Raw genomic sequence first — 67,862 nt, 5'->3', positions numbered from 1 at the left:
ACCAGAGCGCGATAAATCAAATCAACAGAAGCTAAGAACTGTTAGATTGTAATAATATATACCAGAAATCCACTTGCTGAAGTTAATCCTTTATGCACAATCACAACAAACATACATGCATTATAAAATCAATCCAATTCTTCAAAACTGCATTGGACCCAAGTCCTAATATATCATCAAATACTCATACACAACAAACCAGATATACCCACTGAGAGCCAAACCAATGCATATATTTACAGTCAACCCAATAAAACAAATTAACCAACAACCCAAGTAAAAGATAATGCGAAACGCAAAGCACTTGAAGAATATTTGTACCAGTTATTCTCTGAGAGAAGTCGTCCCACCAATCGACGGGCTGGGGTTGAGAACTCAGTGAAGCAGCTGCAGCTAACACATTCTGGTCAACCTTCTTCTCTGCCTTCTTCCTCCTCTTCATCCCTCTAACGGGTCCCATTTCAAGACTTTGAAGAAAACAAACTCGGGCAAGTCAAGGCTCAAGTGTCAACCAAGAAAATTAAAGAATCTCATACAATTCAGAGGGAGACGGAGAAAACCCATTAATCAAAAACCTCCAATTTGAAGACAACGGAAGAAACAGAGATGTTGAGCAAAAGGAACATGATGCATATATGTTATATATGTGGAAGAAGATGGTTTGGCTTAAAGGGTGGGGTTAGAAGATGAAGGTTTGTAACTTTGTATATATATACATATATGTGATGCGCGACATATAAATACAGGTGCTAAATTTTGTCGGATTTCAAAGCATGCAATGCCAGTGTTAAAAAGTTGAAGAAAAATACGTGAAGGAGAAGGTTGAGAGGTGTGGAGGGAGCCAAACAAGTTGTGATTGCAAGTGACGCGGGTTGGTATTTTTGTTCAGGGCAAGACAATGAATGTTAAGTTCTGGACATGAGGGACTTCCTACCTCTTTCTTTCGCTCTGTTTGTCTATTTATTATATATCTCTTTTTCAACAACCGAAAAAATATTAATTCTTTTTTAGTTTAATGATAGTTTTCTTCTCAAGTTTACAAGAGGTTTATGTTCGAAACTACCATCTCTCGGTTTTTTTTTGTCAACATCGGAAAGGAAAAGGAATTTTCTTACACACAATGCCAATATTTCACCAGAGTTTAAACTTAAAATCATTAATCTATAAATCTAAGGATTTACACTAAACTAGACCTCATAAGCCATTCCCATCCCTCGTTGATTAAAAAAAAGTTTCTTCTACAAAGCTCCACTCACTACCAATTGTTATTTATTTACTTATTTTGTGCCGTAAATGAAAAAATTATGAGTTTGCATGATACTCACATATTATTGTAAACAAACAAACATTGAAGTATTTTACCAGCAATGTATTTGGTGAATCAAAGTTAAAATTGAAGTGGAAAAATTCATCCAATGGCAGCCAAAAAATATTGGCGTGCTTGAAAGAAGGAAATGAAATGTTTGTTGTCAATAATTTATGAAGGGATGATGGTTGACCCAGCTCCCAAATCTGTCTTTTTTGTTTTTCCTTGCAATTTTACTTTTGAACCTAGTTCCAAGCTTTTCTCCACCTCATCTTAACAGCTTCTAATTTGATTTTTTTTTTCCAATAAAAAAAACTGAAGACCGTAATATATACTTCATTAAATTTATATATAACCAAATTATATCATTTTCAAGAAAACTCCCGACTTTTAGTTAAATCCTCTTCAATTTTTTAAGTTTGGCTAAATTCCGAGTTATTTTTCTCCTTTCAAATAGAGGGTAAATGAAATCATTTTATGTAAAATTTAGACATACATTCTAGGTAGGGTGAGAAAATTGAGGGTTCAATCTTTTTTCTCTTTTTTTCCCAAGTAATAAGAATTACAGATTGAAAGAAAATATAGAGTGAACTTTCGTCTCAGCTCATGCTGGTTAAGGATCCATGATGGTTTGGGAGCTCATTAGACATATCATAAGTTTTGGAACCATCACACCAGTGTTCTTAAACTTTTTCTGATCTTATTTATAAATAAAAAATAAAAAATTCTGATCTTATTTAGAGAAAATAAGAAGCCATTTTTGTCCTACGTTAAAATGTGTGTACAGTATACATGGGCATGGCCCCACAAGACTTTGTATATCTGAAAGTACTTCGGCCTATAAATGTTCTAATGTACTTGGTTGGGTTGGCTCAGGTTCAGTTAGGCCCATCTTCAAAGAAAACCATAGTCTGCTAACTCTGAAAAAATCATTGGTCTTTTCAAGAACATATCGGAAGTGTTAAGACAGCTTAGCTTAGCTTGGCTCTATATATACTTTCCTCTAACAGTGAGAAGAATACCAATTCAGTTTTCACAACTTACAAAAGCGATAGAGAAAACAATTCATCGTTTCTTTTTAGAAAATAAAAAATAAACTTATAAATACAATCATTAGTCTAAACTATAAGAGGAGGAGGTTTCTCATATACACACTAACCCTATCAAGGTGTCACGAAAGTTCGAACCTGATAACCCTAACAAGTCAATACCCTTTTCTACTAGACTAGACCCACGTTGGCAACACTTCATCGTTCCATTTGACATGGAGAGTTTAGACAAGAATCAAAATTTTCTTTATCAATAAGAAAGAAACATCTCAGTTCTATAAATCTTTGCCTCAAACTAGGCGGCAATCTGTGGCTTTTCAGCCTATTCGAACAAATAATAGTTTGATGAGAAGGATAATATGTTTTTCCAACATATAGTTAACAGGAAAGCGTAGGACACTGTACATGCTTGCATTGTTATCAGCAGATTGCTTCTTTGGAAAAACTGAAGATATATGACCCTTTTCACCAGACGCGTATCACATCCTTCTCTTAATCTTACCACTGATGGCACTCAACCCACCATTATCAGCTCCTGTACATGTAGTTGTAGCTACTGGTATCGAATTGGTACTTGTCGTTAAAGCTACTGGTATCAATCAGTACTTGTAGTTGTAGCTATGGATACTTGAAAACATTGCTGAAATTGGACAAGCGGATAAGAGATGTCCCTTTTCACCACACCGGTAGCACATCCTTCTCTTAATCTTACCACTGATGGCACTCAACCCACCATTATCAGCTTCTGTACCTGTAGTTGTAGCTACTGGTATCGAATTGGTCCTCATAGTTGTAGCTACTGGTATCGAATTGGTACTTGTAGTTGTAGCTAGTGGTATTGAATCAGTACTTGTAGTTGTAGCTATGGATATTGAACGGGTACTTGAAAACATAGTTGCTGAAATTGGACAAGCGGACAAGAGATGTCCCTTTTCACCACACCGGTAGCATGTCCTCCTCTTAATCTTACCACTGACGGCACTCAACCCACCATTATCAGCTCCTGTACTTGTTGTAGTTACTGGTATCGAATTGGTCCTTGTTGTTGTAGTTACTGGTATCGAATTGGTCCTTGTAGTTGCAGCTACTGGTATTGAATTGGTCCTTGTAGTTGTAGCTACTGGTATCGAATTGGTACTTGTAGTTGTAGCTACTGGTATCGAATGAGTACTTCTTGTTGTAGCTATGGATATTGAATGGGTACTTGAAAACATAGTTGCTGAAATTGGACAAGCGGACAAGAGATGTCCCTTTTCACCACACCGGTAGCATGTCCTCCTCTTTATCTTACCACTGACAGTACTCGACTCAGTATTATCAGCTCCTGTATCTGTAGTTGTAGCTACTGGTATCGAATTGGCACCTGTGGTTGGGGCTACTGATATTGAATGGGTACTTGAATTTGTAGGTGCATAATTTGAAGGGGTCCCTGCTCTTTTCAGAGGTACAGCACAGCTTATCTTGACAGGTCTTCCACATACAACCTTCTGATCTAACTTCAATGCCAGCTTCAGCGAGAGATTATCAGAGAAATTCACGGGAGCATAACCTCGGAATTCCCCTGTTTCCTTATCCATACCAAAATGCATAGATGATATTTTGCAATCTGAGAAAAGTTTCTTCAGATCATCCTCAGTAATATCCCATGACAAATTTCCAACATAGATTCTATTGTACCCCTCCACAATTCGTGGGGCAAAATCAGATACTTTATTGGCTCGAGTTGCCTTGTAAGGCTGGATTTTCAGAAATAGTTCACCCCTGAGACAAAAAGAAGTTCCATTAGAATCACGAGAGAATTGGCCAATTCTACAACAAATTGAGTAATCAAAAAGAACCAAACTCACATTTCAGCTCCATCAAGATCCAAGGCTTGTTTAGCGGCAGCTTCTGTCTGTAGAAACATTAGAATATTGAGATGAGAAATGATAAACAATCTTGTATTCAGCATGAACTTATATTTTCTAATAATCGTAAAACAAAAGATTAGCATAAATTGATTCATAGGTTGTGTGATGCTATTAGTTCTACCACAGTCTAGTAGTGGTGAGCTGCTAAATTATCCTGGTCCTCCACTTTGGATATGACTCGTAAATACACAGCTTTCTAATTGTACCTTACTTAAATGCAGAAAATAATACATACAAAATTTCTTACCTTAAAGCTAATAATAGCAATTCCTCTAAACTTCCCACCCTCACGAAACCTCAGACAATCAACTTCAGTTATTGTGCCACAGCTTTCAAAGTAACTTTGAATATCGTCCTCAGTCGAGTAATAAGGAATGCCTCCCACAAAAACTTTTGTAGGAACATCCCCATTCGCTTGTCTAAACAAAATGACAGAACACAAACAGAATGAGGCACAAAATACAGAACATATATTCACATGGAAAGCATAAACCTTCCATTCAATCTATATTGCCTCCCATACCTTACAAAATCAACCAATCTTCTACTAAACACTAGCGGTTCGAGTGTTGAGGTAAAATATAGGAACAAAGAAACTGAACTTACCAAAACAACAAATTAAACAATATCATAATCAAAACAAAGTTGACAAAAAAAAAACACACATACAAATTCAAATTGAGCACAAAGGCTACTATCTAAAATTACCTATCACTGCTGTTATCTGTCTCTTTGACACTTTGCTCCTCAGTCCCAAGCTCACCATCCTTCTTCTCTTCCTCATTCTTTGCCTCCTTTCTCTTCTTCTTCTTATTCTTTTTCTTTGGCTTCTTAGCCTCCTCCTTCACAACCTCATTTTCCTCTGAACTCAAAGATCCATTTTCTTCCTTCTTATCTCTCTTCCTCTTCCTCTTCTTTTTCTTCTCCTCCTTCTTCTCATCCCCCAAATCCTCTGACCCAACTTCCCTCTTATCTTCCTCGTCCTTGTTTTCCTCAAAATTACCACCACTGCCACTCCCACTCACCGCCTCTGAATCTCGCAAAGCAAGGAACTTTCTACGTTTCTCTCGCTTGGACAATCTGGGTTTATGAGTTGCAGAGTCCAGAAGCACTTTCAGCGATTGGGGCTTTGAATTTGGGTCTGGGATTTCCAGAGAGGTATGAAGCGGATGTGCAACGGAGCCGGTTCCCACGTTAGAGGGTGCAGCAAGATCGGTGGGCGTCGATGTTGTGAGACGGTGAGGCGAGTTGGTTGTGTAGTCCAGCGGCAAATGTGAGTTCCAAAATTGGGGGATTGGAGAATTGATGAGATGGGTGGTTGGGTAACTGGAAGAGGCTGGATGTTCATACTGAGCAACGTTGGTTTGGGGGTTCCAATAGTACACCACCGCAAGGTTACCGTCGAACATGCCAGTCCATGGCGGTGGGAGTGTAGGATCGGGAAAATAGACGAGTGGAAGATAGTGAGGCAGCGTCGCCGGTGGGTATCCCTGCTGTCCCATGGTCGGAACGGCTCTGATACCAATTATTAGGTACCCGAGAAACACAAAAGGAAATTTCCGACCAAAAGAAAGGGGCAGAAAAGGAAATAAAGCAGAAGAGAGAACTGAAAACAAAACAATTCTTCATTCATGTCCCAAAATGGAAAAAAACTTGTACAATTTTTGTTAGGTACCCATGTTACGTTTCGAAAACAATTTTTTCATTTTATAGACATCAAAGCAAATTCCGAAAGTTTATATCAACCTCCACAATCTATTCATTTCTAACAAGATATTGTTCAGGCTACTCTACCTATATTTGACAAATAGGGTTGAGATAAGGTCATATTCGACATAGGTAGGTAACGGCATCATTTTCGTTATAATTATGTTTCTTCGTATAATATTGATTTCGTAAGGCACCACAATAAATAAGTCTTTATTTTATTTAGAAATTGCGTTGACACAATCTTCCCTTATCTTATTTGTACAAGGCCATCTTTCCCTGACCTTGATTTTCAGGGGAGGATGTATTATAAAAAGTGAATTCAAATCAAAGACGAGAGAGCTTACAAGTTTGTGCAAAGCCAACAACTCAACCTCAAAAGAAGCTTAGCCATATTCAACTTTTTGGCATTATTGTATAGACTCAAAATTGGGTCTGAGATTTTCATTTCAGTTCATGGTTATAAATTTCTCAATCCATCAAATGCTAACAACACATGCATAAAGATCTTGAAATCCAATGCAAAAACATTATATCTAATATTATTATGGTTCTTTCAAGTTCAACTAATGTAAACTTATACCAAATGGGATTTGTGGCAATTAGCCAAATAGAGATATGATGAAGGAAAACACAGATGTTTGTTTGGTAAGTTGCCGAATGAGATTATCTGCCGCATTGTTTCTTTTCTCCCTTCAGAATCCGCATTAGAAACCAGTTTGCTTTCAAGAACACAACTTTAGTGAAACAGGCAGCAGCGTATCGGCTATACTTTTAAGAGAAGATATTATATTCACAGCGTATAGCCGGGCGGCTATACTTTTAAAATATTCTATTTCTTTAAATATTATATTTTGGAGTATAGCCGAGCGGATATAAGCTTTAATTTTATATTTATGAAGTATTTTGGTGTATAGCCGCGCGGCTGTACCCTTAAAATATTCTATTTTGGAGTATAGCCGTTCGGCCGTACTCTCTATAGATGCTGCTGCCGATGTGGTTGTTGGATTTCTATGTCATTATTGACAAAGTTGATCCCTTAAGGCATCCCAGGAGGCTGAAATTGCAATTTGGCAAAGGTGGTGAATATCTCCTCTTGGTCACCATTGCAGCCAACAATAAACTCCACTTGGAGTTGGAGCTTTCCCCAGAGACAGAGAAGCACGACTCGAGGTTCATCAAAGGCATTTTGGTCGAGTCTCATTACACAGTTATACTCTGCTAACGATGTGCAGAATGATCCTAAAAGCTACTGCATGGCAAGCACAGCTCTGTCATTAGGAAGTCAAAAGCCATACAATATTGCCTCATCTGAAAGTAATTAAGTTGGAGGGATTTGCAAATCAAGAGAATGAGACCTCTTTGGCAGAGCATATAAGAGATTTAGTTACAGTGGAGTGGAGCCAGTAATCATAACAGCATCAAATGAGAATTGCTTGGGGAGAGGCCAAAGAGTTTGAGCAACCATGGAATGGAAAGGATGCAAAACAAGAGTTCCCTTTGTGTTTTTGGAACAAGATATTAATGAGCTGTGTACAGAACATTGCTCACATTGGTCTAAAGATTAACTATAATTTGCTTCTTAGACCAGCCCAAATACCCATACATATTTTGAAATTTGTGGTTCTTAACATATTTGCATCTTTTAAACATGTTTTTTTTTTTAAAATCTGCCACACCCCCATATTTTTATTTTCCCACTATTCAAGTAAATGATAGCAGATCGATTTCACGCAGAAGATACAAAACAAACAAGGCATTTCAAATGATTTGGAAAGACAAACCAACTAGCTGAGATCTACTGTCCTCTTACAACATAAAACCAAAGCAAAACACTCCTAAAACCTACAACAAAAGTACATGAAAACACTTAATCGTTCCTTTTGACATGCATAGTTTAAGCAAGAATCAAAATTTGCTTTATCAACAAGAAAGAAACATGTCAGTTCTACAAATCTTTGCCTCAAACTAAGCCGCAATCTGTCGCTTTTCAGCCTATTCGAAAAAATATAGTTTGATGAGAAGGATAATATGTTTTTCCTACATATAGTTAACAGGAAAACTTAGGACACTGCCTACATGCTTGCATTGTTATCAGCAGATTGCTTCTTTGGACAAGCTGAAGAAATATGACCCTTTTCACCACACTCGTAGCACGTCCTTCTCTTAATCTTACCACCGATGGCACTCAACCCACCATTATCAGCTCCTGTAGTTGTAGCTACTGGTATCGAATTGGTATTTGTAGTTGCAGCTACTGGTATCAAATTGGTACTTGTAGTTGTAGCTACTGGTATCGAATCAGTACTTATAGTTGTAGCTATGGATATTGAATGGGTACTTGAAAATGTAGTTGCTGTGATTGGACAAGCGGATGAGAGATGTCCCTTTTCACCACACTGGTAGCATGTCCTTCTCTTAATCTTACCACTGACGGCACTCAACCCAATATCATCAGCCCCTGTATCTGTAGTTGTAGCTACTGGTATCGAATCAGCACTTGTAGTTGTAGTTACAGCAATTGAATGGGTACTTGAAAACGTAGTTGCTGCCATTGGACAAGCAGATGAGAGATGTCCCTTTTCACCACACTGGTAGCATGTCCTTCTCTTAATCTTACCACTGACGTTACTCAACTCAGTATTATCAGCTCCTGTATCTGTAGTTGTAGCTACTGGTATTGTATTGGCACCTGTGGTTGGGGCTACTGATATTGAATGGGTACTTGAATTTGTAGGTGCAGAATTTGAAGGGGTCCCTGCTCTTTTCAGAGGTACAGCACAGCTTATCTTGACAGGTCTTCCACATACAACCTTCTGATCTAACTTCAATGCCAGCGTCAGCGAGAGACTATCAGAGAAATTCACGTGAGCATAACCTCGGAATTCACCTGTTTCCTTATCCATACCAAAATGTATAGACGATATCTTGCAATCTGAAAAAAGTTTCTTCAGATCATCCTCAGTAATATCCCATGACAAATTTCCAACATAGATTCTATTGTACCCCTCCACAATTTGTGGGGCAAAATCAGATACTTTATTGGCTCGAGTTGCCTTGTAAGGCTGGATTTTCAGAAATAGTTCACCCCTGAGACAATAAGTTCCATTAGAATCACGTGAGAATTGGCCAATTCTACAACACATTGAATAACCAATGAGAACCAAACTCACATTTCAGCTCCATCAAGAGCCAAGGCTCGTTTAGCGGCAGCTTCTGTCTGTAGAAACATTAGAATGTTGAGATGAGAAACGATAAACAATCTTGTATTCAGCATGAACTTATATTTTCCAATAATCGAAAAACAAAAGATTAGCATAAATTGATTCAGAGGTTGTGTGATGCTATTATTTCTACCACAGATTAGGCCATACAACTTATACCATTCTAGAAAACTTATTTAACTGAATTTAGGCAGATCAGCTACTTAGTGTCATCACTAAGAATACAACTAACTGACTTTTAAGATTTTTTCACAAACATGTTGACGAGTCATATCCAAAGTGGAGGAGCCAGAAGAATTTGGCAGCTCACCATCACCACCACAAGACTTTGCTTGTAAGGTTTGTGAAGAGAATTTCAATTCTAAGTTACATTGGCAAGGACTTAAATACACAGCTTTCTAATTTTGCCCAAATTAAATGCAGAATATAATTTACAAAATTTCTTACCTTCAAGCTAATAATAGCAATTCCTCTAAACTTCCCACTGTCAGGAAACCTCAGACAATCAACTTCAGTTATTGTGCCACAGCTTTCAAAGTAACTTCGAATATCGTCCTCGGTAGAGTAATAAGGAATGCCTCCAACATAAACTTTTGTAGGAACATCCCCATTCGTTTGCCTAAACAAAATGACAGAACACATACAGAATGAGGCAAAAACTATAGAACACATTTTCACATAGAAAGCAGATATCTTCCGATCAATCTAAATTGCCGCCCATACAAAATCAACTGATCTTCTACTAAACACTTTCTAAACACTAGGGGTTCAAGTGTTGAGCTAAAATATAGGAACAGAGAAACTGAACTTACCAAAACAACAAAAATTAAACTAAAAATTCTAATTAAACAATATCATAATCAAAACAAAGTTGACAAAAAAAAAAGAGCACAAATTCAATTTGAGCACAAGGGGTATCGTCTAAAATTACCTATCACTGTTATTATTTGTCTCTTTGACACTTTGCTCCTCACTCCCAAGCTCACCATCCTTTTTCTCTTCCTCATTCGTTGCCTCCTTCTTTCTCTTCTTATTCTTCTTCTTCTTCTTCTTCTTATTCTTTTTCTTTGGCTTTTTAGCCTCCTCCTTCACAACCTCATTTTCCTCTGAACTCAAAACTCCATTTTTTTCCTCCTCATCTCTCTTCCTCTTCTTCTTTTTCTTCTCCTCCTTCTTCTCATCCCCCAAATCCTCTGACTCCACTTCCCCTTTATCTTCCTCGCCCTTGTTTTCCTCAAAATTGCCACCAGTGCCACTCCCACTCACCGCCTCTGAACCTCGCAAAGCAAGGAGCTTTCTACGTTTCTCTCGCTTGGACAATCTGGGTTTCTGGGTTACAGAGTCCAGGAGCACTTTCAGCGACTGGGGCTCCGAATTCGGGTCTGGGTTTTCTGACCCATCAGTTTGCGGGTCGGTTTTAGCTACCGATTCTACTAAGGATTGAGCTAGTGTTTCTCTTAGCTTTTGCTTCAGCCTTCTGTTTGACAAAACCATCTCTGCAAAGTGATGGCTTTTACTGAAGAACTCTCTGAAGAGAATCAGAAGGCAGGGACCAAAGCCGCCAAAGCCTAAGGTTTTGGCCTGAGGTTTTGGTTCGTAGAGAAAACGGAGGCAAGCGTAGTCGATTGAACGACGTCGTACAGGTGCATGCTCAGAGATTTATTTTGGGCCGAAGCCAATGGTGGATTCGGTGCTTGGACCTGGGCTCGACATTTTGAGCCTGAAAATGCGGGAGCCCTCTTTTTTTTTTCCTAATAAATCGTATAGCCGCGCGGCTCTACTCTGGGTTTTTTTTTTATAAAAAGAGTATAGCCGGCCGGCTATACCACTGTTTTTATTTAAAAATAGTATAGCCGCGCGGCTATACTATTTTTGACGCGTGGCTAAATGGGCGAGGCGCAAGGCGGCCTTTTTATAAATAGTATAGCCGGATGGCTATACGCGGATTTATTTTATAATAAAAATAGTATAGCCGCCCGGCTATACGGTTTTGACAAGTGGCCAAGCGGGCGCTAGACGCCAGAAGGGCCCTTTTGTTTTTTTAAATAAATAGTAGAGCCGCGCGGCGATACCCAGCGTTTTTTAAAATAAAAAAAGTATAGCCATACGGCTATATTCCCCTTTTTTTAAATGAAAAAATACTATATCCGCGCAGCTATACTCGGGATATTTTTTTTTTCATAAAAAAGAGTATAGCCGCACTGTGGTCATTTTTAAAAAAATAAATAGTATAACTGAGTAGCGATACGCTTTACATACGACTTCATTTTCCCCGTCAAATTTATAAAAAAAAATTTATTTTTCTCTGATTTTTGTTTATCGATAAGGATAGTTTACAGCCTTATCCATTACTATTAGGTCATTATCCGAGCTTCTATTGTCCCTTTTTGAGTTTTTACTTTTTCAGAGCTCTTACTCGTATAAAAAACTTAGCATTTTCACGTATGTATGTATTTTTCATATTTAATATACTCGATTTTTACAAAATTTTCAATTGTACACCCAAAATTCAGATATTATACACATAATTTTCGGATGTTATTGAATACCAATAATCAGTCCCGATCTCTTGGACTACAGGAGTCCAAGAGATTGTGGTCACCTACCGTTGGATATTAATCCAATGGTTCAAAAAAAAAAAAATTTAAAGAGTGCAAAAGTGAGTGAACCGTTAAATTTACATCTAACGGTGAGTTACCATAAATCTCTTGGACCCTTGTAGTCCAAGAGATCAAAACTATACCAATAATATATATATTAAAAAGAATTCGAGTCCGGGTTTTCTGACCCGGCAGTTTGCTTGTCTGTTTTAGCTACTGATTATACTAAGGATTGAGCTAGTGTTTCTCTTAGCTTTTGCTTCAGCCTTTTGTTTGACAAAACCATCTCTGCACTCTTACGAAGTGATGGCTTTTACTGAAGAAACTCTCCGAAGAGAATGAGAAGGCAAGGGGCCAAAGCCGCTGAAGCCTAAGGTTTTGGCCTGAGGTTTTGGTTCGTAGGGAAAACGGAGGCAAGCGTAGTCGATTGAACGACGTAGTACTGTTGCATGGTGATTTATTTTGAGCCGAAGACAATGGTGAATGTGGAAATCATTTTGTCCTCTGAAGTATCACACAATTTTGCCCTCATCAAAAGTCATTTTTGATCCCTGTAATTTGGCACTTCAATGACTCCGTAGTTTTAATTCTATCAATTTTGCCATTGTAGTTTCATATTTGTAGCAATTTAAGGACAAATTAGTATTCTTGTCAATTTCTTTAACTGTGCAAGAGGCAATTTCGTCAACCCAAAACTCTTGAGCATAAAAGGTCATTTGAAACTCTCCCCATTTCATATTTGGGCTAGAAATTCAACCACTAATCCTAATTTTTGAAAAACCCTAAACTCAAATGGTCAATTTCAAGCCATAATATGAAATGGGGAGAGTTTCATACAAGCTTTTACGCTCTCAAGGATTTTGGTTGACGAAATTGCTCTTTGTACCGTCAAAGAAATTGACGGGAATACTAGTTTGTCTTCAAATTGCTACAAATACAAAACTACATGGTCAAAATTGACGGAATTGAAACTACAAAGTTAAAAGTGGTTGAAGCGCTAAACTACAATGACCAAGAGTGACTTTTAGCCTTCCTTCTTCCTAAACAATAGTCTCCAAGCACAAATTTCCAATGTCTTATTGGTTGTTTCCTTTCAAGAAACACGAACACGAATAATAGAGTAGACTAATTGTTGGGGATTTACAAGTACCATTAAGTTTGTTGCAATTTCAACCCTTCTCTTAGTTCCAAAACTTTAAAAAATAAAAGATCTTATACAATTATGTGGTTTTATACTATATGTTAAAGATGTGCAAAATGATCCTAAAAGCTACTGCATGGCAAGCACTACTCTACCTTTTTTTTTTTGGGGGGTCAAAGTTAGAAAGGGAGAAGTCAAAAGCCATAAAATATTGGCTCATCTGAAAAGTAGTGAAGTTAGAAGGATTTACAAATCAAGAGAATGAGAAAGGATGCGTAAGAAGGGATCTAGTTACAGTGGAGCCACTAATCACAGCAGCATCAAGTGATAATTGCTTGGGGAGAGGCCAAAGAGTTTGAGCAAACCATGGAAAGGATGCAAAACAAGTGTTCCCTTGTGTTTTTGGAAGAAGCAAAAGATACTAAACTTCTTCACCTGGGTCTAAAGATTTACTATAATTCCCATAGATCGATGTTTTGAAATTTGTGGTTCTTAACATATTTTCATCTTTTAAACATGCTTTTCATCAATCGGCCACCACAACCCATGGTTTTTGTTTTCTCAGTGTAAAAGTAGATGATACCAGATCAATTTGAAGCAGAAGATCATAAAACAAACAATGCATTTCCAAAGATTTGAAAAGACAAACCTACTAGCTGAGTTCTACGTACTCTCCTCACCAAAACAAAACACTAGTAAAAGTAAAACCTACAACAAAAGTACATGAAACATGACTTGATCATTCAGTTCCCATGAGCCCCTTCAGCTGAACAAACATTTGCATCCTTCGTCTTTAACCAAGCAAGGACAACTTTCTAAAAATCATTGTTGGGTAGGGGTTCGTGGGCCCCATCACCAATGAAGATGTTGTCATAGACAAGCGCTGCAACGGCAGCACCAATCAATGGGCCAGCCCAATAGACCCAGTGGTGAGTCCATGACCAGCTGACAACAGCAGGCCCAAACGACACTGCTGGGTTCATGGATGCACCATCAAACGCACCACCAGCCAAAATGTTGGCACCAACAATCAAACCAATTGCGATAGGTGCAACAATGCCTACATTGCCCTTCTTTGGATCAACTGCTGTGGCATACACTGTGTAGACCAAGCCGAAGGTCATCACAATCTCAAACACTAGAGCATTCCAGACTGACACACCAGACGACAGAGAGAATGCTGCCGTTTCCTGCAGGGGTTAAATGAATAATCAAAACGTCAAGTTAGGGACACGTAAAATCAATAAATGATCTTGGACAACAGAAGTTATGCTAGCATCAGTCAATTGTGTGTGAGCACGTAATGCTACCCTGGTCATTGATGTAGATGTGCTAGCATCACGTGTTCGCGTTCATGTTGACCAACAAGTTAATTACTAACCCATCCACCGGTGGCAAACTTGAGTAGCAAGCAAGCAACAACTGATCCAAGCAACTGTGCAATCCAATACAAAATGCCTCTCAACAGAGTTATGTTGCCACCAATGAATGCGCCAAATGTGACAGCAGGGTTTACATGACCCCCGGAAATATTTGCACCCACAGAGACCGCAACAAAAAGTGCAAAAGCATGTGCCAATGATGCAGCTACAAGCCCAGACGGTGTGGTTGATCCGTTGTTAGTTAGCTTGTCTGTCAAAATTAATTAACTTCCCTTGATTAGCCGATTGGAATAGAAAGCAAAAAAAAAGTTAGATAATCACATACTTTGAAAAAGGTATATATCAAGCTAACATTTATCTCTCACGTATCGCACATATAAAGAAAGTATAAACCAATCCATGTTGATGTGAAAAGTGATCACGATTGAAAACCTTGAACAATCTAGCCGTCAAGAAATGAATGAACAATGTGTATCATGGCAAGAGTAACAACAATTTTGTAGACAAATATATTGAAATTGTGAAATTGATGGGTCTTACTGAAAGCCATGCCAGAGCCTTCCCCAGCAAAAACAAAGATGAGCGTAGAGAAAAACTCAGCAAAGGCAGCCCTTATGGCATCAGGGTGGCTTGCCTCTCCTGGCGTCCCAACTGCAATTTTATTGATTGGCATTTTCTTCAAATTCCTCTTTCAAATCCTTTTTGTTTCTCTGTGTAGCTCTTAGCTTCCACTGTCGACTGCTTACTTTACAAGTACAGGATTTGCCCTATAAATACCCGAAACAACGGCTATGGAACGGGTCTAGCCGGTCAGCGGTAAAAAAAGATGTAGTAAATATGTAGGGCCAGTGAGCGACGAGAGTGGAGTGGGCTTTTCTCGATGCCACATGTCGGTCGCTTTACAGCTCATGAATGCGACGCGTCGTTCGTCCAGGTACGGCTCTCCCACGTTTGTGGTGGTGATGAAATTTCATTACGGCTGAATCGGCAAAAGACTAGCCCGAGGAGATTTAGGATCGCCGTCCAAGTGACGTGGCGGGCCCCGCTTGATGATTGTGTAATGGTTATGCGCGCGAGCGCGAAATGGCCGGCGAGTTTTTGGAGTGGGACGAACCGACGTTTGACTATTCAAAACGAGTGTCGTTTTCGTAGCGCGGCGGTGGGTCCCTGCAGGAAAACTTGCGTCGTCATGGTCCCACAACGACCGAATTGTTTCAATCGGCGATGTGTCGTTTGTATAGAAAAATAATGTTAATTAGATTCTTAATTATGTTGTTAATTTTTACAATGTTGAGTTGAGTCTCATATTATTATATTATTAGAGGGCCCATCAACATTATTAGTTCCACTAAAAATGAGAAAATTCTTTTTGGGGAAAAAGTCGGAAAAATAAATCGCTCATTAATTACAACGTTCCAAACTAATATTCTGTATGCCGACAAAGGAGGTGCATCAATTTCTTTGTTATAATTGGACCAACCAATTCTTGGATGTTAAGGCTAAGTGGAGGATTTGTTTTATCATGTGGATCATTTTGCATCATATCATTTGTATGATTGAAGTTTATCCTATTGCAAACTCTTTCTCTCACGTTTTTCTTGTTCGATATTCTAAACTAATCTAATATAGAGAGAAGGATCAAACACGAGTGTTAAGGAACCGACGCTATTTTAAACAAATGACCTAACCTACATCTACTTCTCTCTCATTTCTAAAAGGATATAACTTTATTTTTCTGGGCCATTTCAACTTAATTTGGTTAAACAAAGATATTCGCTTAGTGTTGGCCTTCAAGTTGCTGGATCATAACACAGGCCCAACACACTCATAAAAATTAAAAAAAGAAAAAAAGGTAAACTGAAAATAGGAAATCAATCAAATAGGGTATGGAAATAGACCATCAATTCAAATCTTCATATTTCCTTTGCATTTTGATCTGCAAACAATAATATAATATAAATCATGAAACTAAGTGAGAAGGGGGAAAAAAAACTATATTGGTACGAGTATGTATGTGATCATTGCTCACCCTCTTTGATAATTTTATCTTCCTCTTGGATCCAACAACTCAGAAAACACAGCACTTGATGTTGCATCAGATTCTTGATCACTCATTTGGGGGAGCCATTCTGGCGTGTATGGGACGTAATTTGCACTGTTCTCAGATGAAACAGTTTGTATAGAAGCCTCTTGTAGTTGAAGAACATACTCCAAATTCCACAGAACATCTCCCATTGTTGGCCTATCAACTCCATATTCAGCCAGGCACTTCTCTGCTGTTTCACCAAATTTTCTAAGAGATTCAAGATTGACATGTCCTCCAAGATGGGGGTCTATAATCTTTTCTAGTCTTCCCTTCTTTTGCCAACTCATAGCCCATTCTGCTATATTAACCTGTTCTCTAGGGAGGGCAGGGTTTATAGGTGGCCTAGCACATAAGACCTCTAACAGAACTACTCCAAAAGAATACACATCTGACTTCTCTGTGAGCTTCTGTCGACGATAGTAATCCGGATCAAGGTAACCAAAGCTACCCTTCACTGCAGTGCTTACATGTGTTTGATCCAATGTAGGGCCTAGCTTTGACAATCCAAAATCAGCCACTTTTGCAGTGAGGCTTTCATCAAGAAGTATGTTGGTTGTTTTAACATCGCGGTGAATTATGCTCTCTGCTGCTCCTGTGTGAAGGTAATGCAAGCCTTTTGCAGCTCCAATGCAAATTTCAAGCCTATGTTTCCAAGAAAGCGGAGAAAGATTCGAACCATACAAGTGATTTCGCAGAGGACCCTTGGCCATATACTCATAAACAAGGATCATCTCATTGAGTTCCTCACAGTAGCCTATCAGAGAAACCAAATGCCTGTGCCTGAGCTTTGATAGCATGTCAATTTCTGTCCTGAATTCAGTAAGTCCCTGTTGTGACCTTGGATTTCCGCGCTTCACTGCAACCACAGTCCCATTTTCTAGCACTCCCCTGTAAACCTTTCCAAATCCCCCCACTCCCAAAACCAAGCTCTTGTCAAAGTTCTTCGTTGCTTCACGAACCTCCGAGAAAGCCAGAATGCGGCCTAAACTAAGAGAATGTGCTGTGGAATCATAACTGCAAATGGAAACTTTTGAATCAGAAATCCCCAAATGGCTAGGTAATGACATCCAGGCTGAGCATTGAGGCTTCAGCTTCTTTTGATGGATTTTACGCCAATACAAATAGAAGGCAGCTGACATGAGCACCAAAACTACAAACCCTGCTGCTGAAGAAGAAATTGCAAGCAGCATCCACTTTTTCTTGCCTGCAGGTGATCTTGTGTCCATTTTATGATTCCCTGGAAGATTCGCATGAAGGCTGTCTCTATGATTGCTCATTTTCATAATCTCCAAACCATTCAAGATTGCATTGGATGGGAGGTCTCTTAACATAGGAGGACCTACTTGCACCAAAATCCGATTTGATCCCATCGAAATATTTGTCACAAAGTCTATGAAGTAAGCTGCTGATAATGCCATTGTCCTGCTTGAGATATCAAAATAGTCTAGAGCAGATTGTTGGTTGATATACACATTGAAAACCAAACGATTGAGAGCTACACTTACAATGTCACAAAAATGCAATCTGATAAGATAGCTGAAGCCATGCTCAACTTCAAATGCCCATGAAATGTTAAATTTCTGATTGCTGACCTGTGCATCCGCCATCTCTTGAGCTGTGGCATAAACCCAATTTGGTGCAATTTCAACTGAAACTCCATCAGAGTATTTGATTCTGCTGGGATTGGCTGTAACGTTCCGGGCCGCAGCAGCATTGACAAGAAAAGCATGGTCTGGATCCCATGTCCTCCACAGTGAGTCATTCTTGGGGGTTATATGTTGACCTCCCATGTTTATCCTATAAGCCGTCTCGAAAGTGACATGTTTAGGAACATCAACTGCAGGCCCCAATGGAACAGGCATTACTTTGGTACTTGGGAATTGCCCAGCAGGCACAGAAACAACCTCTATCCCATTGATGAATGCAATTGAACCATTCCAAGGTGACAATGTAAGAACCAGTTTCTTAGAACTTGTTCCATCGACTTCAAAAACATATTCCTTCACTAGATGAGAGGTTTTGCCAACTTCCGAAAAAGAAAACCCATGAAGCAGTGTAATTCCATTAGCCACAACAGAGAAGACTGCAGATTTCAAATTGAACTTTGGGTTCTCAAAAGGGTAAAAATGCAATCTAAGCCAATGACGACCAATCTGCTTAGTGTTAACGGTATAAGATGAAGTTTCTCTAAAAACCTGGGCAGAAGCATAGAGATTTGAGTGGTTTGACAAACTGGTTTCATGATCTGAAACTGCAGTGTGGCCTTGTGAAGATAAAGTAACATATGGGTTCCCAGAATCAGGCTGAAAAACCCTGCCATCCCCAAACTCCATTGCCTTGCTTCCCCCACAATCAATGAAGAATTGATCTTGAGGAAGAAACGAAGCATATACAAATACAACTGATGGGATTGATGAAACACAAAGAACAATGCAAATCAAGGAAATCCCATTTAGACAACCCATTTTTGTATACAGAAATGAGAAATATTTCTACTAATATCACTAGGATGACATAGCCTGTAACCTTGCCTTGATTTTGGTATGTAAATGCTGTGTATGCACAGACTTCATCTTGAGAATTAAATGAAAGCAGAGCATACCTGTTCTTCAATCTACTTGGGGAAGAACTAACAATAATAAGGCTGGGATTCAGTGGAAGGAACAAAAACACAATATGAGAGAGAGAGAGAGAGAGAGAGAGAGAGAGTTTTCTGAGTGGAAGAGGAAAAAGAGGCAGTTTGGGGTTGTGTTGAAGGGATGATAGTGAGTGAAGATGCTGTTTCCAAGGTCTAGCCAGTGACTGTCTAATAAAGAATATTAAAATACAGTTAAACATATTGTCAGATTCAAGTCTAAGTTTCATAAATGTGTTAAGTGTGATGTGTCTTTCTTGAAATCATTAAACCCTCTTCCAGAACTTAGATCTTCCTTTTCTTTAAGGCACCATCCACAGGATTCTCTGTTTGTTTGTTTGTTTTCTCTAGTACAGTCAGCAGATTCCCTGTTGAGTGTTGACCAACTGTATTCTGCTTTCATTTGCAAACCATTTGCAGCTTCCAGGCCAGGCTTAAATATTCAATATATTATTATACAGCTACAGTAACAAATAAATACATAATCATTTGTTGCATGTGATCTGATTAAATTAGTTTAAATTAAGCTACAAAATCTCTGGTGCTCAACAGAAGCATGGCAATTTTGTTCAAGTGTGATCTTGGCAAAAAATAATTAATGATGATCACATGCTCCTCCCCTTGGTTTGATTTAAGTAGTGGTCCTCTTTCTAATGTATTCATCCTATGCTTATTCATAGTTTACAATGGAGAACATGAATACCTCTGTCCATTTTTGAAAAAAGGGAATATAAAATCCACAATTTGGTTAATAAACTTTTTTTAAGTGTTGGAAAAGAAGGTCAGAAATTCATCATATTTTATTTTGTTTTTTATCATCTTGGGTAACCAAAACTCATACATTCAAATGCCCAAGAGACCAGTTCTTGAAGGGTAAATTTAGAAATTGAATGAGCATCTGTACAAAGAAAAAAAAAACACTGAATGAGCAAACCACAACAAAGAGTTTCAAGATAACTGAAATATTCATATTCAATTAATAAAAAATACATCTCATTAACTAATCTAGCCACACAATCACAATAAATCCTCAGAGAGATATATTCACATGTAACTATATTTTATTAGATGTACGAGAGACACAAAGATTATATCTCTCATAAGATAACGAGTAGATTTTTTCTTGAAATGTTTGAGTCGATCAGTGGATTTTTTCTTGAAATGTTTGAGTCATTTTCTGTAAATCCTTTAACCTGAAGAGATGGTACGACACTGCCTCGACGGTGAGGCCACGGTGGTTCTCTAGCAGCTTCAGAATGCCCTTTGCGGTTGCCTTTCCAAGCCCACCCAACTGGATCACTGCCTCCACCAAGTCCTCGTGATACACCGGTGTCCATGAAAACGACAAGTCCTGCTTCTCCTCCTTATTAATGTTAAGCCGTTCAAAGTCTCTCGTCAAAACACTGTGAGCATTGGCTTTCTGATTACTCTGAAAACGCTGAAAGAGGCCGATGTGGTGCAAGAGAGTTGAGCGGGGAATAAGCCTCAAGGCCTCGTTGTTCATGAGCTCCACAATCAGGATCGCCCTCCTGGGTGTACGAACTGTGAGATCTCCCAAATATAACCGGTTCATGGTGTCCACGAATTGCTTGTGGTGCTCCAGCGTCCACTCGATTGCTTCCACCCTACTTCTTCTTCGTGTTTGTGGCCTCCTCTGGTAATTTCTTTCCAAACCCTCATCATGATTTTCTCCGTCCACTTCCATCATGATAATTTTGGTGTCTCAATCAGAAAATTAGGTTAGGCTAGGAAGGAAGTCCCTGTTTATATAGTGCTTAGGAAAGCACCTCTCTTGTCACGCAAGTCATAGGCAAAATCTCCCGTTCCTATTAGGATGCTAACCAAACCTTTCCAACCATAATTGAGTATGGGCCAGTAACCCACGCATCAATGGGTCAATTGGGCCAACCATAACCAAACCTTTAAATTTATTTTAGAATTAAAAAAGATATGGGTAGTTTTTTTTTTTTTTTTAGTATGATGATAATAGGTAGTTGTATTCCATTAAAATAGGACTAGCCTCTCTGCACGCGCTTCCGCGCATGCAAGAGGTTTTTTTTTTTTAAATTTAAATTTATTTTAGAATTAAAAAAGATAATGGATATTTGTGTTCCATAAAAATAGGACCCATTATCTGAATTTTCTTTTAATTTTAATTTTTTTAATACAAAAAATTGTGAATTTACCATATTATCCTCATTTAATTAATAATTTCAATTCTTAATGTTTGCATTAACCAAGGGCATTTTCTGGTATTTTGAATGTTTCACCATTCTCTGCCTTTTGCTTTATATATATAGATTCATTATCTGATTTTTTATTTAATTTTAATTTTTTTAAATATGAAAAAGTGTGAATTTATCATATTATCCTCATTTAATTAATAATTTTAATTCTTAATGTTTGGATTAATCAATGACATTTTTTAGTATTTTAAATATTTCACAATTTCCTTCCTTTTACTTTATTAAAAAAATATATAAAATAAATACTATCAAGCCTTCTTTTTAGTCACGTGCATGTCCCGTGTAAGAGCTCGCCGGGCCAGAGTCCACTCAACCCCCATCAAAAAGCCGAACTGAAAGCTTGAGTCTCCACCATCCACTTCTTACAATCAAATATGGCAATTTCGTCATCTCTCTCACTGAGCTGGGTCTCCACTACCATTCCTGACAAGGTAAACGCACCAAGTTTATATCTTTGAGCGATCTTCATTAAGACTAATCCCTGTATTTGTTTTTGCACCAGTTTCAATTAACTCTGCCTAATCACAACAATGAGTTGCCACGAGCTACCACCACTGCTTATTTTTCTTCCAAAAACATCACATGCTCAGCAGAGCCAGCCTCCATTGATGAAAGTAAGATTACCCATCCCAGCTTTTTTCTTTCTTTTAGTGTTGCATATTTATGGCTTGCCATATTGATGAGCACCCAACATTGCTTCTGAGTTTTGCTTCAATTTATTTGAATTTTGGCTCTGTGTGCATTTTTCTAGAGAATTTCCCCTACATTGTTCTTGATTAATTGCCTGGTTTAATTTGTATCGTGTAAATGGTTTTTTCCTGAAGAATATGTTTTATAAATTGTCATTATAACCACCGGGTGTTAGTTGGATTGGCTCAGGCCTTTGAGGTGCTCTCAGGTCCTGGGTTCAAACTCTCATGTTACAAGTGTGTGTGAGTTTCTCTCTACTCCTTACGAACATTGGCAAAATGAAAAAAGATTTGTCATTATAAATTGGTAAATAATCACATATAATAATTGCACCCTGATGCAAAGATTTTGATTCAAACTTCATCAGATTCCAATAAGCGTTGTATCCTCAACTGATTGATGAGCTTGATGAAATTCAGGCCATTGCAAGAGAAGGCCGCTACTCTTAGGAGTGGGAGCACTAACTACAAGTCTACTTCAAGCAACCTCCCTCTTTGCTGAAGGTATGATGTCTATACTTGTATTTCTGTAAACTATATCCTCTGAGTTATAAATTGGTAACCAATTCTCTTCAATGTGAAGAAATACCGGAAAAGTACAGAGCTTTTGTTGACAAAGTAGATGGGTATTCTTATTACTACCCCTATGATTGGAGGGTAAGAAAATCAACATTATGCAGAAGCCTAATCTTTCCCACAGGGAAAATCTCTTTCTTCATCAGAATAATTTCTGTGGTTTCATCTTTCAGGATTTTGAGTTCAGGGCACATGACTCTGCCTTCAAGGACAGATATATGCAACTGCATAATGTTAGAGTGAGATTTTTACCAACGAATAAAACAGACATTCACGAATTGGGTCCAATGGAAGAGGTAAAACCTTTGCATTTTTTTTTTTTTTGTTTGGGTTGTTTTATATTCTCTATGAAGTTTAAGTGGCCCTTGACAAGTTTCCATTTTGAACAGGTTGTTTCCGATTTGGTTAGATATAAACTTGCTTCACCCAACCAGTATGCAACTATATTTGGCATGCAGGAGGTTGTATTCTTATCCTCTTTAGATAGAAGAACTCTTGCACTGTACAACTCTAACATCTTCATAACTCCTGCATTGGCTATCTATGGAGTGCAGAGAAACATAGATGGGAAAAACTATTACACCGTCGAGTATGGACTTCAAACTCCAAACTTTGCTACCAATTCCTTTGCAACCGTAGCCATTGGAAATGGTAAGTATCCATCATCTTAACAAATATTTAGATTGCACAAGAATCTACCTGGTCGAAATTCCCAGTCGGACAACCTAACATACCAAAGATTCCATGTTTTTTTCTTCTCATTTCTTGCACGAATGAAGAAGCTAACGTAGTTCCAAAATTCAATACTAAGTTGCATGTTGTGTCTTACAGGGAGATTTTACACCCTGATTGTGGTAGCAAATGAAAGGCGGTGGAAAAGATACCGCAACCAGCTTAAAGTGGTGGCAGACTCTTTCAGGATGCTTGACATCTAAGATGCAATTTCACGGAGCAAGCCAATCTCCGATGTGAAATTCAGGATTTGTTTTTCGTGTTAAGGAATGAAATTCCCATTTGGTGTATATATATGTACTTTCTAAGAAATCCGTTGCTATATTCTTCTTCTCGATTTCTTTGCATCAACCATGGATGTACAGAATAATGAAGGAGAGAAAAAAAAAAAAAAAAAAGGAGAGCATCGAATCAACTTCAACAACTGGATTAAAAATGATAGGGTTAAGGTATTTGAACAGGCAAAACCCAATCTAATAATTGAAGATTCAGGGCACAAATTTCAAATCGTGGAATCAAGCAGGAGAAAATGAATAGCATTAAATAATCTATATATTTACAAAGGTTACAACAAAGAGCGAGCCAAGTAAAACTAGAATTTTAGGGAAAACCCCCGCAACCTCAGTAGAGACTTTGAATTGATACCCATTTTTCAGCTTAAAACAATCAATATACCATGGAGACGAAGCACAAACACCAACCTAACCATGCTTGCCTCCTAAAGAATTAGCCCAGGTAGCACATCCTCAAAGAACAACCAAACACCAAAAACCCTATTCCTAAACCCTAGATTTGAACAATATAACTACGAATCCGCCGCCTCTGCATTCCATGCCTCATTCTGCTATAAACATTGTTACAACCCTCAGCATCTCATTCTCATTCTCCCCAGCTTACTCTGGAACCCCACAGACAGATCCATCATCAGGTGCAGATGTCTCCAGCAATTCAAAATGAGGGAATGGGAACTATACAGATGAACCAAATATGAATTCTCGACAATTGAAGACCCATCCTAAACAAGTCGGTGTTGACGCAACCCCTTGCCAAAGTGCGGTTGCATCAAACGGACATAGAGACCATTCTTTGCCATTAAAGAATCATGGGACCCTTCTTCCACAATTCTCCCTCCATTGAGAACTACAATGTTATCAACATGCCTCATCATTGCAGCTCTATGGGCTATCAAAATGGTTGTTTTGTTCCCCATGATTAATGTATCAAGAGCCTCCTGCACCACTCGGCTTGACTCGGATTCAATGGACGAGCTTGCTTCATCCAATAACAAGATGGGAGCATTCTTTAGCACGACACGAGCAATTGCAATTCTCTGTTTCTGTCCTGGGGTCAGGTCAACACCTCTCATCCCCACATGCGTGTCATAACCATGAGGCAAGCTGCTGATGAAATGGTGAGCATTTGCTATTCTTGCAGCCTCTTTGATCTCAGCTTCGCTAGCATTGTGCCTTGCATATATTATATTTTCCCTGATTGTTGTGGAGAAAATGATGGGCTCCTGCTGAACAAGACCTAGGTGGTTCCTCAACCATCTCAAATTATAAACTTTCAGATCTCGGCCATCCAGTAAGACTTGGCCAGCAACTGGATCATAAAATCTCTCAATCAAAGAAATTATAGTGCTCTTTCCTGATCCTGAAACTCCCACCACAGCTACAGTTTGCCCTCCGTTTACTTTGAGACTGAAATTGCTCAGTACCAACAGTTCTGGGCGAGTTGGATAACAGAAGTCAACATTTTTCAACTCAATGCTTCCATAAACATTAGGTGGTTTCATTGCCGAGTTTTCATCTGGCTCAATCTTTGGCACTCGATCAATGATTTCAAATACTGAAATGAGAGATTTACGGCGTTTTAGTATGTAAGGAGCCAACCCAAAAGGCTCTACCAGTGCGAATGTAGCAAAAGAGAAAACCATGTACTCCTTGATAGCAGTAGGTAGATCCATATACTTATTTCTCACAGAGATTGCAGTGTACCAGAGAAGAAGGGCGTTACAGGCAAAAAGAAGGAACTGCGAAAAGCCAAATGCAAAGCCAATGGCCATTCCATGAAAGAAACTCTGCTTAAATATTTTCTTTAGCTGCAATCTGTACAGCTCCATTACCTTGTTACCAGCACAGAATGCTACAACAGTGTAAATGTTTCTAACTGCATCCTCGAGAACCAAAGATGCCTTCCTGTGCATCTCCTGAATTCCCCTTGAGAAACCAGCAAGCCATAATTTCTGCAACATTCAGAATAAAAATAACGAGGTTCTTTTTGGGTCAAAAAACCAATGGCAATGCATCATTAAATCAAAAGGGTACTAAATTCGACGAGGAGCATAAATAACTTCTTTAAACAAGACAAAGTAACAGAACCCAATCAGACAACACTATGTAACAAACACTAACTATAAATATCTAGATTTGTATCTCTAATTCAGCCAATAGGATGATTTCATAAAAGAGAAGCCAGGCATATTATCACTTAATAGATCCCTAAAGATAATTAAAACTTAGTTTTCAAATCCACCATAGGTAAAAGGCATAATAATCATAATGCAGCTTTATAAAATAAAAAAAAAGGTTTCCCTTGGATTCATGCCCTTTCCCGAGGCAGTAATGGGAAGCACTGAAAATTAGTAATTGGAATGTGCAATGGAAAAGTTTGAAGCTCCTAAGAACTTGATTGCTTTCCACTAAATGGTGCTCACCAATACATGGGTACTGCTAATTTTGACATTAACATTTGGAGAATAAAGAAGGGGCAAACTGATCAACCAGAGAAACCACAATCTATTCTTACAAGAAACAGAAAAAAAAAAAAATACGTATATATAGAAACCCTGTCATCCACAAGTTGACTGAACAATAAATTAAAACAAACACAACTCAACTCGTGTAGAAATATCAGGACAATTTTACATTATAAAAGTAGATATGATGAAAACCTGTGCAATGGCAGAAATAGTGAGAATTGGTAGAGTTGCCAAAGCCACTAGTGCTAATCGCCATTGTAGCAACATCCCAATGAGAACAGCCACAATAATAGCAGCACTATCCTGTATAAATATTGAAAGCCGATTGCTAAAAGCAGCCCGTACAAATGTAGCATCATTTGCCAAGCGCATGGATAAGGTATCGGCACTGTTCTCTTCTTCATCAAACCATCCAGCTTCATTGCGCAGCATTGCTGTCACATGATTGCAAAATGTAAGATAAAGTGCCCACACGGTACAATGCAATATCTAAAACTAATAAGAGATTAAAGAGTCACGCACCTGAGAACATCATTCTACGAACTCGTTCCGTCATTTTCTCCCCCATAATACCAAAGTAGAAATGCTGCAAGAAATTGGCAACGACTGTCACTATACCCATGCAAGCAATGATCAAGCACCATTTGTCTACTTCCTGACTCAAGTGATGACCTTCATCACCTCTGTAGTATGCTGTTACTATCAGTGCAATAACATAAGCGAGAAGAGGATTAAAGGAACCAAAGATAGCAGCACCAATGCTTCCTAACACAGCATAAAGCCACTCTGCAAAACTAAGCTGTGCAAGCCTCCAAAATGATGGTGCCTTCTTTTGATGTGTGCTTTTTTCTTCCTTCAATTTCATGGGAAAATCATCCGAATGGCTATGTGGACGGCTAAAGGTTTGTGAATGGGAACGCTCATTTTTCGGATCAGATGTCAAAAGGGGTGAAACGGGGGATTCAGGGTCCGAACCATTCAATGTCTGTTGATTTACAGACTGGACATCAATCTTGGGTAACTCAGGTAGTCTCATTTCAAAACTATCCTGCCTTTTTATTGATGGTTCCTTATCTGCTGAATCCAAGGGCTGACCATTTTCCAACATTTTCTCTGCTGGAGGACTCCTAGCGTTTGGTGACTCCTCTGAGTTAAAATTGCCATCTCCCATCCGGAACATGCCACTAGCTCTCTGAAGCGAGGGTGATTTCATCATTTTTGGAGATGATGGTTCTTGGAAGCTATGACTTGCCGAAGAATCCTTTTCAATTTGGAAGGTTGCAGTCTCCTTGTAGTTCCTCAATGGCATCCTGTATTAACAGAAATCATAAAGACATAACTTGGTAAGAAGAAAAATGATAATCCATTTCGAAATAGAAATTATTGTGTGGTTACATAAAACTCCGAACAGATAGTGCAAAGATAATCACAGGAAATCTTCAACCAAACTAAAGGAAGAACAACTGTTCTTGTACCATACCTCCTAGGAAGTTTTGCAGCCTCTTCACATTTGAGAAGCTCCGCATATAGGCCATCCAGAGTTAGTAACTCATCATGCGTACCCATCTCAACTAGTTGGCCTTCCTCCATCACAGCTATATAATCAGCGTTCCTTATAAGACTAAGCCGCCGAGCTATAATTATAGTTGAACGACCCAACATGAGGAGATCTAGAGCTTCTTGAACAGCTCTTTCAGCCTCAAAATCAAGTCCTCCAGTGACTTCATCAAGCAAAAGAATGGACGGGTTTAGCAGCACAGCTCTGGCAATTGAAAGTTTTATTTTTTGCTCTTCCGTCAATGCTAAGCCTGCTCTTCCCACCTGAAATGTGAAGATCAAAATGAATTTTTATAAAATGTTTCACAAGAAAAACAGCTGAGAAAGAAACTAACATAAAAACAGATACAGGTTCAATGTATATTTTGCATTCCAAGTTTCACCTGTGTATCATATGATCCCTCAAGTGAGGTAATAAATGTATGCGCATGCGCTATTTTAGCAGCTTCTTCAATTTGATCCACTGTAGCATCCCGGCCATAAGCAATATTATCTCTTATACTCAGACTCAGCAAGGCAGGCTCCTGCGTGACTAGCCCTATCTGACTTCTAAGCCACTCCAGTTTCAGGTTCTTTATGTTTTCTCCGTCCAAAAGAACTTCTCCTGCACCACAAAATGGAAAAACCATTGGAATCTGCAAGCAGAAATTTTTGCTAAACGTTTCAGTGGAACCTTGAATGAAATAGTAAACACACCACAATGTGCAAGAAATATGACCCTCATACCTAATGTAGGATCATAAAACCGCTCCATGAGGGGGATAATACTGCTCTTTCCAGAACCATTCCTGCCGACGAGTGCCACGGCTTTCTTAGCAGGTACAGTGAGGTAAAAACCACTCAAAATCGGGATCTCAGGACGAGATAGATAACTGAAATATACATTCCGAAACTCAATATTTCCTTGCACGGTTACTAGGGTAGTTCCCTCATGATTAACGGTAGAAGATGATCGACTTATCATCTCAAAAAGTCTAAATGCAGCAATTCGACCTTGATCAAATGAGTAGAAGTTTGTTGCCGCTTGATTCAGACCACTGTAAATGAAGACGGAAATAACACAAAAGTAGAAAGGAATAAATGATAGGCATATGTTCCTAGAGAAAAGATAATATATATATATATATATTAAAACATAAACAAGATGCTTACAGGCCACTTAATATTACAGCAAAGAGGGCTGTTATAATTTCACCACCATGAGCTTTCCCTTGCGAAACCAGGAACCTTCCAACCCACAGTTGCAAGGCACAAGAACAAATGGCAAGACCATAAGTAAATCCAAGTCCAAGTCCTTGCACAAGGCTTATCAATATGCCATATCTGAGAGTTGCTTGCAGTGATGTTGCATACGAATACTTGGCTAATGTTTCGTTTGTAAATGCATATAACGTCCTAATGTAAGAGACTGCCTGCATAATCAAAGAAGTACGGAAATTTAAGAAACAATGCCCTTAACCACTTTGCCAAAATGACGACCATTACATATCTGAGACTATCAGTATAAGTGATCTATCAACACCATACTAAAAAGGCAATTTATGACACTATTTGCAACAAATATGATAATATGACCCGAAAAAATAGGCAAAAAAAGAATTCTATTTGATTCCTTGGTTAGGTAAGATGGAAATTCATTATATGAAAAACGACCATTACATATCCAAGACTATCAATAGAATTGATCTATCAACCAGACATGTCAAAGATGTGATACTAAAAAAACGCAATTTGTGACACTATTTGCAATAAATATGATGATACGGCCCGAAAAAAGAGGCAAAGAAATTTTTCTATTTGATTCCATGGTTAGGTAAGATGGAAATTCATTATATTAAATAATAAACCTGTTCTGCAATGCTAGCTGCTTCAGCGTATGCATCTTGAATATTCTCAGCAAGCCTATGGAGAAATATGTTTGATATTCCTCCAGCAGCAACAATAAATGGGCCAGTGGCCAATGTTATTGCCGCAATCTGCCAACAGTTGATGAATCCAATAATGAGACCACTGAAAAATGTAGCCATGTTATGAATATAGTTCCCAACCTGCATTATCACAGTGCAATAAAAATATTAGGCAAGACACATGCACTGATAGATCACATACGGAAGAAGTTTGTCAGTAAAAAAAAAGTGTGTGCTTGAAAAGGGGGACAGGGAAAGAGATGATATATTAGCTTTAGGCATACTTTTTCACTAAGAGCAGACTGAATGAGCAGCACATCACTCAATACTTGGCTCACAATGTCCCCGTTGTTCCCGTAGGTATCAAAAAAACTCATATCCTGATTAAGTAATACTTGAACATAGTTTGACCTGATGACAGCAGTCTGCCTTTCTCCCGTCAGAATCCAGCATGAGACCTCTATTACATAGAAAAAAGTTAGTATAAATGCAGAGGAGCATATTCTGTGATGAAAGAAATGCAGTGATGACTAATTCTTCTAGTGAAAAATCAATCTTACCAATCCAGCCAGCAGCAAAAACGCCTGTGGCAATATAAATGATGGATAAAGCAAGCTGCAAGCAGACAATAAAACAGTTATTGAATATGTGCTCATTCCTTCAACTTCCATTTCATACATTGATACTCATTGAGAAGATGGTATAATAAAGAATAAAAAAATGTGCAGAAAGACAACAAAGACTCTTGGTTACTATAGAAGTCCAAGGAGAAAAACAGAAAAAGATAATTTTTGTCTGAATACAATTCAGAAGCCGCCTGTTAATCAATAGATTCTTTTTGCTGAGAATTCTTATAAATTATTTCAACAACACACATTTTTCTATAACGCAAAAACTTCTGAACCAAGGTTTTCGGACAAAACTTTAGTTAGAATTACCTTTAAACTTATATATATATATCTTTTATATACATCTACTAGGACATTCTTGAAACATTTCACGCCTCATAATAGATAAATGACATGCTATATCTCTCTCATAATCATATAAAGTTGATAGGCCAAAAAGATTAGCACCACACCTCCAAAGACAAATATATATTTTTTGAGAATCAAACTATTCTCAGTATTTCAGTGTGCCAATAGATTGGGAAATGAATCAGTGGCAAAACAAATATACCCCAAGAAAGAAAGCAACAGTTCAAACATACCATAGTAACACTTGCTTATGAACATCTGTCAGCGGTAAAACAAAAAATGAATAAGCATATGCCCCTCATATGCGATCTTCCCTTTCTTTTGGATGATTTCAACACTACTATTAAACAACCATCTTCCTTTATCAAACAAGAGGATTCAAATATACGCATGTAAAGTTAAGCAGCAAACAGAAATTTCTATCCCTAGTACTATAGCTACTACAAAACCTAAACGATTAATTGGGAATACTGCATCCCAAACTTCTTAAAAGCAGCTCAGGCTAACAAAAAAACAAAAAGAAAAAAAATACCTACAAAAGGAAATTCGAATACTATATGTCGTATGTCCCACACTTAAACCATCGGTTTCCAGCTCAATTTAAACGAAGACTCGCTTAATAGAACAATTTCAATCCTTTTTGTCATCAACCAAACGGAAAAAACACGTGCTAGGGTTTCGATAAATCAAGATAACTCACATCCATAAACTTCTGGAACTGCTCCTCGCTAATATCAGTCGGCGGCGGCTGGTCGCCTGGGTGGTTTTTGCCCATCCAGAGTATCTGAATTATCTTCGCGAAGTAGTGCAAGTACACCACGAGAGCCGTCCCGTGAGCCGCGGCGGCGAGCGATCCAACGGTCATGAGAACCCAATCGAGGCGGTCCGCGCAGGTGAAGAGCCGCGAGAAGGGCACGGCGGCCGGCGGCGGCTCGATCTCCTCCGGCTCCTCCATCTCCTCCTCCTGCTCCATCGGCTGGGCTGACGCGTCGGCACTCTGGTCCATGTACGGCGACGGCGACTCGGGCGGCTCGGACACCTCGGAGACCGGCGTCAAGGGCTGTATGTGCGGGGGCGACCACCCGAACAGCCCCCGAGAGATCATCATCTTGGCGGTGGAGAAATTACCGTTGTGACCCTAGCTCGCTCCCTGTCCTCCTGCTACACCTCCCTCTGTCCCAAAAACCCTAAACCTAATTGTACGTATTTTTCTCGCTCCCTCTAAATTTAGCGGGATCTGTGCTAAATTTAGAGGAGATTTTGATGTTTTGATGTTTCGGCTTCTCTGTGATCTTCTGCTGTTTTTTGCTTTTTCGAAAAGCAGCAGAAGAGAGGAGACGAAGAAGACGAAAAACAACGAGTCGTCGATAGGCTGGCGACTCGGTCAAACAAGGCGGAGAAAGACAAACAAGGAAGAAGCAGAAGCAGAAATATTGACTCCACGCACACCCACTGTCACAAACCCAAAAAATAAAAAAACTCCCCAAAAAATAAAATAAAATTTCAAAAATACGAAAATGAAAATGAAAATGAAAACATCGTTCTTCTTCGTATTTCTGTTTTGGTTATAACGGTCAAACGCCGGCGATGAAGATATGCGTTTTGGAGGGATTTGCACCTGGGTCATGTTTTTTTGGGGGTAGTTTGGTAATTTGGCGGGGAATGATTTGTGTTGGTAAATGTGTGAACAGCTGTGTGAGGTCTGGTGAAATTACGTTGTAGTCCAGGAGGTTGGGAGGTGGGAGGGTGACACGTGTGGATTTAGGTGATATGGGCGGGGAGGTTAGTTGGCTTTTCGTTTATATTTAAATGGAATTCTTTAAAGAATTTTTTTTGGGAGTCTATGGGGTGTCATGTGTGTGAGTAAGAGCGTAGGAGGAGGAGGAGGAGGAGCAAAAAGAGAGAGATGATTGCGAAGGAGAAAGGGGTGAGCATTCTTTTTCTTTTCTTTTGGTGCCAGTGCATTTGCTCTGTTCCCTCTCATTCTTTTTCATTTTGCCTTTTGGGTTGGTAGGTACCATTTCTTTATTGGAGTAATGTTGCCAAGGTGTTCTCCCTTTTCCTTCCTCATTGAAAGGAAAAAAATATTGTTGAGGGAAATATCTTAATGTGTTATATTGTCACACACTTTAGAAATTGTCAATCTTAATGCGAATTCAAAGTTCGAAGACAATGCCTATATTTTCACATAACTTAAGAGAAAGTTTGTTGCTTTGTTTCCAAGTTTTGTTGAAGTTACGTTCGATAATAATTTTCGACAATTCATATAAGTTATGTTCAATTTGTAATCATTGTTTGGTCTTGTGGTGTCCGGTTTTCAAATATTACGAACAACAATTGTTGAATTATCTTAACATTAGAAGCTTTTACTTTCTTCCTACTCATCTCTATATTCATCGAAAAGGATGGGAACCACCACAGCACCACTTCATTATGTTAATTTTAAGTTGCTTGTGTCACCTTGATTTGATGTTGAGCTTGCATCTGTAATTAATCAACAATAATCCGGCAGCAAAGTCTTAAGTAGTTAAAAAATCAAACCAACTTTTCTTAAAAGCATTTTATTACCATGTAATTTGCTTTTTGGTTGATATAATGTAGAATTCAATTCAATTGTGTTAGCTTAGCATTATGCTGCGCAATCATGATGAAAGCAAAGTTTTTATGTTTATTGCATTCTAAGAAAACATGTTATAGAAAAAAAATCATAATGCACAATTTCTTTTTATTATTATTATTGAACTTCATCAACACGATTAGTTGATAATAGATCCGAATTAACATGATTGACTTGATAACTAATTATATCTATTTGGAACATCAATAATAAACACTGGGATATGAATTTGAGACTAACAACTGTTTTTTTATTTTTTATTTTTTATTTTTAAAACAAGAAATAAAATTACAAAGAGGATATGCTAAATTCCTCACATCATACCTTAGTTTTAAAGGAACATATAATATAAATTTTGAAAACCAACAATATGTTATCAAAAGGTTTGAATTTTATGCAAATCTTGTGACAACAATATCATTAGTAAACTTCCCACATACATCATGAAAAAAGAGCATTTATCTTATATCGAAATCTTGAGTTCGATTCTTCCTCCCTTAATATTATTTGTATAAAAAAATGTTTAAAGTTAATTGGGTTTTTGTTTCTAGGCCCATTCGGTGGCGTTTTTAGAGTCTCTTTTCATTTTCCTAGTGTAAAAACGGGTGGAATATGCGTTCGGTGGGGAAGTCTAAAAACACAGTAGACAACTTCATTTTGACGTTTCCAGCGTTTTTAGAGAATGCAGATTCAACATTTCCAAAAGCAAAATAGAATCGAAAATTAATTGTCACCGCCATAATCAAACCCCAACCACCGCTGTCCAACCCGCCACAGCGTCCACCATCAAACCCACCACCGACACGGCTGTCAGACCATTGCCACCGCCACTGCTCCTGCCACTGCCACCAAACCTCACAGACCCAACCATCCCAATTGAATCACCACCAAACACCCAATCCAACCCAATACACATCATCGCCACCTAGTAAAAGCAATCGGCTCCAGCACCTCCACCACCCATACCCAATAGAAGCACCATCACCACCCAATCGAACCAGCACTATCAAGCCAATTGAACAAGCACAAAACCCATCTACCTGATTTTTGCTGCTAGGAGAATATGACCTTGAAACTATGACCTTAAAAACAAGAGGTTGTTTATTGAGATCTCAAAGATCTCAGAGGTGTTTAGTTAACAAAAATGGAGAGAGAGAGAGAGAGAGAGAGGAGATATGTTTAGATCGGGAAAATGAGGTGGGGTGTTCTGACCAAAAATAAAAAAAGGTGGTGTGTTTGTTTTTTTCTTTTCTTTAGCTTTTTTATTTTAAATTTTTTTTTTATCAACCTTTCCTTTGCTTACAAGAGTGGGGTTGAAGTTATTTTTATACATAAAATTGTGTTATAGTTTTTTTTTATCAGACATTAACAAAAATACCTTTGAAATATACCACACATATTATTATTCTCAAATCTACCAGACAGTCTTTATTGTTTTAATTTTTTAAATATATTTTTTAATTAATCTACCATAAACATTCTCGAATTCTGAAAATGTAAATTTGTTTTCTCGTTTTTATTTTCAGAAAATATTCGCCAAAAACATTATCAAAATGGCCTATTTTTAAGTTTTAACAGTGTATTTTTTTCTTCTCTCTTTTATTTTCTGATGTGGCAAGCAAAAGGTCTTAACGAACAACAGCCAATACAGGTGGCTCAACGAGTATAACAGATAAGTCGTCCAAACAGAGAAGGAAATAGATAAGGTGATCTCCACAAACACACTTGAGTCCACTTTTGTTCCTGCTTCACTCACAAAATTCAGAGACTCCAAAAAAAAACCACTGGCAATGGCGACCCTGCAGAACTCACCTTCCCTCCACAGGACCCTTGTGCTCAACTCTTTCACTAAGGTTTTCTCTCTCTCTCTCTCTCTCTCTCTCTCTCTCTCTCTCTCTCTCTCTCTCTCGGTTTCCATTGTAGCTCTATGAATTCATTGAGTGTTTGTGTTTAAATTTTGTTTCTTTTCACTTGGTAATATTTTTTTGGGTTTTATGGCATCAGTTGCATAAGCAAAGCACATTCCATTGCTGTAGAAGAAGCAATTCGTTCTTGGTAAGAGCAGAGCAAACTCCGGCATCTTCAACATGCTCTCCTTCTCAAGGTCCTTCTTGCTTTATACCCATATTTGTGGAATTTAATCTGCATTGCTGTTACATATTATTGCCCTTTGTAAATTGTAATCACTCATTCATGGTAGAAGTAATAATCTTTGGCAGTTTTAGGCACAACTTTTGGCTTTTGTATTATATTGATTGATTGATGACATTGGGTACCCATCATTTTTGTTTTTGAATTTCCATCTAAGTTTGTGTTTATATTTGGCAGATAGATCTGGGAGACGCCAAGTACTAGCTGCAGGGACAATTGCTTCTTGGGTTTTTCTAACTAATCAACATTCTGTGTCATGTAAGGAATTTCAACAACTTCATTTGTTCTGTACTTTGTCCTTTCAAGTTTAGCTTTGTTGTACCAGGTTTTCTAGATTCCATGCTAAATACTAGATAGTGTTCATGTACTAGCAACAATGCCCATTCTGTGCAATGCGTTGCCTTCCTTGATTAATGATGACTGATAACCTAAAAGAACACCTTTGATATGGCTCAGTTGCTGCAGAAAATAAAAAGGGATTTCTGCCAGTCACGGACAAGACAGACGGGTACGAATTTGTTTATCCCTTTGGGTGGCAGGTGAGAGTTTTTGGGTTTTATCTACCTCTGGCTTATGTAATTGATCATTGAGGTGGTAGACATTTAGAGTTATGGCCAGTTCTTTAGTGGGTTTTTTTTTTTTTTTTTCTCTTTCTGGGGAGAGCACAGGAAGTAACCGTTGAAGGTCAAGACAAGGTCTTCAAGGATGTCATTGAACCATTAGAGACTGTAAGTGTGAATGTCTTCCCAACCGTCAAGCAAGACATTAAGGAATTCGGGTCACCACAGCAGGTTAGCTCTCTGATCTTTGCCACTAGTGTTGTGTCTCTAACATTAACCAGAATCTCAGAGGTTGAAATCAGTTTCTGTTTGCATTTTGCTCAGTCCTTCCTTACATTGGTGGATGAAAGACTAGTAAGTTACCATACTCATTTACTTAATGATCTCAGGTGGCTGAAGTTTTAATCAAGAAGGTTCTGGCTCCTCCTACCCAGAAAACAAAACTGATTGAGGCAGTAGAGGTTTGTTCTTTGATTTGTTTTTGCTTGATATTACCATAATGTGTTCAACTTTTTTGTGCTTTCATGAAGGGGAAGCAATCAGCTAGTTACAAACAATGAAATCTCCTGAAATATGTAGTTACGTATAGCAAATTTGTGATAGAAGTGAAAATAGGAAATCAATGAGCTTCTGTTTGGAAATGCTGCAAACTTTTTGTTGATCAGGAGGTATCATAAAACAGTATGGCAGATGCAGTAGCTACCTTCTTATATGGAACTTCAATATATTTTTATCCTTGATTCTAGGTTATATGGCCTAATTGAATGCTGATTAATTGCTTTTGTATCTATGGTGCAGCATGAAATTGATGGGAAAACATATTACACTTTCGAGTTCGTTGCGAAGGCTCCAAACTATACTCGCCACGCGCTCAGCACGATATCTATTGGCAATGGTATGAAACTGGGAAATGCATCCTGTTTAAGGCTTCTTCTATTCTGCTTCATTCAATTTCTCAGCAGGCTTGGCATTTGCTACATCATTTTTCAGCAAGCCTGAATCACAGCTTAGATATAGATAGTTTTGTAGGTCGGCATCTTAGTGTAAAGTTTTGTTTCTGGTTTGCAGGCAAGTTCTTCACTTTGACCACTGGGGCCAATGAGAGGAGGTGGGGTAAGATGAAAGACAAATTACACACCGTCGTTGATTCTTTCAAAATCTTCAAAGTCTGAGATGGGGTTTCACAAATCTGATTAGGAACGGCTCACATTTGGTTGCAATTAGCAAATACCATTATGCTCATCAACATTTTTCTTTTGTGTTTTCTTTTTTCTTCATTTCTTTCTTTTCATTTTGTATTATTGAGAGGGTGGGAGAGGGGAGAAATATTTTTCTTCTGGATAAATATATTATATAGTCATTGACATATGAAATACATTTTTGCCGAACCAGCATTCACATCAGCTGCCCATCATAATCACAGCGTTTTTCATTCAACCGTATCCTTTCAGGCAGCTGTTAATTGAAAATAACTTATATCGAGGGCACAATACTTTGCCGAAAGAAATACCAAACCGCAAAATTTTCAAGGTAGAATTCGTCAACAGCACAATGATCCAACATAAATAAATGGTTGCTTATGTTTAAAACAAAATTCAAAACATGGTAATAGACGGTGTATATTAAGGCATTAACACCGAACTAAATTTTAATTGCATCCCATTGCCATAAGAAAAAGGAAACGATGAATATATCAAATACAAATTGAAGAAAACCAAACTACTCCAGGAGGACTAACATAGCGCAATACTAACAAAACTGTCATAGCAAGAACGGAAATCACTTGGCTTCAAAATAAAAAGACAATACAACATTAATTTAGATTATCCCAATCTTGTTGGCCACATCCAAGGCATCATAGTCTGGTGTCAACCTAACATATGCCTTCTTCGTTCCATCGGGCCTGCACAACATAAGGGTTAGATTAAGCTTCATGAAAAGCAACATGATTATGCAGACATTTAACCAGCATGTTCCATGATTAGACCAGCACAAATACAGAAACATTGATCAGCATGTCAGCAATGAAACCTCAGCGCTGCTAAAACGAGTATAAACTAATAACATATACCTGATCAAGGTGTTCACTTTCTTGGTCTGAATATCGTACATCTTCTTCACTGCATCTTTAATCTTCTTCTTATCAGCTCGGATGTCAACAATGAAAACAAGTGTGTTGTTGTCCTCAATCTTCTTCATTGCAGACTCAGTAGTCAATGGATACTTGAGAATTTGATAATGGTCCAACTTGTTTCTTGGTGGTGCACTAATGCGGGGATACTTGGGGTTCCTTTCCTTCTTCAATGTCCTTGGCCTATGAAATGTGACTGATGTCCTGATCTTCTTGGCCTTCTTCTTGAAAGTAGGGCCGGATTTCACAGCCTTGGCAGTCTTCAAGGCTTGGGCCTTTGGATCACTCTTCTTCGTGTTGTCAGCTGCACGAGGCAAACAAATAACAATTTAGGTTGCATAAGACAATAAAATGAAATTATGTGCCTGGACTGAAACTACCACTTAGAGAAAAATATGAATATTACACTCTTATTACATTCTTAACAGCAACCCAAAGCAAAATTAAGAGGTGAATGAATAAATCCTATCCCGCAGGTTTCCCAAAACAAGTAATCATGCAAACTTAATCAATATCCCCCTCAAAAAATAATACATAGCCATTTCAAAAGCAGCAACTGAAAATGAAATGAAAGTTCACCGAATATATAGAAAATAACATAACATGCCATTTGATTCGGCCACTGGCTTGCAAATCTTACTCTAAACAAGCATACAACGACGAAACGTAGAAGCAGTGAAATGAGATTTAGTGGCATAAAGAATGATTTTTCAGAGTAATCGCCTACGTCAAATACAGCTACTGAAACCCACTAATTCATTTTTTTTCCTTTTCTGGGTATTACACAAAATATATCAGTTCTATGAGAAAGGAGGTACCTTTAGCAGGAGCCATTGCTCTGAGCTCAACGAGAAACAAACCTACCTAACAAGCATTATGCAAACAGAAAACAAGGACAAACTTAATCAATACGGATATTAGAAAAGGCAGAAACACACAAATCTCAAACGCATAACCAAAGCGATAAATCGTAAAAATATTAAACACAAAAAAGAGGATAAATCACAGCCCAAGAACATAGCTAATTCAGCTTAAGAAATTCACTTCGTCAGCGAAATTGGTTAGAAAACTGTACTAAGAGTCCTAGACAGCGGCGAAGATGGAGTCTTGAAGAAGTACCTGTAGATGAGGAGCAGCTGCGGCCGAAGTGTAGGGTTTTCGAGTGGAGAAGACGAATCTGAGCTCCTTATATAGCTACTCTGTTTTTTATTACTAACAATGCCCTTGCTTCGCTACGGGCCTTGAGTTTTACTGAAAATATAATTCTTGGGCCTCATTTTGGGCCCAAAAGAAATAAAATAAACGAAATGGATATGGTGTTTACTGCCCAATACGTGATTTTTTCTAATTTTGTGAGTTATTTTATTTTTTTGAACTTAAAATATTTGATTTTACTCTTTTATCTTTTGTTAAGTAAATTTTCCTATTTTATAATTTAAATTAAATTTTAATGTGTGCTGAAAATTTCACTAAAATCCCCCCTTCTTTTACACAAGTGAAGTGTTTGGTTATTGTAGTTCAAAATTATTGCGGTCACTTTGTATTGTAATTTCAGTTAGTACTAGTATGCTATAGTATACACATTAGCGCATGTCATTATTTATTTTATATATATAGAATATGTGAATTAGACTAGTTGACCGGATCAATAAACATCAAATCTCTTTGGAATTTTTAGACACTTTTGTACTGAAAAAGGAAGATTAGTGAACCAAATGATTGTGTCGGAGTACGAGATACAAACTTCTTCGTTTTTAACGGAACAAGCAAAAATGAAGAAAGTGATTTATTCAACAGCAAAAGAGTGTAATACATGAGTCTCAAAAACATCTTGGAGCCACACAACTTGCAATTTCAACTGCATTGGATTCCAATGATGTCTTCATCAATTTCAGACCCTAAGAACTAATGAAAAGAAAATGATCATTTTGAATAACAACACCACCTCCAACCAAAACAAAAAAGAAAAGAAATGTGGCAAAGTAGAGCCTACAGAATAATGCATGATGGTTATCGTCTGTCGATCGAGTGTGCAGAGTAGAAATCGAAACATATACATTAATCGCCAATTTGAATCAATTAAGAAAAGAACTTGAAAATTCACATGCTCCCCCAATAATGCACTATATGGTAGACATAGGCTTCACTTCCAAATTGTCCATTATCATGTATGTAACAACATCTTTCACATACCCTCCTTCACCACCACACTAGACGATCCTTCCACGGTAGCCTGTGCCGCGACATAAGGCACCTCTGTGGAGAGAGTATAGTTGCACTCGGAGCAAACGGCTCTAGGGTCGTCTCGGCCACATCCCGGTGGTAGCTCCGACACATGTAGACCTTTTTAGCCAATGATTCATCATTGTTCAACAGATGATCAGGAACAATAGCGCACCACCAATTGGTCTCTTGGGTTTTTGAAATAGTTACAAGGAAGGAAGTGCAACTTTAGGTGCAGAGTAGGGTGTTTTGGAGTGGAGAAGATGAAAATATGTGATGGGTAAGTGGGTGCTCTGTTTTTATTAACTTCCATTAGAAAAGCAATATTCATGGATTCATCCCATCATTTACTAATAAATGTTGCAGAATATCATTTCTCGAAGCTTGGGGTATAGGCGTGCATGCGCTAGCAAATTAATTAAAATTCAAGCAAACAGTTTCTTAATTGAAACAGAGACAGAAGAAAACATAGATCATTTTTTTAAAAACAAACAAACCGACATTAGAAAAACTTATTATTACACATCCTTAAATCCCGAATAACCTAAGCTCCAAAATGACATCATAAAGAAGTAGGAAACTGATGAGTTCATAATGCAGAAACGTTTTATGCCTTCTTATTACCCAGGAACACTTTTGTAAGAACTGTACTGGTCTCCAACGATGCCTTCAGCAGCTTCAAACCCTAACAACAGAAAAATATGTATATAAAACATACAATGTCAAATAATAAGCTTCAAAATTAAAAAATCTACTATAACTTAAAAATGGGGATGCAACTTGCAAGTTGGCCTAAAATTAAAAAGTCAAAAGCATGTAGAAAAATGGGAAATAAGTTAGGAATAATCAAAACCTCTTCCATGCCAAGATTAACCACTTTCTCTTCAAGAGCACCAACCTCCTTCACATTGAACTTGTTCAGCATAGCTATGCTTGAAATGGTGGACATTGGCTTCACCTCCAAGTCATCCATGACCATGTATGTCACTACTCCCTTGACATACCCTCCCTCGCTGGGTCTTGCCACGGTAGGTGCTGGAGAAACATAAGTCACCTCATTGGACATGTGACCATGATTGCAATCTGGGCAACGGGTTCCATGCACATTGGAAATACTGCGGTTACTGCAATATGAACACATGTAGAATTTTTTAGCATTCGAGTCAACGTCGTTGGTCAGCAAAGGAAGGATATTGGCACCAGCAACTGTTGCCTTTGGTTCCAGCAACATGTTCTTGTTGAGATTTGGTTGCAAGTATGTGTCATCGAGATTTTCAACACTCTCATAAAGCTTTCCCAAGCTACCAACCATGCCGTCTTTGGAGAGGAGCCTAATCACTGTCCCTACAGGAAGAGACAGGAGAGTGAAGAGAAAATCAACGACATCCTTGCTCGCTTCTGCAAACAAAACTTTGCCACGAGTTGAGTCCACCAGTAGCTTCATGCTCACACTTGTGGTGTTGGTGTTGGAGGAGTTGGAGTCGGAGTCGGCGGTTGCCATTGATGGAAAATATTGAGGGTTTTAGGTTGTTACCTATCAATTTACAAATGTCAGGGAAGCACAAGCTCTCAAATTATACCTCTTCCCTAAACCGGTAGTCCGCATTTTCATAAAGACAAATTGAGACAAAACCAATTTAACATAAGACACCTATGTCCCTCAAATTTGTCCTCCACCGAGAAAGAAGAACCTTTCCTTTTTATTGGCAAAAAAGGAAGAAAAAACCTTTCTTTTTTCTCTTTCCTCTCCTTTTCTTTATTACTTTATAATAGTTTTCAGAAGAAAGAAACACTAGTACTGCATAGACATATACATTTCGGTCCTCTCAAACATGATAAAATTTCCTTAGTTGCTAAGAATCCATTGGTTTAATAAAATTTCTTAGTTGCTAATGATCCAAGAATGTAGTGGTTTGGAGCTAAGTTTCTTCATAAATGGTTTTGGATTCGAATCCTAACATGTGTGTGTGAGTTTAGGTGAATATCATCCATTTCAATAGGAGAGGCCCTACAAAAAACGTTTCCTCAATTAAAAACTACTCTTAAATTTGAGGCAATCCAATATGATACTCTTCTTCCCCCTCCTTAGTGAATGACAAAAAGAAAAGAAAAAAGAATAATCTTTATTTTTATTTTTATTTTTATACAAGCGATAATTTATTTTAAACTAATCTAAATCACGAAAATGGAAATTCGAACTTGAATGCAGAGTAGAACCTTTTCTTTTTATTGGCAAAAAAAAAGGACCTTTCTTTTTGCTCTTTCCTCCTTTTCTTTATTATTTTATATATGTAAATTGTAATCATGTAGGAATCTTGCTTTTCCATTTTGTCACTTTGTTATAGTTCTCAAACTTGGTTTTTTTTTTTTTTTTCCTTGAAAAATTTGTAGTTTTTTTTAAACATGAAAGTATATTATCATAAACATAAAACCCATGGCAAATTAATCGGAATTGTCAATGGGAGTTTATCACAGTGGTGTGGTCTTCCCCTTCCCCCGACCAGAAAAACTACTTGTAACAGGATATCATCATTTTGCGAACCTCGTTGCATTAAAGTCTCTCTCATAAAACGCATAAATTCGAACCGCACTGTTAACACGTTGTGAAAACCACCCAAATATTATCCTCCTCCCCCTCCTTAGAGCAGCTCCACCGCTGCTATCAAACTGGGCAAAAGGCCCCCTGGCAAGCCCAATATGGCTCCAGCGCAGGAAATCCAGCCCGGGCAAGGCATGGGACCCATCAGCCCGAGCAAGCCCACAGGCAGAAATTGACTGGGCTGTTGCCCTCAGGCTGCTGACGTCAGCAGCTGATTTTCAATTTTTTTTTTACTGTTAGACCCACCAGCCCACATTGCCCAATGATTACAAGCCATGTGGCTTCTCCAGGAGCCTCTGATCATAAAATCTTGCACAATCCAACGGTTGTCCAATTTTTGGCTAAAAAAATTGAAAAAAATATCAAAATTTTTTTTTAAAAATATCAAAAAATTCTGGAAATTTTTTCTATACATACCTACCAATATTATTCACTTTCCACACCAATTTTAATTTCAAAATTTTATCCGAAAATATTATCTTGATTTTTAGGTGAGAATTTTACGATAAATATTAACACTTGGGAAACGAAAATCTTATCCGAAAAGCTTATCAAAATCAATGGTTTAAGTAGAAAAAATAAAAAATAAATTTAAGTGAATAGTAATTGCCTTAGACTTAGCCCTCATGGATGAAACCACAAATAGCAAGGCTGACACTATTCATGTGAATAGTGGCAGCCCTTGCTTGCCCTTGCCCTAGACTTAGCCCTTATGGGTGGAGATGCTCTTAGTGATTAACCCCAACAAAAAAAAAATTTGGAAATTGAATTCAGACAATACATGAATATCAGACCCTATCCCATCTTCTTGGATGTGTTTCCGATAGTACCCTAAAAAAAGCATTGATTTACCTTAATTTTAGGCTTGACCGAAAATATTCATTGGCCCAACTTCGGGCCAACTTGAAGAAATTGAAAGGAAAAGATGAGATATGGTACCTGAATAAAGTGAGGCGAACAAGCAAGTAGGGAATGAGTTGAAAAAGACACTAGACTAGACACTTTATTGATCAGTTTTCTACTTTTTCTTTTTCGGAGTTTTCTGCTTCTTCTATGTACTGTAAATGTAGGCAACTCGTTAAAAAAAAAATATGCAGGCAACTCCTTTAAAGGAGCATTAGCGCTGGTGGCAATAGCCCGTAGGTTGGCAAAAAGTAATGGTTGAAGGTAATAGCGCCTTGACCCAAAAAAAGGTAATAGCGCTTATTGGAGAAGTTACTATCATTGTGTTCGAGTGCCTTGCTTTTTGAGATGGTTTGGCCTACGCTATTCATAAAGATTGGCGAATAGGAATGATTAAAGGTCACTCTAAGCGTATAATGCTGTGTAGACCAGGCTGCTTATTCAGGATATTAGACCATCTTCAACTATTGGGTGGAAATCGAAAATTTCGGTTTTGAGTCCAAAATTCTTCTCCAACCGATGTATTATGGAGGGTGGAAATTTGAGAAAGGTGAAATTTGGGGTAGAATTTTAGTCCAAGTTTTGCCTGGATTGGTATTTTGTGTGGAACCCAAAGCTCTGTTTTGCAGCCCATGTGAAGAGGAAAAGAGGAAAAAGAGATGGGCCTTGCGTAACAGCAAAGCTGTTTGGCTAGTAGCTTTTTTGCGCGACAGCTGGCAACTTCAATGAAGAGAGTCGTTAGAATCCAACAGCTGAATTTCAAACGCTGGGTTGTTTCATATGGCTTTATCGACCCCTTCTCTTCAGGGGGAGAGGGAGAGTGAAGAGAAGTTGTCTCTGTTGTTGCTGCTACCACAGTTGTTTGCCCTACCTTGTCTTGCTGGTGCCAGTGTCTTATATTGCTCTTGCTTGTGCCAGTGCCTTGTATTGCTGTTGTTTGGCACCAGTATTGTTGCTCCTGCCTGTTATGGTGCCAGTCTTGTAGCTCATGCCTTTGCTGGTGTGGTTATGTTGTGGTCGATGTTGCTATCGTTGATTTTGCCTTTGCTTGCTTCGCTTTCCGTTGATGTGGTCATTGTCGTTGTTGTTGCTATGGCCTTGCCCTTTGCCTTTGCTTCTGCCTTACCTACTGCTGTGCTCACATCGTTTCTGTGTTCTGCCTTATCTACTGTCGTGCTCACAGGGTTGCGGTTTTTGTGTTCTGCATAATCTACTGTCGTGCTCACAGAGTTTCTATGTTCTGTCTTACCTACTGTCGTGCTCACAAGATTTCTATGTTCTGCCTTACTTACTGCCGTACTCACAGGGTTTCTATGTTCTGCCTTACCTATTGCCGTGCTCACAGGGTTTTTGTGTTTTGCTATGTGCCCTATTTTTTACGATTTGCTCTTGTGTTTTCGCTGCGAATTTTGCTTTATTTTCACTCGTGGTTGATGAAAAGACCTTCTCTACAATTGGTGCTTCTCAAGTATGATGTTCTGCGACTTGCTTGTCAAGTTGGGCATGCAAAATATCTTTGCCCCAACTTGAGAGGGAGTGTTGACGAGTCCTTACTTACATAGGATTTTGGTTCCTTATTTAATTAGAATTTTGGTTACTTACCAATTATTATTTAGTCCTATTGTAATAGAGATTTATTTCCTATTGTAATTTAGATATATTTCCTATTTTATTTAGAGTGAAGACATCTTTGTATTTGTATAAATACCTCCATATTGGAGAAGAATAATAATATGAGCGTATTTGAGCATAACTGAATATTTTTCCTACTTTGTTTGACACGTCCTTGAGATGTTCCCTTTTGTTTTGTTTTGATTTTTTTGGCCCCGTAGGGCCTATCAAACTAAAGGACTCTTTTTTGTTTTTTGACTGGGTCATGGGAGAGGGGAAGGAACTCAACCACCGAGGTAAAGCCAAGCAAGGACACACGCCATTATTGCTTTTAAGAATAATAAAGCAATGAATCGGTGAAGTGTTCTTGTACTGATATCAGTGTTTTAAATTTAATACAAAGATAATGTGACCCAAACTGTAATTTAGTCAACTAACTCTAAACTTTAGTCTCAGACCAGTAGTTTGAAGTTTCACACCTTAGCTACTTACAAAAGGTGCAATGCAACCGCATATATACATCGAGATAGCGATAGGCATATATACATAGAGATATTGACGTTATACATTGAACTTCAAGCCTAATGATGGTGCCAACATGCAAAGACAGAATATAGTTAAGAAAAAATCAACAATTTCTTTGCTCACTTCAGCAAACAAAACTTTGTGGCTTTCTGTGTCTATTAGAAGCTTCAAGCTCACACTAGGGTTGGAGGTTGCTGCCATATTGAACTAGTGATGAAGAAGACATAGCTTATTGTCTACTAGCATATGCCAATATTCGTTTCGTATTGCCTAATTATAGATTGATAATTGAAGCACTCAAACGTTGCCTATATTGCAGTGAACCTCAACATTGTGTACAGGGCATTGTGCCAATGAAACTCAACATTGGAACTTGGTCTTCATCAACATGCATCTAGAGCCTGATCTCTATTTCTCTCACCCTTTTAGGACCTTAGGGAGCCACTTAGCAGACTCTTTGGGAATGCACTTGAGATTGTTTTTGTAATCGATGTAGTAAAGCCCGAATTGTAAGGTATAGACGTTTCTTGAGGCTTCTTTGGAGCTAAAGGATTGTTGCGGTAGCAGATTGGCTTCTTTGGAGTTGCAGGGTCGTTTTTACCATATCTTGAGGTATAATAATTGATGCCAACAAATCAAAGGAACTCTTCAACAATCTCCTCTCTTTCTTGGTGAAAATGGGCAGCCTTTCCTTGACCAAATGTCTCATGCTCTTTGGATAATCTCCATATACCAATGGCTCCGTGTACCATCCATGTTCTCTTTACTGTAGCTCTGTCTTCTGTTGATTCTGAGTAAGGCTCCACATATTCTCCTATAAGACTAATTCCAATTTGTCCACCTTGTTTCTCTGTAAAGCTCAATAACAGTGGAGTGGGCTAGGACTCCTAGGAGAAGGCTATGGCTCACAATGTAAGGTTCAGTGACTGAATTGCCTTCCCTGCACGGAATAGAAAGCCTTCCGGGTGCATATATTCCGAGCGGCTATACCATTAATTTAGGAAAAATTAAAAAACAGAGTATAGCCGGGCGGCTATACTATTTATTAAAAAAAAAAAACTCAGCACTCTTTTAATATAGCCATGCGGCTGTACTATAATTGAAATAAAAATTTAAAAAACATGGAGTATAGCCGGTCGGCGAGACTAAATTTCAGGAAAAAAAAAAAAAGGAGTCTCGCGGCTATACTATTAATTGGAATTTTTTTTAAAACCGAGTATAGCCGCCCGGCTATACTATTTATTTAAAAAAATAGGAAAAAGGACCCAAAGTAGAGCCGACCGACTGTACTGTTTGAATATAATATATTTAAAACGTATAGCCGTGTGGCTATACTATTTATTATTAAAAAAAGGACCCGAGTATAGCAGGCGTGGCTATACTATTAATTTCAAAGAAAAAACAGAGTATAGCCGGGCGGCTATACCACATAAATATAAATATAATATTTAAATAGTATAGATATAATATTTAAATAGTATAGCCGGGCGGCTATACTATTTATGTTAAAAGGAAAATGGAAAAAAAAAAAAGCCAAAAAAAGCTATACAGGCTTTACATTCCCCGGCTCGCTTCACTTAATCACACTTCCCATCAAAGTCTTCAAGTTCAAGGCCAAAAAAGAGGTGGGCAATTCCTCATTTGAGCTTTCATGGAGCCTCCCAAGAAATGAAAGAAAAGCAAGAAAGACAGGAAATGGAAGAAAAACTTAAGTTTGGTTCCAGTCGAGCCTAAAGCCGCAGACTCTGACTGGTGGGATAGTTTCTTCAACCCAAGGTTTTTCTTTTCACTAAGCTCAGTCTCCAATTACTCTGCTTCCTGCTTTTTAGTGGAATGCATTCAGATTACTTGTAGTTTTAACTAAATTATCTTTATATTTTGTTTATTTTGGAAAATCTATGGTGCACAGACATCTAGAACAGGTGGTGGATTTTGTTCTGTAATGTTAAATTCGGAAATGATGTTCATAATTAGAGCTCAAAACCTATAAACTATGCTTTTGTTTAGTTAGGCTGTTGGAAAAATCGGCCTACGGGCTAGGCGGCCGCCTAGGCGGGTCTAGGCGGGTCCTTTTTTTTTTCTTGACATTAGCTAAATTATGAACTCGCTTCAATTTCTGATGGCCGCTATAAGAAAACTGGCTTTTGATTATGTGTTTTGCATCCTGAAAACAGAAAGATGTGGTCGAAAAGTTATTGCTAGAGGGAGCAATAGAGATTTTAGCATGTAAAAGTAGTATGTAATTTATAATGACAATTTTTTAAAATTAATGCTTGAATTTTCTGGTGGATATATATTTTCAGATAGGAAAGCTGAAGAAGGGACTTAATGCAATGTCCTTTGGAGACCTTGTGTTTGTGTCTCCTTATCTGTGACAACAGCTTTCAAAACTGGAGTCATAGCTCTCACCGTAAGTAATTAACATAATTCTTTAGTTACTGATGTTGTTTAGGCCAGTTGATCACGAGAAAGACCATGTTGTATTGCAAACTGTTCTTAATTATAACAATTAATGGATTGTGGGTTTTCCTAATTGCTATGTGCAGGAAGGAATAGCAGTAGGGAGAAGCTTTTCCATATTCAAGAATTACCACATTGATGGGAACAAAGAAATGATTGCCATTGGGATTATGAACATTGCTGGTTCTTGCACATCTTGCTACCTCACCACAGGTTAATCACTTATCATATACATTTAATACTAATTAAATTAAGGGGTTTAATCTTAATTAGATTCATTTCATGTTGCTAATTAAGCGAAATTTTTTCATCAATTTTCAGGGCCGTTTTCCAGATCAGCAGTTAACTACAATGCAAGATGCAAGACGACAATGTCAAACGTTGTCATGGCAATTGCGGTTATGTTCACATTGTTGTTCCTCACTTCTCTATTCCATTACACTCCCTTGGTTGTGCTGTCTGCTATTATAATAGCCGCCATGCTCGGCCTCATAGACTATGAAGCCGCAATTCACCTCTGGAAGGTTGACACGTTAGACTTTGTTGTCTGCATGAGTGCCTGTATCGGCGTCGTTTTTGGCAGCATTGAAATCCGCCTAGTGTTAGTGGTACGTACGATTATATGTCACACCAGTAAAAAATTATTGTGTGTGACAATAACAACATATCAACAATCTAACATCACTTCTTAGAACTAATATTCTTTTTTCTTGTGTGTAGGTTGCAATATCTGTTATCAGGTACTTTTGTTTGTGGCAAGGCCAATGACTTTTGTTCAAGGAAACCTTCCGAATGCCATATATGGTTTACAGAAATGTTGAGCAGTATCCCAATGCAAGCAATGTTCTTGGAATTCTCATACTTGAGATTGATGCTCCCATTTACTTTGCAAATACCAACTACTTAAGAGAAAGGTACTAATACTCTTGCATGTTGTAATCAAATTTAAAAATAATAATTTGAAAGTTGACCCAAAGTCCTACTTGTTTTCAGGATTACAAGGTGGATAAATGATGGGGAAGATAGGATCAAATCTGCAGGGGAAAGTAGCTTACAATATGTGATATTGGATATGACTGGTAATTAAGGGAAACAAATAGTGCATATATATATATATAAAGAAAATTAATGTGACATTTTTTACCCTGAAATTAATTTGTTTTCTGGTTTAATTTGCAGCTGTTGATAACATAGACACAAGTGGGATAAGCATGTTTGAAGAGGTCAAAAAGCTTGTTAACAGAAGGGGGCTCCAGGTTCAAAAATCTGCAACAGTCTCTTTCAATTTGTCAAATATTTCCTTCCAAATTTTTATTTCATCTGTTTATATAACTCTGTAATTTTGTTCCGATCTGTGTTTAGCTTATACTGACGAACCCGGGAAGCGAGGTGATGAAGAAGATGAACAAGTCAGAGTTGATTGAGAATACATGTCAAGAATGGATTTATCTCACAGTTGCAGAGGCTGTTGCAGCATGCAACCTCATGCTTCACTCCACCAAGCCCAACCCCGGCAAAGATCAAGAACCAGCTGCATGGAACAACGTTGGATGGCTTTGGCTGGCTACGACGTGAATTTATGTATCAGAAAGCAATATCCACATAAATATGAAGACTCATTTGAATTAAGGAGAAATGAATTTCAAGAAACGACGTTTGATGGCAAAATTGTTTTTAAAAAAGGAGTCTAGCCGCTCGACTATACCCTTTTAATATATTATATTTAAACAGTATAGCCGCTCGGCTATACTATTAATTTAAAAAACTATTTAAAAACACCGAGTATAGCCGGTTGGTCGTACTCTTTTAATATATTATATTTAAACAGTATAGCAGCTCGGCTATATGATTTATTTATATAAAAAAGGTAAAAAATAGTACAGCCGGTCAGCGATACTATTAATTTTTAAAAAAAAACAAAGAAAAATGGAGTATAGCGGCGCGGCTATACTATTAATAAAAATAAAGAAAAATGGAGTATAGCCGGGCGGCTATACGCTGTGTCTTTTTTTAAAATTTTAAGACTAGTTAATGGTATAGCAAAAATGAAGAAAACGATTCATTCAACAGCAAAAGAGTAATACATGAGTCTCAAAAACATCTTGGAGTCACACAAGCTCAAAAGTTCTAGCAAAAGTCGGCTCAGCTACCTTAACAGAAGAAACTATCCTCTGAAAAGGAGCATGGTGAAGTCGATTTCATCAATTTACAACTGACTGATTACCACAAAAAACCTCCAAAATAACAGTGTCAGACACTCTTTATGAATCCCTAGTCCGAACTCAGACGCACAACAGTCAAACAAGCTCCAAAATTCCATTTCCAAAATTGATCAGGCTTAAAGTTGACATGTTTACACCTCTTTCTTCCCAAAGAAGACATTGGTGAGAACTGCGTTAGACTCCAATGATGCCTTGAGCAATTTCAGACCCTAAAAAATTAACGGAAAGAAAATGATCATTTTGAACAAAATAACAATTCCTCCAACCAAAACAAAAAAACAAAAGAATATAATAGCAGATGAACTGTGGCAAATTAGCTTTGATTAAAAGCCTACATGATAATGTATGATGGTTGTATCGTCTATTGATCGAGTGTGTAGAGTAGAAATCAAAGCATAAAAAGTGTATCTATCCTATCCTTCCCAACTTGGGGTTTGTAATTGATGTGCATATATATTTTGCATATTCAAGATGCAAATATATTCACAGTTCAAAATGTTGAGAGAAGTTTAGGAATGCACACCTCATCCATGCCTAGAAGAACCATCCTCTCTTCAAGGGTACCAACCTCCTTAACATTGAACCTGTTCAACATAGCTATACACGATATGGTAGACATAGGCTTCACTTCCAAATTATCCATTATCATGTATGTAACAACATCTTTCACATACCCTCCACCACCACCACCACCAGACGATCCTTCCGCAATAGCCGGTGCTGCAACATAAGGCACCTCGGTAGAGAGAGTATATTTGCACGCTGGGCAAATGGCTCTAGGATCGTCAGCTATAAAGAGGTGGTAGGTCCTACACATGTACACCTTTTTAGCCAATGTGTCCTTGTTGAGATTAGGTAACATATATGTGTCATTAAGAAGTTCAAGACTATCATAAAGCTTGCCTAAGCTGCCCACCATGTTATCCTTAGAGAGGAGCCTAATCACAGTTCCAACAGGCAAAGCCAGAGGCGTGAAAAGGAAATCCACAAAGTCCTTGCCTGCTTCAGCAAACAGAACCTTATGGCCCTTTGTGTCAATCAAGAGCTTCAAGCTTACAGTGTTGGTTGCCATTGATGCAGTGACAAGGGGAATTGGGACCAACAGGCCTTATAGAGAAATTAGGGAACTGTAATAAAATGGTAAATAAGCAGAGCCATTGCTACAACCCAACCCAGAACGCACACGCCTAAACAAGTAGGTTAAAGGAGGCACCTTTAGGCTTTAGCAGGAAAAACAGCAATTATATTATATTTATATATAATAAAACTAAAGAAAAAAGTATCAAAAACTAATAATCATAAATATATATTCCCCCTTTTTCTATTTAGAAACTGGAAAATTTAACTCAAAATACAATCTTCTAAATACTTTGCATGGACCTTCAACACAAAAATAAATAAAAAATAATAAGAAAAAAAAAACCTCATTTCAGAGCTTGCGCATATATACAAATTCATTTGAAGAAATCAGTGTAATATATTTTTTTCACTACAGAGCCTAATTTCAAAAAAATAGTTTGGTCCATATATATTACATATTTTTCCCAAACAAACAAAAACAAGAGAAAATTCAGAGATGGAGAGGGAGTTTTGTAAGAGTTACCAAGAGGAGACCCAAGTGCAGCTTTTTAGGCGTAGACGGTAGACGTAGAGTAGGGCTCTCTGGAGTGGAGAAGATGAAAATATGTGCTCTGTTTTTATTAACTGCCCTTGCGTCCTTTTCTGGACCTTAATTTTGGGCTTGACTGTGTTTTTATTAACTGCACCTCACACAAATGTAGAACAATTTAGAAAGATTCTAGTCATTGTTGGTCGGCAATGGCAATTGAAGGATATTGGCCGCAGATTGAGTGGCAAGTATGAGCTGACACTAAGGCTTTCGGCACTCTGGTAAAGGTTGCCTAAGTAACCAACAATACCATCAGTTGAGAGGAGCCTAGTAACAGTTGCAACATGCAAAGACAGAAAACTGAAAAGGAAATCAACAACTTCCTTGCTTGCTTCAGCAAACAGAACTTTGTGGCTTTTTGTGTCAATCAGAAGCTTCAAACTCACGCTAGCGCTGCTGGTGGTAGCCATTGAGGGGATATTAAGGATAGACCTTCACAAAAAAAGTATCCTAAATTCAAAATTATTCAAAAATGGCAATGGTGAACGGATCAAGAAGGTGGAGGGTCACCTTGGACTCTGCTTCATCAGTCGACCACAAAGCAACTCTACATATACAAATCTGTCATTACCTATACATAAGGAATATAATCTACAGATGAGTGAATAAATATATATTTATTTCCACCAAAGAACTGTAATCTTAAATAGGTTGGAAAAATCGCCCTAGGCGCTAGGCGGGAGGACACCGCCGCAATTTCACCCTAATCATTAGGGGTAGGCGCTAGGGAGTTAGGCGGCGCCTGGGCGCCCGCCTAGGCGGCTCTAGGCGGGTCTGGGCCGGGTTTTGCCGTTGAGGCGTGGACGAAGGGCGGCTGAAGCACGCAGGATCCGCTGCTTGTTAGGAAGAAAGACGGAGAGAGAGAGAGAGAGAGAGAGAGAGAGAGAGAGAGAGAGAGAGATCGAGACAGAGAGGAAGGAGAGGGCGACGCTGGGAAGAAGAAGATATCAGACCTAATTTTTAATATAACTAATGGGTTGGGTTTTGTAAAATGGCCTTAAACATTGTATTAAAATGGGCCTCAAACTCACGCTAGCGCGAGTCTGGATTAATCTGGTGTGAAAATAAGAGGAGCTGTAATGCAAGGCATCAGACAGCTTACAACTATTTTCACTTATCATTCTTTTTAAGTTGGGAATGCTATTGAAATCTAAGCCCGTGCACATCATGAGAGAGAGAGAGACATCGAGACAGAGAGAGACATCGAGACTAGGAGGGTCTAGGCGGCTCTAGGCGGCCCTAGGAGGGCCTAGGCGGCTCTAGGCGGCCTAGTCGGCTCTAGGAGGGTCTGGACGGGCGTTTTGCCGTTGAGGCGTGGACGAAGGGCGGTTGAAGTGCGCAGGATCCGCTGCCTGTTAGGAAGAAAGACGGGGAGAGAGAGAGAGATCGAGAGGAAGGAGAAGGCAACGCTGGGAAGAAGATGATATCTGACGTAATTTTAATATTTGAAAATTATAGCCGCGCGGCTAGACTATTAATTTGGAAAAAAAAAAATACACGGATTATAAGGGCCATACTATTTTTATATATAATATTTAACCAGTGGCTATACTATTCATTTGAATAACTTTGTTTTAAAATGGATTATCGCCACCCGGCTATACTATTAATTTTAGAAAAAAAAAAAATAGAGTATAACTGCTTGGCTGTACTCTTTTAATATGGATTTAGATATGCAATTATGAAGATCAATTAATTTGATATGGGTTTAATAGTCGGTATAGACATAGGCTTCACTACCAAATCATCCGTTATCATGTAAGTCACAGCCTCTCTCACAAACCCACCTCCCTTGTCGCCCGTTGGAACTGCCGGTCGAGCAACATAAGTCATGGGTTTGGAAATGAAGTTATGGCACTTTGGACAAATGGCCTTAGGGTGGTCGGCCACATAGCATACCTCGCCATAGTAGGAGTAGCTTGACGGCTAACATGACCGACACGTGTACAACATTTTACCGTTTGATTCACCTTCGGTCAACGCAGGAAGAAGTTGATGGGCGCCACCAATTGGCATTGGCAGCTTCTTAGGTTTTAGAAGGACATCCTTGTTGAGGTTGGGCTGCAAGTATGTGTCGTTTAGGTTTTCTAAGTTGCCGTAGAGTTTGCCTAAACAACCGACCATGCGTTTCTTAGAGAGGAGCCTGATCACAGTGCCGACGGGTAGAGACAAAGGGTGAAGAGAAAGTCAACAAAATCCTTGCTAGCTTCGGCGAAGAGAACTTTTTTATGCTTTTTGTCGATGAGGAGCTTCAAACTAACTGGATAAGTAGAGATTGATTTGGTTTTGGGTTTGGATTTGAAGGGGGCCATTGAATTTGAGGCTGGCTGAGTGGGTGAGATGCGCGGTATATATATGGGGGCGGATCCGTGGCACCATATTTTTGACACAAGTTTTGACACAATTTTTGGACCATTAGATTACTCCACTTTTAATGGTTGAGATTAAATCTAACATGGCAAATAGTTTTAATGTTGAGATTAAATCTAACATGGCAAATAGTTTTATTGTTTTAAATAAACGATCATTAATTTTATTTTCTCTCACATAAAAAAAAAGGGAGACTTTGGAAAAACCCAAAGGAGAGAGAAATTTTTTAAAAGAATCCAAAATGGACAAAATTGCCCTTATTTATTTTTGGATTTCCTAAGGAATCCTTTACATTTGCATGTCTTTGATTTGAAAGTTGAGAGGTTTTTCTGTCTTTTTAGAAAAAGCTTTGGCTTTTTCCAAAAGTGAAAGTTTTTTTGTGGCTAAAACCTAAATTTACTTTAAAATAAAATAAAATAAATTTCTCTCTCCTCCTTTTTCTCTTTTTGGTAATATCCATTTTTTCTTGGTAATCTAATCTCTCTCTTTCTCTCTCTCTCTCTGGTATTGATATGGTTCTATCTGCCTATATTGATCTCTAAGTTCTCAGTTCTTTAATTGAATCGGCAAATGAAAATGATATGAAACCAATTAGGCATGCCTATAGCTTTGATCAATGAAGTATTTCACTGAATAAATTCTCTGATGAAAATCAGATCTTCCACCTCTTAGACATTAATTAATGAGATGAGAGAGAATGAATTCTTAATTAATATGGTATCAGAATTTTAATCCCAATGTATAAATATTAATTAAAGAAAAAAAATATTGTTTTGCCATGTTATGTTTAATCTCAACCATTAAAAATGGAGTAATCTAATGGCCCAAAAATTATAGTAAAGCCGCGCGGCTATACTATTAATTTAAGAAAAAAATTTAAAAAATGAAACATGGAGTATAGCCGAGGTTTAATATATTATATATTTAAAAAGTATAGCCGTTCGGCTGTACTATTAATCGGAATAAAAATTAAAAAAAACGGCGTGTAGCCGGTCGGCTACACTATTAATTTAGGGAAAAATAAAAAAGGGAGTATAGGAGCGTGGCTATACTCATTTAATATAAATTTACGCAAACCAGGCCAAATTGTTTGAGTTCAATTCTAAAATATAAGCAGTAGCTGCATTTGATATGTTGTGAAATTAAAGTTAAAATGCAATCGTAGAGAAACGGCTGCACTCAGATGGCCCTTTGTTTTGAATCAGTATATATAGATGTGCTTGATTTCTTCAACCTCCCTCAGTTCAAAATTGGCCTCCTTATTTGTTCTGGATCAACGATAAAGCTGAATGATTGTTGCGATGGCGGATGAGTTTTCTTGAGATATAATGAATGAAACTAATAGAATCAATGGACCAAAGTTTACATGATCCAAAGTAATAGAATAGAAATCCCAATCCACAAACCAAAATGAAACCCCAAAAGCTCAAGGTCGCTAGAGGACCAAAGTTGAAAAGTTTGTGCTGTTTCTTTCCAAGGAAGACATTGGTAAGAGCGGTATTTGACTCCAATGATGCCTTCACCAACTTCAAACCCTACAAGAGAGAGAAATATACACGGAAGACATTTAGCTATATAAATAGATCAACAAGCCACTGATGAGAGTTAGAGACATACATAGGACATGAAACCTCCTTAACTTTTGAAGTACTGCAACACTTGATTCGGTGGTCATTGGCTTCACTTCCAAATTATCCATTATCATGTAAATAACACCACCCTTGACATAGCCTGCCTTAATATTGCTGGAGGTTGCTCCAGTAGGAGCAGATGGAGAAACATAAACACGGGGGTGAAAATGGTACATGATCTGCACAGTGGACAAGGGATTCCGTAGCTCTCAGAAATGCGGTTACTGCACCTCACACAAATGTAAAACAATTTAGAAAGATTCTAGTCATTGTTGGCCGGCAATCGCAATTGAAGGATATTGGCAGCAGAAATTGTTGTTTTGGGTTTGAGCAGGGTGTCCTTCAGATTGAGTGGCAAGTATGAGTTGACACTAAGACTTTCGGCACTCTGGTAAAGGTTGCCTAAGCAACCAACCATACCATCAGTTGAGAGGAGCCTAGTAACAGTTGCAACATGCAAAGACAGAAAACTGAAACGGAAATCAACAACTTCCTTGCTTGCTTCAGCAAACAGAACTTTGTAGCTTTTTGTGTCAATCAGAAGCTTCAAACTCACGCTAGCGCTGTTGGTGGTAGCCATTGAGGGGATACTAAGGACAGACCTTCACACAAAAAAAGTATCCTAAATTCAAAATTATTCAAAAATGGCAATGGTGAACGGATCAAGAAGGTGGAGGGTCACCTTGGACTCTGCATCATCAGTCGACCACAAAGCAACTCTACGTATACAAATCTGTCATTACCTATACATAGGGAATATAATCTACAGATGAGTGAATAAATATGTATTTATTTCCACTAAGCGCCCTAGGCGGCTCTAGGAGGCCCTAGGCGGCTCTGGGCGGAAATTTTTCCGTTGAGGCGTGGACGAAGGGCGGTTGAAGCTCGCAGGATCCGCTGCTTGTTAGGAAGAAAGACGGGGAGAGAGAGAGAGAGAGAGAGAGAGAGAGAGAGAGAGAGAGAGAGAGGAAGGAGAAGGCGACGCTGGGAAGAAGAAGATATCTGACCTAATTTTTTATATAACTAACGGGTTGGGTTTTATAGAATGGCCTTAAACATTGTATTAAAATGGGCCTTTTTTTTTGTGTGTGAATCAGAAGCTTCAAACTCACGCTAGCGCTGTTGGTGGTAGCCATTGAGGGGATATTAAGGACAGAGAAGAAGGAGCATGTGCTTAAGCCTTCAAAGACCTATTTTATAAGCTTCATAAAAGAAGTATCCTAAATTCAAAATTATTCAAAAATGGCAATGGTGAATGGATCAAGGTGGAGGGTCACCTTGGAGACTCTGCATCATCAGTCGACCACGAAGCAACTCTACATATACAAATCTATCATTACCTATACATAGGAGTAGCTTGACGACTGACATGACCTACACGTGTACAACCTTTTACCGTTTGATTCACTGTCGGTCAACGCAGGAAGAAGTTGATGGGCGCCACCAATTGGCATTGGCAACTTCTTAGGTTATAGAAGGACATCTTTGTTGAGGTTGGGTTGCAAGTATGTGTCGTTTAGGTTTTCTAAGCAGCCGTAGAGTTTGCCTAAACAACCGACCATGCGTTTCTTAGAGAGGAGCCGGATCACAGTGCCGACGGGTAGAGACAGAAGGGTGAAGAGAAAGGCAACAAAATCCTTGCCAGCTTCGGCCATCGAAGAGAACTTTTTTATGCTTTTTGTTGATGAAGAGCTTCAAACTATCTGGAGAAGTAGAGATTGATTTGGTTTTGGGTTTGGATTTGGAGGGGGCCATTGAGGAAGAGTGAGTAAGATGGAGGACATGCGCGGCGCAACTCTATATATATATGGAGAAGTAAATAAGATTATTAAGGACCAATTTATTTGTAGACCCGCTACTTTGAGAAACTGAAACGTTTTTTAAAAGTCACTTGGACGGACCTTTTCTAAATTATACGTTTTTTAATTGTCATTTAGGGGGAAATCTTCTTTTTTGCGATAAATTATTCAATTATCTTTATAAGATAACCTAGCATGACATTTCATATTTTTATTCATGGGTTCACAAGATGTTGCAGGATATTCATTCTCGAACCTTGGGGGTGAAGACTAACCAATCAAATTAAGCAAACAATTTCTTCATTCAAAGGGAAATGAGAAAATATTGAAATCCGAAAAAGTCATTACATAAATCCAAAATAAGGAAACCTCCAAATTGACATCATAAAATACGAATCTCATTTCACGAAGCACAATGTTTAGGCCATCTTATTACCCAGGAACACATTAGTAAGGACTGTACTAGTCTCCAACGATGCCTTCAGCAGCTTCAAACCCTGCCAAGAGCAAAAACAGAACATACAATATATGTCAAATTATAAGCTTTATGTTAGGCAGTCCATGTTGTGTTCAGGTAGGCAAAGTACTAAAAACTTTATATTAATATTAATCGAACATATAAATTAGAGATTAAATCTAAACAGGAAATGATTTATGCAGATAGAAGTGAAGAAAAAAACATTATGACATGCAAGAAGCAAAATGACTAAAAAATTATATATTATAAAAGGGTACACATCTAGGAAGAAAAGGCCACATGCAAACAAAATTGATGATGCTAGTGAACCAAAGTTGCCCGACAGTATGGTAAAGTAAGATTGACAACCAAAAATGTATATAGAAACATGGGAAATGTGGGAGGAATAATTCAGACCTCATCCTTGCCAAAAAAAACCACCTTCTCCTCAAGAGCACCAACTTCCTTCACATTGAACTGGTTCAGCATGGAAATACTTGAAATGGTGGACATTGGCCTCACCTCCAAGTTATCCATGATCATGTATGTCACTACGCCCTTGACATACCCTCCCTCGCCGGATGTTGCCGCCGCAGTAGAAGAAGCTTGTGGGCAAACATAAGTCATCTGAGTGGACATGGCATACCTGCAACTTGGGCAAACGGTTCCAGACACATCGGAAAAACGGCGATTGCAGTTTGCACATATGTAGAACTGTTTTGCATTCGAGTCAACGTTGTTGGTCAGCAAAAGAAGGATATTGGAAACAGCAACTGCTGCCTTTGGTTTCAGCAACGTGTCCTTTATGAGATTGGGTTGCAAGTATGTGTAGCTAATATTTTCAACACTCTCATAAAGTTTGCCCAAGGTACCAACCATGGCGTCCTTAGAGAGGAGCCTGATCACAGTCCCAACAGGCAGAGACAGGAGAGTGAAGAGAAAATCAACAACATCCTTGTCTGCTTCGGCAAACAAAACTTTGCCACCCTTTGTGTCGATCAGGAGCTTCAAGCTCACGCTTGTGGTGTTGGAGGTTGCCATATTGATGCAATGTTTGAGGCTTAGGAGGAAGACCTGTAATTTATAGGCGGACAGAATTTAATCATAAAAATATGCAACAAATCTGCTCAAAATTAAAAAAATGGGAATGCGTGCATGGCATTTTCCAAACTCTACGGTGAAGGGATGAAGGTGGAGGTTGGATGCTCAACAAATGGAGATTCAAGTTAATCCATATTAATTATAACTTGCCATTATCTATGCAAATGTTGACCTATCTTTTAGACGTTACAACTTGTCATTACGTACGTGACCTTTCATTTAATTTGAATTATTCAATAATTTAATTTGAATTAGGCGTGCATCCAGAACTTCTATTCCATTTCCAATGGATCAGGGACAGAGTAGAAACTGTTATGCCTTCCTTTTACGCAAGAACACATCAGTAAGAACGGTGTTGGACTCCAAGGATGCCTTCAGCGGCTTCAAACCCTAAGAAAACGAAAGGACTAAAAAATATACAAAATTAGTGATAACCTATAATGATCCGCTGTGGATTCTTACATCCACCATTTTTATATTATATAGGAATGAAAGTGCTCTTGGCTTGACATCGTTTGTTCTGTTCTACTGGAACCCCCGTTTTTGGAATGTTGTGATGTAAGTAGTACACGATGGAGCTCAAGTAGAAAGTATTAATTTCTCAAGGGCAAGAATCTAAGGTTATACTTTAACTGAAGCATCAACATAGCCCAATATTTCAAAACAGAGTCAACTAATCGATTAATTGATTTTTTTTTTCTTCTTGACAAAACGATATTCTAAACTATTCTAATGTATAGGATTATATCAAATTTGAGAAAGGGACGGAGACACTACATTGACTAACTGGCATTGGTTAATTGATTATTAATAAGAAATTTTTTGGTCTGAAATTATTAATAGAAAACTAGTAATTAAAGTAGGGAAGTATATAGATGATATATATAAAGGAATTCAGACCTCCTACATGCCAAGATTAACCCCTTAAGCATAGTTATACCAGAAATGGTAGACATAGGCTTCACTTCCAAATTGTCCATGATCATAGATTCATATATGTAACAACACCCTTCACATACCCTCCCTCACTGGACGTCGCCGTTTCGACAGTGCTACTAGGTGCTTGCGTCAGAGCAACATAATTTACTGGAGTGGAGATAGCATAATAACGTGTGCACAATTCATGGAAATTAAACACTAGGAATTTAAGAGACCAAAGTTCGAAGCTGAAGAATCACGTGATCAATGGAGATTGAACCCCTATTGATTGGAACTGATGGATGATCATGATTCACATGGACCAAGAAGGCGGAGGGTTAGCAAATTAAACTACTGGTATTTATTTTTTCGAATTCATGGTTGACGTTGATGATGAAAATCACGGGAAAACAATTATTATTTGTCATTCATTTCTTTGAAACTAGGTTTAATTAAGATTTTATCTGCATTTTTTTTTTAGCTTCCATTTTGGGATTCTTCCATAGTTTATTTTGACCATCAAACAAAAAACCATCGAGCTTCACTGGATTTCTTTTTGAGATTTGGTTGCAAGTATGTGTAGCTAAGATTTTCAAGGCCCTCGTAGAGCTTGCCTAAGCAACCAACCATGCCATCCTCAGGGAGTAGCCTGCCAACGTGCAAAGACAGCAAAGAGAAGAAAAAATCAACAACTTCTTCGCTCACTTCAGCAATCAAAATTTTGTGGCTCTTAGTGTCTATTAGGAGCTTCAAGCTCACACAAACGTTGGAGGTTGCTGCCGTATTGAACTAGTGATGAGGAAGACAGGGGAACTATACGGCTATATATTCCTTATATAATAATTGTATGTGAATGTTATTTTTGTATTGCCTAATTATAGATGTTAATTGAAGCACTCAAACGTACGTTGCCCTTATTGCAGTGAAACTCAACATTGCGTAGGGCATTGTGCCAATGAAACTCAACATTGGAACTTGGTCTTCACCTACATGCATCTAGAGCTTGATCTCTACTCTCTTCTCTCACCATACATGCATCTAGAGCTTGCATCTAAGGCTCAACATACTGTCCTACAAGACTAATTCCAATTTGTCCACCTTGTTTCTCTTGAAACTTCTCTCTGTAAAGCTCAACAACAGTGGCATGGGCTAGGAGAAGGTTATGGCTCACAATGTAAGGTTCAGTGGATGAATTGCCGGCGCTATATGCATGGAAACCCTGCTGAAATAGAACACCTTCCCGGCGCAGCAATTCCAAAGTCATATCCAAATTTGGCTATAATATTAATTTCAGAAAAAATTTAAAAAAGGAAACTCGGAGTATAGCCGTTTTAACATATTATATTTAAACTTTATAGCCCACCGGCTATATGCTTTAAATATATTATATTTAAAATGTACGGCCGCCCGGCTATACTATTAATTGGAATTAAAATAAATAAAACACGGCGTATAGCCGCGCAGCTTTACTATTAATTTAGCCGCCCGGCTATACCCATTTAATATGAATTTACACAAACCAGGCCAAATTGTTCAATTCTAAATTATACGCAGTAGCTGCATTGATATGTTGTGAAATTAAAGTAAAAAGGCAATCGTAGAGAAACGGCTGCACTCAAATGGCCCTTTGTGTCAATCAGGAGGATAGGCTTCGACAATTCATCAGTTTCTTCAGATGTTTTGAATCAGTATATATAGATGAGCTTGATTTCTTCAACCTCCCTCAGTACAAAATTGGCCTCCTTATTTGTTCTGGATCAATGATAAAGCTGAATGATTGTTGCGATGGCGGATGAGTTTTCTTGAGATATAATGAATGAAACTAATAGAATCAATGGACCAAAGTTTACATGATCCAAAGTAATAGAATAGAAATCCCAATCCACAAACCAAAATGAAACCCTGAAAGCTCGATGTCCCTAGAGGACCAAAGTTGAAAAGTTTTTGCTGTTTCTTTCCAAGGAAGACATTTGTAAGAGCGGTATTTGATTCCAATGATGCCTTCACCAACTTCAAACCCTACAAGAGAGAGAAATATACAAGTAAGACGTTTAGCTCTCTAAATAGATCAACAAGCCACTGATAAGAGTCAGAGAAATATATAGGACATGAAACCTCCTTAACTTGAAGTGCATCAATCCCCTTCACATTGAACTTTTGAAGTACTGCAACACTTGATTCGGTGGTCATTGGGTTCACTTCCAAATTATCCATTATCATGTAAATAACACCACCCTTGACATAGCCTGCCTTAATATTGCTGGAGGTTGCTCCAGTAGGAGCAGATGGAGAAACATAAACACGGGGGTGAAAATGTTACATGATCTGCACGGTGGACAAGGGATTCCATAGCTCTCAGAAATGCGGTTACTGCACCTCACACAAATGTAAAACAATTTAGAAAGATTCTAGTCATTGTTGGCCGGCAATCGCAATTGAAGGATATTGGCAGCAGAAATTGTTGTTTTGGGTTTGAGCAGGGTGTCCTTCAGATTGAGTGGCAAGTATGAGTTGACACTAGGACTTTCGGCACTCTGGTAAAGGTTGCCTAAGCAACCAACCATACCATCAGTTGAGAGGAGCCTAGTAACAGTTGTAACATGCAAAGACAGAAAACTGAAACGAAAATATCAACAACTTCCTTGCTTGCTTCAGCAAACAGAACTTTGTGGCTTTTTGTGTCAATCAGAAGCTTCAGCAAACAGAGCTTTGTGGCTGTTGGTGGTAGCCATTGAGGGGATATTAAGTACAGACCTTCACAAAAAAAAAGTATCCTAAATTCAAAATTATTCAAAAATGGCAATGGTGAACGGATCAAGAAGGTGGAGGGTCACCTTGGACTCTGCATCATCAGTCGACCACAAAGCAACTCTACATATACAAATCTGTCATTACCTATACATAGGGAATATAATCTACAGATGAGTGAATAAATATGTATTTATTTCCACTAAAAAACTGTAATCTTAAACAGGTTCGAAAAATCGGCCTAGGTGGTGCCTAGGAGCTAGGCGGGAGGACAACGCCTCAATTTCACCCTAATCATTAGGGGTAGACGCCAGGGAGTTAGGCGGCACCTGGGAGCCAGCCTAGGCGGCTCTAGGCGGCCCTAGGAGGCTCTAGGCGGCCCTAGGCGGCCCTGGGCGGCCCTAGGCGGGTCTGGGCGGGTGTTTTGCTGTTGAGGCCTGGACGAAGGGCGGTTGAAGCGCGCAGGATCCGCTTCTTGTTAGGAAAAGACGGAGGGAGAGAGAGATCGAGACAGAGAGGAAGGAGAAGGCGACGCTGGGAAGAAGAAGATATCTGACCTAATTTTTAATATAACTAACGGGTTGGGGTTTGTAAAATGGGCCTATTTTTCTGTGTCAATCAGAAGCTTCAAAATTATTCAAAAATGGCAATGGTGAATGGATCAAGAAGGTGGAGGGTCACCTTGGAGACTCTGCATCATCAGTCGACCACCAAGCAACTCTACATATACAAATCTGTCATTACCTATACATAGGTAATATAATCTACGGATGAGTGAATAAATATGTATTTATTTCCACTAGTTGGCATTCATTAACTAAACCAACAGCAATTCGTTTTGTTTTGTATTTTCTGACTTCACTAGTTCAGAGGTTATGCTCCTTTCAGCAAACAGAATTTCGTGGCTTTTTTCCATGGACTCGGAGTTTCACCTTGTTTTTGGTGATTGCCATTGATGACGTCAAGAAGACTGATCCATAATTACATGGATGAGTTTATTCTTTGGAATGGATGATGAACTTCAGAGATCAATTAAGAGGAGAGAAATTTGATAGGTAAAGAGAGAGAAGATAATAGATCACTAGAACATGTAATTTTGTCACATGTACGCATGAGTATGGATTAATCTGGTGTGAAAAATAGGAGAAGCTGTAATGCAAGGCATCAAAAAGCTTTTATAAGCTTGCAAACTGCCACTTTAGAAACAAAACTACATTGGATGTGTTTAGAAATTGAAGTAAGAATTTGTGTGACATGACAAGCGTTTGAGTTGCAAGGTGTCCGTGTTAGTTAACCATAGGTTTCATGTAAATGTTAACCACCAATATGCAAAGACAGAAGAGTGAAAAGAAAATCAACAACTTATTTGCTTGCTTGTAACTCTTTGTGCAAAGAGGACAGAGAACTGTTATAAAAGTTGGTCTCCTGCCTACTGGTTTGAGATTTGATCATGCAGAAAAGAAACTAAGAAATGGAGGCCCAAAACATAAAATCAACAGAAAAACCAAAAACAAAACAGTGCAAATGCCTTGGAGAATCAGTGCTTCATAAAGTCCACATTTATCCTTGCAGAGAAGTGTAGATGAGCAAGTTTACTTCAGCCGCACAATCGGTTCTCCTTGTTCATTTTTGTGTCAACGACAGTGCAAAAGGATCATTGGGATAGCAGATTGGTTTCCTTGGACTCGTTGGGTCGTTTTTACCATATTTTGCGGTATGCCAAAGTTGAAATAATCCAATGTAAACCAATACAGTTAATGCCAAGCCACAAACTAAAATGAACCTCCAAAAGCTCAATTTCTTTAGGGGACCAAAATTGAAACCTTCATGCACTTTATTACCAAGGAAAACATTTGTAAGAGCGGTTTTTGACTCCAATGATGCCTTCACCAACTTCAAACCCTAAGAAGCAAAAGTAAAAACAAAATATGTAGTATCAATAAATAGACACAGATAGAGAACACTATTTATTGTAAACAAAACAAATTTTACAAAAGAGATCAAACCTCTTTAATGTCAAGATCAACCACCTTCTCTTCAAAAGCATCAACCGTCTTAAAGTTCAACGTTTTAAGCAATGTGATACTTGATACAGTAGGCATAGGCTTCACTTCCAAATCATCCATTATCATGTACATAATGTCGCTCTTGACGTATCCGCTCTTAATATTGCCAGACGTCACTCCAGTAGCTTCTGGTGGAGGAGCAGCATAAAACACCTGGGTGGATATTTTGCTTGAAATGCACGTTGGACAAGTTGTTAAAGGACTATCAGAAATATGGCGCTTGCAATTTGCACAGAGGTAGAACCGTTTAGGCGCATTCGAGTCATTGTTGGCTGGCAAATGAAGGATGTTAGCGCCAGAAATTGTAGTCTTGGGTTTCAGCAGGGAGTCTTTGTTAAGATTGGGTTGCATGTATGTGTCACTGAGATTTTCGAAGCTCTCGTAAAGTTTGCCTAAGCAACCAACCATGCCACCATTAGAGAGGAGGAGCCTAGTCACAGTTGCAACATGCAAGGACAGAAGAGTGAAGAGAAAATCCACAACTTCCTTGCTTGCTTCAGCAAACAGAACTTTGTTGCTTTTTGTGTCAATCAGGAGCTTCAAACTCACAGTAGCGCTGTTGGTTGTAGCCATTCAGGCAATATTGAGGACAGAGGAGAAGGGCAGCATATGCTTAAGCGTTTAAAAAAAAGACCCATTTATAGGCTTAGAAAGAAGTCCTAAATTCAAAAAAAAATAAAAAAATGGAATGGTGAATGGATCATGAAGTGGGAGGGTCACCTTGGACCCTGAATCAGTCGACCACAAAGCCAACTCTACGGGTACAAATCTTTATTACCAATAAATGTGTCTTTATTACCAATATAACATTTCCATCAACTAGGCTACATTTCCAATTTCTTTTTGTCATCTCAAGGGTCGCCTTATAGTTGCTGCTGGTGAAGTAATATACATCTTGAGGGACTATAGTTCTTCTGCAGCGTGGACAAATAGCTTAGGGTTGTCTGAGACGTAGCAGCAACTGGTCGCACAACAGAACTGTTCGGCGGGCCTTTGGATCATCGTTGTTCAAATCCGAAGGACATTAGCTCCAGCAGAAAGTGTCGTAGGTTTCAGCAAGGCCTCGTCCTTGTTAGTAGCAGGTTGTAGTATGTGTCACTGAGATTTTCAATGCTCTTGTAAAAGTTTGATTAGGCTTCCACCCATGTCATCCTTGTTAGAGACGAGTTTAGTGGCAATGCCCAGTGGCAAAAGACAAGACTAAAAAGCAAATCCACAAAAGTGCTTTCCCCCTTCAGCAAACACAACTTTGTGGCCTTTCTACATGTACTTAATTTTTGGCGATTGCCGTCAAGAAGACTGATCAATAATTTTATTAGAAAAGCCTGAAGTGAACTGGTGGTGAATATCTGTTGATGGATAATATATTTACCCCACAACTAGGATTGTTGTTTTTATCTCATTAATTATCATCCTCTGTTTCAGGATTTATCTTCAATAATTACATGATTAATAGATCATTATAAGGCTGCTTTTGAAGATGAGAATTCCTTATTTCACAAATGATAATCCGTATAGACGAGAACAGCTAGCTGGCTTATAAGATTTATTTCATTCATATGACTGGGATTTTGATCTTGGACTGACTAAATTAACATGGATCTTAATAGCTCAATTTAATTATAAAGTGTATTGATCAAATCCATTCACGCATCCTAGACCAGACAAAACTGATGAATCAAATATTCTCCCTGCTCAATGCAATCAAATTTTTACAACTTACAACCATTTTCACTTATCATTCTTTTTAAGTTGGGAATGCTATTGAAATCTAAGCCCACGTACATCATGAGAGAGAGAGAGAGAGAGAGAGAGAATTAAGAATGGAACGTTTAATATAAATTGCTTGGCCTGATTCAGGAATTGGTCCTTGTATTAGTGAATATACAAGAAAAATCTGATTATGAGTTACCAGTGTGTTACAGCACTGTACAACCAGTTGATTAGCAACAAGGCAATTAGAGACCAGCATCATCCTCCTCCTGTACACAGCAAAGTCCAAAACACATTATGTCAGGATTTGAAGAACACAACAAAGTAAAGACTCGTCAGGGAAAATAAAGGTCAACAATCCTGATTGGAATTAATATGGACCCAGCTATTCAAAATCCTTATTTGAAAACTCTATCTTCTTTTTTTTTAATTTACTTAGGAAAGATGACATCAAGGAAAATATTATGAAGCATTTTCAAATGGAACTTTTTCCAAGACAAGGTTAGCATTTCTCAATTCACTTACCTCAACTCTTTTTATATTACTTGGTTTCGGTTTTGATGATTTGCTAGCAGTATCAGACACTACCATCCAATCAAAACTCACTTCTAATTGGGGATTTTTAATATAAATGGAGACATTAATAGACTTTTCAGGGGGCACCTACTGCAGCTGGCCCAAAATAATAGCAAATAAGGTCTGGTTCCATATAGCAAGTGATTCAGCAACTTCAAAGATAAAAAGTGCATAAGCACAAACATGTTTACATGCAGGAGATGGAACAAAATCAAGTGAAACGGCCTAAGGTTGCATGCACCCTGTTAGTTAACCTAGTATTTCAGTATAAGATCATCAGACTAGGAAGGTTGATTCACTAGTGACCTGCCACATGACCGTGAAAAC

The 67,862-nt window shown here is 38.3% G+C and overlaps 13 protein-coding genes and 1 pseudogene across 14 annotated transcripts in view; 3 read left to right on the top strand and 11 right to left on the bottom strand.

Moving 5' to 3' along the window:
* LOC18785890 (protein ALP1-like) overlaps nucleotides 1-917 on the bottom strand; it is a 4,337-nt gene extending 3,420 nt beyond the window's left edge. The window contains exon 1 of the mRNA XM_007218192.2: nucleotides 322-917. Coding sequence (XP_007218254.2) covers nucleotides 322-460 — 139 coding nt within the window. The 5' untranslated portion in view covers nucleotides 461-917. The remainder of the gene's footprint in view (nucleotides 1-321) is intronic.
* Nucleotides 2,579-6,051, bottom strand: LOC18786305. Its single transcript, XM_020556736.1, has 4 exons — nucleotides 4,974-6,051; nucleotides 4,513-4,684; nucleotides 4,203-4,249; nucleotides 2,579-4,116 (listed from the first exon to the last, which is right to left on the bottom strand). The coding sequence occupies exons 1-4, from the start codon at nucleotides 5,765-5,767 to the stop codon at nucleotides 2,955-2,957; spliced, it is 2,175 nt and encodes a 724-aa protein (XP_020412325.1). The 5' UTR covers nucleotides 5,768-6,051; the 3' UTR covers nucleotides 2,579-2,954.
* On the bottom strand, nucleotides 7,714-10,803 carry LOC18785405 (protein gar2). Its single transcript, XM_020558233.1, has 4 exons — nucleotides 10,128-10,803; nucleotides 9,644-9,815; nucleotides 9,146-9,192; nucleotides 7,714-9,062 (listed from the first exon to the last, which is right to left on the bottom strand). Exons 1-4 carry the CDS (start codon nucleotides 10,688-10,690, stop codon nucleotides 8,048-8,050), a joined length of 1,797 nt encoding a protein of 598 aa, XP_020413822.1. The 5' UTR covers nucleotides 10,691-10,803; the 3' UTR covers nucleotides 7,714-8,047.
* Nucleotides 13,543-15,057, bottom strand: LOC18785891 (aquaporin TIP1-3). The gene is made up of 3 exons (XM_007218785.2): nucleotides 14,860-15,057; nucleotides 14,319-14,569; nucleotides 13,543-14,127 (listed from the first exon to the last, which is right to left on the bottom strand). Exons 1-3 carry the CDS (start codon nucleotides 14,990-14,992, stop codon nucleotides 13,753-13,755), a joined length of 759 nt encoding a protein of 252 aa, XP_007218847.1. The 5' UTR covers nucleotides 14,993-15,057; the 3' UTR covers nucleotides 13,543-13,752.
* LOC18786044 (receptor-like protein kinase THESEUS 1) lies at nucleotides 16,069-19,306 on the bottom strand. The gene is made up of 2 exons (XM_007219280.2): nucleotides 16,349-19,306; nucleotides 16,069-16,255 (listed from the first exon to the last, which is right to left on the bottom strand). The coding sequence occupies exon 1, from the start codon at nucleotides 18,868-18,870 to the stop codon at nucleotides 16,363-16,365; it is 2,508 nt and encodes an 835-aa protein (XP_007219342.2). The 5' UTR covers nucleotides 18,871-19,306; the 3' UTR covers nucleotides 16,069-16,255; nucleotides 16,349-16,362.
* Nucleotides 21,591-23,634, top strand: LOC18787457 (photosynthetic NDH subunit of lumenal location 1, chloroplastic). Its single transcript, XM_007219433.2, has 8 exons — nucleotides 21,591-21,717; nucleotides 21,789-21,900; nucleotides 22,396-22,479; nucleotides 22,559-22,632; nucleotides 22,725-22,847; nucleotides 22,941-23,012; nucleotides 23,106-23,202; nucleotides 23,383-23,634. Exons 1-8 carry the CDS (start codon nucleotides 21,661-21,663, stop codon nucleotides 23,484-23,486), a joined length of 723 nt encoding a protein of 240 aa, XP_007219495.2. The 5' UTR covers nucleotides 21,591-21,660; the 3' UTR covers nucleotides 23,487-23,634.
* Nucleotides 23,736-32,103, bottom strand: LOC18784883 (ABC transporter B family member 20). The gene is made up of 11 exons (XM_007220856.2): nucleotides 31,186-32,103; nucleotides 30,069-30,123; nucleotides 29,793-29,968; nucleotides 29,449-29,649; nucleotides 28,754-29,013; nucleotides 28,328-28,638; nucleotides 27,985-28,205; nucleotides 27,525-27,865; nucleotides 26,567-27,354; nucleotides 26,237-26,478; nucleotides 23,736-25,528 (listed from the first exon to the last, which is right to left on the bottom strand). The coding sequence occupies exons 1-11, from the start codon at nucleotides 31,591-31,593 to the stop codon at nucleotides 24,299-24,301; spliced, it is 4,233 nt and encodes a 1,410-aa protein (XP_007220918.1). The 5' UTR covers nucleotides 31,594-32,103; the 3' UTR covers nucleotides 23,736-24,298.
* Nucleotides 34,773-37,216, top strand: LOC18785122 (psbP-like protein 1, chloroplastic). The gene is made up of 8 exons (XM_007218223.2): nucleotides 34,773-34,955; nucleotides 35,107-35,206; nucleotides 35,431-35,511; nucleotides 35,710-35,792; nucleotides 35,922-36,044; nucleotides 36,203-36,274; nucleotides 36,612-36,708; nucleotides 36,882-37,216. Exons 1-8 carry the CDS (start codon nucleotides 34,893-34,895, stop codon nucleotides 36,983-36,985), a joined length of 723 nt encoding a protein of 240 aa, XP_007218285.1. The 5' UTR covers nucleotides 34,773-34,892; the 3' UTR covers nucleotides 36,986-37,216.
* On the bottom strand, nucleotides 37,398-39,152 carry LOC18786950 (60S ribosomal protein L23a). Its single transcript, XM_007218483.2, has 4 exons — nucleotides 39,064-39,152; nucleotides 38,763-38,808; nucleotides 37,885-38,248; nucleotides 37,398-37,716 (listed from the first exon to the last, which is right to left on the bottom strand). Exons 2-4 carry the CDS (start codon nucleotides 38,776-38,778, stop codon nucleotides 37,632-37,634), a joined length of 465 nt encoding a protein of 154 aa, XP_007218545.1. The 5' UTR covers nucleotides 38,779-38,808; nucleotides 39,064-39,152; the 3' UTR covers nucleotides 37,398-37,631.
* Nucleotides 40,570-41,821, bottom strand: LOC18785824. 2 transcript variants are annotated; one of them, XM_020556163.1, is made up of 2 exons: nucleotides 41,066-41,821; nucleotides 40,570-40,852 (listed from the first exon to the last, which is right to left on the bottom strand). In XM_020556163.1, the coding sequence occupies exons 1-2, from the start codon at nucleotides 41,666-41,668 to the stop codon at nucleotides 40,775-40,777; spliced, it is 681 nt and encodes a 226-aa protein (XP_020411752.1). In that variant the 5' UTR covers nucleotides 41,669-41,821; the 3' UTR covers nucleotides 40,570-40,774. The 2 variants fall into 2 exon arrangements, with proteins under 2 accessions (XP_020411752.1, XP_007220407.1); XM_007220345.2 differs by having other exon boundaries at nucleotides 41,021-41,811.
* LOC18786324 lies at nucleotides 43,924-49,920 on the top strand (annotated as a pseudogene).
* LOC18786513 lies at nucleotides 50,349-52,523 on the bottom strand. Its single transcript, XM_020558106.1, has 2 exons — nucleotides 51,011-52,523; nucleotides 50,349-50,696 (listed from the first exon to the last, which is right to left on the bottom strand). The coding sequence occupies exons 1-2, from the start codon at nucleotides 51,557-51,559 to the stop codon at nucleotides 50,619-50,621; spliced, it is 627 nt and encodes a 208-aa protein (XP_020413695.1). The 5' UTR covers nucleotides 51,560-52,523; the 3' UTR covers nucleotides 50,349-50,618.
* On the bottom strand, nucleotides 56,420-59,454 carry LOC18785699. Its single transcript, XM_007220674.2, has 4 exons — nucleotides 58,831-59,454; nucleotides 58,393-58,453; nucleotides 56,840-56,900; nucleotides 56,420-56,759 (listed from the first exon to the last, which is right to left on the bottom strand). Exons 1-4 carry the CDS (start codon nucleotides 59,452-59,454, stop codon nucleotides 56,420-56,422), a joined length of 1,086 nt encoding a protein of 361 aa, XP_007220736.2.
* LOC18786569 (protein-tyrosine-phosphatase MKP1) overlaps nucleotides 66,921-67,862 on the bottom strand; it is a 5,044-nt gene continuing 4,102 nt past the window's right edge. Inside the window, exon 4 of the mRNA XM_007220543.2 lies at nucleotides 66,921-67,228. The gene's annotated coding sequence lies outside the window, so the exon portion shown is untranslated. The remainder of the gene's footprint in view (nucleotides 67,229-67,862) is intronic.

This window comes from Prunus persica, chromosome G2 (genome assembly GCF_000346465.2).
Source record: "Prunus persica cultivar Lovell chromosome G2, Prunus_persica_NCBIv2, whole genome shotgun sequence".
NCBI classification, from domain to species: Eukaryota; Viridiplantae; Streptophyta; class Magnoliopsida; order Rosales; family Rosaceae; genus Prunus; species Prunus persica.
The sequence above is the reverse complement of the archived record's forward strand: the minus strand, read 5'-3'. Positions and strand labels throughout refer to the sequence as shown.

Bases quoted from the DNA above. Each gene is read 5' to 3' on its own strand.
- LOC18786950 (XM_007218483.2), bottom strand. The intron at 37,717-37,884 runs GTATATGTTATT...TATGTTGTGCAG, and splicing joins AAAGTGAACACCTTGATCAG to GCCCGATGGAACGAAGAAGG.
- LOC18784883 (XM_007220856.2), bottom strand. From the start codon at position 31,593: ATGATGATCTCTCGGGGGCTGTTCGGGTGGTCGCCCCCGCACATACAG. The intron at 29,650-29,792 runs GTATGCCTAAAG...GTGATAATGCAG, and splicing joins AGTCTGCTCTTAGTGAAAAA to GTTGGGAACTATATTCATAA. The intron at 29,014-29,448 runs GTTTATTATTTA...TTGATTATGCAG, and splicing joins CAGCTAGCATTGCAGAACAG to GCAGTCTCTTACATTAGGAC.
- LOC18786513 (XM_020558106.1), bottom strand. From the start codon at position 51,559: ATGGCAACCAACACTGTAAGCTTGAAGCTCTTGATTGACACAAAGGGC. The intron at 50,697-51,010 runs GTGTGCATTCCT...TTAATTTTTTAG, and splicing joins TTCTTCTAGGCATGGATGAG to GGTCTGAAATTGCTCAAGGC.
- LOC18785122 (XM_007218223.2), top strand. From the start codon at position 34,893: ATGGCGACCCTGCAGAACTCACCTTCCCTCCACAGGACCCTTGTGCTC. The intron at 36,275-36,611 runs GTTTGTTCTTTG...TCTATGGTGCAG, and splicing joins AACTGATTGAGGCAGTAGAG to CATGAAATTGATGGGAAAAC. The intron at 36,709-36,881 runs GTATGAAACTGG...TCTGGTTTGCAG, and splicing joins CACGATATCTATTGGCAATG to GCAAGTTCTTCACTTTGACC.
- LOC18787457 (XM_007219433.2), top strand. From the start codon at position 21,661: ATGGCAATTTCGTCATCTCTCTCACTGAGCTGGGTCTCCACTACCATT. The intron at 21,901-22,395 runs GTAAGATTACCC...GATGAAATTCAG, and splicing joins GCCAGCCTCCATTGATGAAA to GCCATTGCAAGAGAAGGCCG. The intron at 23,203-23,382 runs GTAAGTATCCAT...TGTGTCTTACAG, and splicing joins AACCGTAGCCATTGGAAATG to GGAGATTTTACACCCTGATT.
- LOC18785891 (XM_007218785.2), bottom strand. From the start codon at position 14,992: ATGCCAATCAATAAAATTGCAGTTGGGACGCCAGGAGAGGCAAGCCAC. The intron at 14,570-14,859 runs GTAAGACCCATC...TAATTTTGACAG, and splicing joins AGGCTCTGGCATGGCTTTCA to ACAAGCTAACTAACAACGGA. The intron at 14,128-14,318 runs GTTAGTAATTAA...TAACCCCTGCAG, and splicing joins AGTTTGCCACCGGTGGATGG to GAAACGGCAGCATTCTCTCT.
- LOC18786305 (XM_020556736.1), bottom strand. From the start codon at position 5,767: ATGGGACAGCAGGGATACCCACCGGCGACGCTGCCTCACTATCTTCCA. The intron at 4,685-4,973 runs GTAATTTTAGAT...CATTTTGTTTAG, and splicing joins ACAGATAACAGCAGTGATAG to ACAAGCGAATGGGGATGTTC. The intron at 4,250-4,512 runs GTAAGAAATTTT...ATGTTTCTACAG, and splicing joins TTGCTATTATTAGCTTTAAG to ACAGAAGCTGCCGCTAAACA.
- LOC18785405 (XM_020558233.1), bottom strand. From the start codon at position 10,690: ATGGTTTTGTCAAACAGAAGGCTGAAGCAAAAGCTAAGAGAAACACTA. The intron at 9,816-10,127 runs GTAATTTTAGAC...CATTTTGTTTAG, and splicing joins ACAAATAATAACAGTGATAG to GCAAACGAATGGGGATGTTC. The intron at 9,063-9,145 runs GTGAGTTTGGTT...TTATTGTCTCAG, and splicing joins GCTCTTGATGGAGCTGAAAT to GGGTGAACTATTTCTGAAAA.
- LOC18785699 (XM_007220674.2), bottom strand. From the start codon at position 59,454: ATGGCAACCTCCAACACCACAAGCGTGAGCTTGAAGCTCCTGATCGAC. The intron at 58,454-58,830 runs GTCTGAATTATT...TGCTCTTGGCAG, and splicing joins TTTTTTTTGGCAAGGATGAG to GGTTTGAAGCTGCTGAAGGC. The intron at 56,760-56,839 runs GTGACCCTCCAC...TTTTGTGTGAAG, and splicing joins CTGATGATGCAGAGTCCAAG to GTCTGTCCTTAGTATCCCCT.
- LOC18786044 (XM_007219280.2), bottom strand. From the start codon at position 18,870: ATGGGTTGTCTAAATGGGATTTCCTTGATTTGCATTGTTCTTTGTGTT.
- LOC18785824 (XM_007220345.2), bottom strand. From the start codon at position 41,668: ATGGCAACCGCCGACTCCGACTCCAACTCCTCCAACACCAACACCACA. The intron at 40,853-41,020 runs GTTTTGATTATT...TTCTGTTGTTAG, and splicing joins TTAATCTTGGCATGGAAGAG to GGTTTGAAGCTGCTGAAGGC.